The 71617-nt window shown below is 53.8% G+C and overlaps 1 protein-coding gene across 3 annotated transcripts; it reads right to left on the bottom strand.

The window, feature by feature from the left end:
* Positions 1-15660: 15660 nt before the first annotated feature.
* Positions 15661-56166, bottom strand: GIGYF1 (GRB10 interacting GYF protein 1). 3 transcript variants are annotated; one of them, XM_066593934.1, is made up of 26 exons: positions 55333-56166; positions 44886-44939; positions 38411-38463; positions 37872-38001; positions 37689-37784; positions 37280-37391; positions 35788-35896; positions 35656-35696; positions 35393-35569; positions 35104-35312; positions 34909-35020; positions 34107-34292; positions 33887-34026; positions 33657-33807; positions 33409-33575; positions 33192-33283; positions 32874-32969; positions 32353-32453; positions 29869-29951; positions 29665-29793; positions 29419-29589; positions 29163-29326; positions 28255-28403; positions 28028-28182; positions 27680-27809; positions 15661-19137 (listed from the first exon to the last, which is right to left on the bottom strand). In XM_066593934.1, the coding sequence occupies exons 3-26, from the start codon at positions 38443-38445 to the stop codon at positions 19085-19087; spliced, it is 2988 nt and encodes a 995-aa protein (XP_066450031.1). In that variant the 5' UTR covers positions 38446-38463; positions 44886-44939; positions 55333-56166; the 3' UTR covers positions 15661-19084. The 3 variants fall into 3 exon arrangements, with proteins under 3 accessions (XP_066450031.1, XP_066450033.1, XP_066450034.1); XM_066593936.1 differs by having other exon boundaries at positions 29665-29787; XM_066593937.1 differs by lacking the exon at positions 32874-32969.
* Between the last annotated feature and the right edge of the window lie 15451 nt (positions 56167-71617).

Raw genomic sequence — 71617 nt, 5'->3', positions numbered from 1 at the left:
CACAGGGGGCGCTGATAGCATTGTGTCCACGGGTGGTACTGATAGCATTGTGTCCACGGGTGGCGCTGATAGCATTGTGTCCACGGGTGGCGCTGATAGCATTGTGTCCACGGGTAGCGCTGATAGCATTGTGTCCACGGGTAGCGCTGATAGCATTGTGTCCACGAGTGGTGCTGATAGCATTGTGTCTACGGGTGGCGCTGATAGCATTGTGTCCACAGGGGGCGCTGATAGCATTGTGTCCACGGGTGGCGCTGATAGCAGTGTGTCCACGGGTGGCGCTGATAGCATTGTGTCCACGGGTGGCGCTGATAGCATTGTGTCCACGGGTGGCGCTGATAGCATTGTGTCCATGGGGAGGGCTGATACCATTGTGTCCACAGGTGGCGCTGATAGCATTGTGTCCACGGGGGGCGCTGATAGCATTGTGTCCACAGGGGGTGCTGATAGCATTGTGTCCACGGGTGGTACTGATAGCATTGTGTCCACAGGTGGTACTGATAGCATTGTGTCCACAGGTGGTACTGATAGCATTGTGTCCACGTGTGGTACTGATAGCATTGTGTCCACAGGGGGTGCTGATAGCAGTGTGTCCACGGGTGGCGCTGATAGCATTGTGTCCACGGGTGGCGCTGATAGCATTGTGTCCATGGGGAGGGCTGATACCATTGTGTCCACAGGTGGCGCTGATAGCATTGTGTCCACGGGGGGCGCTGATAGCATTGTGTCCACAGGGGGTGCTGATAGCATTGTGTCCACGGGTGGTACTGATAGCATTGTGTCCACAGGTGGTACTGATAGCATTGTGTCCACGTGTGGTACTGATAGCATTGTGTCCACAGGGGGTGCTGATAGCAGTGTGTCCACGGGTGGCGCTGATAGCATTGTGTCCACAGGGGGCGCTGATAGCATTGTGTCCACAGGGGGCGCTGATAGCATTGTGTCCACGGGTGGTGCTGATAGCATTGTGTCCACGGGTGGTGCTGATAGCATTGTGTCCACGGGTGGTGCTGATAGCATTGTGTCCACGGGTGGCGCTGATAGCATTGTGTCCACGGGTGGCGCTGATAGCATTGTGTCCACAGATGGTGCTGATAGCAGTGTGTCCACGGGTGGCGCTGATAGCATTGTGTCCACGGATGGTGCTGATAGCATTGTGTCCACGGGTGGCGCTGATAGCATTGTGTCCACGGGTGGCGCTGATAGCATTGTGTCCACGGGTGGAGCTGATAGCATTGTGTCCACGGGTGGAGCTGATAGCATTGTGTCCACGGGTGGTGCTGATAGCATTGTGTCTACGGGTGGCGCTGATAGCATTGTGTCCACAGGGGGCGCTGATAGCATTGTGCCCACAGGGAGTGCTGATAGCATTGTGTCCACGGGTGGCGCTGATAGCATTGTGTCCACGGGTGGCGCTGATAGCATTGTGTCCACGGGTGGCGCTGATAGCATTGTGTCCACAGGGGGCGCTGATAGCATTGTGTCCACGGGTGGTGCTGATAGCATTGTGTCCACGGGTGGTGCTGATAGCATTGTGTCCATGGGGAGTGCTGATACCATTGTGTCCACAGGTGGCGCTGATAGCATTGTGTCCACGGGGGGTGCTGATAGCATTGTGTCCACGGGTGGTACTGATAGCATTGTGTCCACAGGTGGTGCTGATAGCATTGTGTCCACAGGGGGCGCTGATAGCATTGTGTCCACAGGGGGCGCTGATAGCATTGTGTCCACAGGTGGCACTGATAGCATTGTGTCCACAGGGGGCGCTGATAGCATTGTGTCCACGGGTGGTGCTGATAGCAGTGTGTCCACGGGTGGCGCTGATAGTATTGTGTCCACAGGGGGCGCTGATAGCATTGTGTCCACGGGTGGTACTGATAGCATTGTGTCCACGGGTGGCGCTGATAGCATTGTGTCCACGGGTGGCGCTGATAGCATTGTGTCCACGGGTGGCGCTGATAGCATTGTGTCCACGGGTGGTGCTGATAGCATTGTGTCTACGGGTGGCGCTGATAGCATTGTGTCCACAGGGGGCGCTGATAGCATTGTGTCCACGGGTGGCGCTGATAGCAGTGTGTCCACGGGTGGCGCTGATAGCATTGTGTCCACGGGTGGCGCTGATAGCATTGTGTCCATGGGGAGGGCTGATACCATTGTGTCCACAGGTGGCGCTGATAGCATTGTGTCCACGGGGGGCGCTGATAGCATTGTGTCCACAGGGGGTGCTGATAGCATTGTGTCCACGGGTGGTACTGATAGCATTGTGTCCACAGGTGGTACTGATAGCATTGTGTCCACGGGTGGCGCTGATAGCATTGTGTCCACAGGGGGCGCTGATAGCATTGTGTCCACAGGGGGCGCTGATAGCATTGTGTCCACGGGTGGTGCTGATAGCATTGTGTCCACAGGGGGCGCTGATAGCATTGTGTCCACGGGTGGCGCTGATAGCATTGTGTCCACGGGTGGTGCTGATAGCATTGTGTCCACAGGGGGCGCTGATAGCATTGTGTCCACAGGGAGTGCTGATAGCATTGTGTCCACAGGGGGTGCTGATAGCATTGTGTCCACAGGGGGCGCTGATAGCATTGTGTCCACAGGAGGCGCTGATAGCATTGTGTCCACAGGGGGCGCTGATAGCATTGTGTCCACAGGGGGCGCTGATAGCATTGTGTCCACGTGGGGCGCTGATAGCGTTGTGTACACGGGTGGCGCTGATAGCATTGTGTCCACGGGTGGCGCTGATAGTATTGTGTCCACAGGGGGCGCTGATAGCATTGTGTCCACGGGTGGCGCTGATAGCATTGTGTCCACAGGGGGCGCTGATAGCATTGTGTCCACGGGTGGCGCTGATAGCGTTGTGTCCACGGGTGGCGCTGATAGCATTGTGTCTACGGGTGGCGCTGATAGCATTGTGTCCACGGGTGGCGCTGATAGCATTGTGTCCATGGGGAGTGCTGATACCATTGTGTCCACAGGTGGCGCTGATAGCATTGTGTCCACGGGGGGCGCTGATAGCATTGTGTCCACAGGGGGTGCTGATAGCATTGTGTCCACGGGTGGTACTGATAGCATTGTGTCCACAGGTGGTGCTGATAGCATTGTGTCCACAGGGGGCGCTGATAGCATTGTGTCCACAGGGGGCGCTGATAGCATTGTGTCCACAGGGGGCGCTGATAGCATTGTGTCCACAGGGGGCGCTGATAGCATTGTGTCCACGGGTGGTGCTGATAGCATTGTGTCCACGGGTGGTGCTGATAGCATTGTGTCCACAGGGGGCGCTGATAGCATTGTGTCCACAGGTGGTGCTGATAGCATTGTGTCCACAGGGGGCGCTGATAGCATTGTGTCCACAGGGGGCGCTGATAGCATTGTGTCCACGGGTGGCGCTGATAGCATTGTGTCCACGGGTGGTGCTGATAGCATTGTGTCCACGGGTGGTGCTGATAGCATTGTGTCCACGGGGGGCGCTGATAGCATTGTGTCCACGGGGGGCGCTGATAGCATTGTGTCCACGGGGGGCGCTGATAGCATTGTGTCCACAGGGGGCGCTGATAGCATTGTGTCCACGGGTGGTGCTGATAGCATTGTGTCCACGGGTGGTGCTGATAGCATTGTGTCCACGGATGGTGCTGATAGCATTGTGTCCACAGGGAGTGCTGATAGCATTGTGTCCACGGGGGGCGCTGATAGCATTGTGTCCACGGGGGGCGCTGATAGCATTGTGTCCACGGGGGGCGCTGATAGCATTGTGTCACGTGGGAGGACAAAGGACCAAAGCGTAGATAAGAGCCCCCCCCCCTTGGGCTAGGAACGGCATGCAGCTTCATTTGCACTCTTAGTTGCTCTTAAGTAGTTGAGCAGCTACTTCATAGTTGATGCAAAATGATCGCTCAGAGCGGTCACTGTCCTGTGAGCGACCATCGCTGCGTGTAAAGGGGTCTTAACTCCGCAGCCGCTGCCCACCAGATCCCCATAGATGTGTGGAGGGATTTGCCTCCATTCCTGCAGGAGCTTCAGGTAGTGATGGGGGGCATGTTGGGCGCACGGATACGGCACTCTACTCCATCGATGTCTCTATGCCCAATGCTGTTGGGGGTGGACTTAAGTTGGTGAAGGTCAGGAGGGCAGAATTGTGGTGCTGCAGAGCAGAAGATCCTCGGGGCTTCTTGTAGTCTGTGCTATATGCCATACAGAGTCGTGTGATGCCAACTCCTTAACCTCCTCCCGCTGGCTTACATTCACGTCCTGGAGCGTCGGGGTGACTTCTCTGCATACAGTGCGGGCGTCAGCTGTTTACTGCAGCTGACACCCGCGGGCAATAGCCGCAATCGGTCGTTCGCGGCTATTAACCCTTTAAATGCCGCTGTCAATTCTGACAGTGGCATTTAAATTCCCCGAACAATGTTCGGGGGCCCCGTATGGTCCCCCCGCGGTGAGATCGGGGCAGCCATGCAGGCCGCAAAAAATGAGCCATGGCTGAACTACATAGACGGAAACATAAAAAAGTTACCGCGCAGAAGATGGCGGCAGAAAATAATTGAAAAAAATTAAATGTCTTTGAAAAAAAAATAGTAGTATAGTAAAAAAAAAACTCTACAAGTTTGGGATCGCAGTAATCGTACCGACCCGGAGAATGGAGTTATCATGGCGCTTTGTTGCCGTTTGTGCGCCGTAGAAACAAGACGCACTAAAAGATGGCGAAATGTCAGTTTTGTTTTTCATTTTATTCCACTTCTTTCAGTATATTATACAGTAAATGGCATCACTGAGAACTACAAGTCGTCCCACAAACGAGCCCTCATACAGCGACGGCGATGGAGAAATGAAGGAGTTATAGGGGGGGGGGGGGGGACGAAAATGGAAAAAAAAGGGCCGCGTCATGAAAGTGTTAAAGTGGAGCAGACCACGCTGGTACACGGCAACGCCGCACTGCCATACATGCAGTGGATAGTAGTCTGCAGTTACCAAAGGGGGCAATTTACTACATAGAAAGAGAAACATACAGAGTGTCGTGTCGTGGTGGACACGGGTAGCGCTGTGTCGTGGTGGACACGGGTAGCGCTGTGTCGTGGTGGACACGGGTAGCGCTGTGTCGTGGTGGACACGGGTAGCGCTGTGTCGTGGTGGACACGGGTAGCGCTGTGTCGTGGTGGACACCGGTAGCGCTGTGTCGTGGTGGACACTGGTAGCGCTGTGTCGTGGTGGACACCGGTAGCGCTGTGTCGTGGTGGACACCGGTAGCGCTGTGTCGTGGTGGACACCGGTAGCGCTGTGTCGTGGTGGACACGGGTAGCGCTGTGTCGTGGTGGACACGGGTAGCGCTGTGTCGTGGTGGACACGGGTAGCGCTGTGTCGTGGTGGACACGGGTAGCGCTGTGTCGTGGTGGACACGGGTAGCGCTGTGTCGTGGTGGACACGGGTAGCGCTGTGTCGTGGTGGACACGGGTAGCGCTGTGTCGTGGTGGACACCGGTAGCGCTGTGTCGTGGTGGACACCGGTAGCGCTGTGTCGTGGTGGACACCGGTAGCGCTGTGTCGTGGTGGACACCGGTAGCGCTGTGTCGTGGTGGACACCGGTAGCGCTGTGTCGTGGTGGACACCGGTAGCGCTGTGTCGTGGTGGACACGGGTAGCGCTGTGTCGTGGTGGACACGGGTAGCGCTGTGTCGTGGTGGACACGGGTAGCTCTACGTAGTGGTGGACACTGGTAGCTCTACGTAGTGGTGGACACTGGTAGCGCTACGTAGTGGTGGACACTGGTAGCTCTACGTAGTGGTGGACACTGGTAGCGCTACGTAGTGGTGGACACTGGTAGCGCTACGTAGTGGTGGACACTGGTAGCGCTACGTAGTCGTGGACACTGGTAGCGCTACGCAGTGGTGGATACTGGTAGCTCTACGCAGTGTTGGACACGGGTAGCGCTACGTAGTGGTTGACACGGGTAGCGCTATGTAGTGGTTGACACGGTTAGCGCGGTGTAGTGGTGGACACGGTTAGCGCGGTGTAGTGGTGGACACGGTTAGCGCGGTGTAGTGGTGCACACGGTTAGCGCGGTGTAGTGGTGCACACGGTTAGCGCGGTGTAGTGGTGGACACGGTTAGCGCGGTGTAGTGGTGGACACGGTTAGCGCGGTGTAGTGGTGGACACGGATAGCGCGGTGTAGTGGTGGACACGGATAGCGCGGTGTAGTGGTGGACACGGGTAGCGCGGTGTAGTGGTGGACACTGGTAGCGCGGTGTAGTGGTGGACACTGGTAGCGCTATGTAGTGGTGGACATTGGTAGCTATATGTAGTGGTGGACACTGGTAACGCCGTGTAGTGGTGCACACTGGTAGCGCTATGTCGTGGTGGACACTGGTAGCTCTATGTAATGGTGGACATTGGTAGCTATATGTCGTGGTGGACACTGGTAGCGCTATGTCGTGGTGGACACTGGTAGCGCTATGTCGTGGTGGACACTGGTAGCGCTATGTCGTGGTGGACACAGGTAGTGATTGTTTAAGGAACCTATTGCTGCCACTACGGGGAGCAATGGCAGCTGTAGAAATCTATCTTTAGTGAACTATCATGTGTTGGCTGTATATATCTGTATACAGTGAGCTCCCCTTAGTGATGGCTGTATATATGAACACAGTGAGCTCCCCCTAGTGGTGTCTGCATATATCTGTGTACAGTGAGCTGCCCCTAGTGGTGGCTGTATATATCTGTATAGTGAGCTCCCCCTAGTGGTGGCTGTATATATCTATATAGTGAGCTCCCCCTAGTGGTGGCTGTATATACCCAAACAATTGTGTGTTTTCCCTGAAAAGTCACCCTTATTCCCCACCATGCGTTGTGAAATGAATAGACAATAGAGCCAAGACATTGACAAGGTTAGAAATAATGATTTGTATGTGAAATAACATTGTTTTTACATCAAACTTTGCTTTCGTCAAAGAATCCTCCTTTTGCAGCAATTCCAGCATTGCACACCTTTGACATTCTAGCTGTTAATTTGTTGAGGTAAGCTTGTGAAATTGCACCCCACGCTTCTAGAAGCATCTCCCACAAGTTGGATTGGTTGGATGGGCACTTCTGGCGTACCATACGGTCAAGCTGCTCCCACAACAGCTCAATGGGGTTCAGATCTGGTGACTGCACTGGCCACTCCATTACCGATAGAATACCAGCTGCCTGCTTCTGCTGTAAATAGTTCTTGCACAATTTGGAGGTGTGCTTAGGGTCATTGTCCTGTTGGAGGATGAAATTGGTTCCAATCAAGCGCTGTCCACTGGGTATGGCATGGCGAAGCAAAATGGAGTGATAGCCTTCCTTATTCAGAATCCCTTTTACCCTGTACAAATCTCCCACCTTACCAGCACCAAAGCAACCCCAGACCATCACATTACCTCCACCATGCTTAACAGATGGCGTCAGGCATTCTTCCAGCATCTTTTCATTTGTTCTGCGTCTCACAAACGTTCTTCTTTGTGATCCAAACACCTCAAACTTGGATTCATCCATCCACAACACTTTTTTCCAGTCTTCCTCTGTCCAATGTCTGTGTTCTTTTGCCCATCTTAATCTTTTTCTTTTATTGGCCAGTCTCAGATATGGCTTTTTCTTTGCCACTCTGCCCTGAAGCCCAAAATCCCGCAGCCGCCTCTTCACTGTAGATGTTGACACTGGTGTTTTGCGGGTACTATTTAATGAAGATGCCAGTTGGGTACCTGTGAGGCGTCTGTTTCTCAAACTAGAGACTCTAAGGCCTCATGTCCACGGGGAAAATCAGGCCCGCTCCGGATTCTCCATGGAGAATCTGCAGCGGGTCCCTCCTGCCCCGCGGACAAGAGGGCTGAAAATAGGAATAAATAAGAATAAACTCACCTCCCACCTGCTCCGTTTCTTCTCTTCGCTGCGGCGTCATCTTCTCTGCGTCGCGGCTGGATCTGCTTTCTTCGGCTCGGCAGATGTGCAGGATGACGTCGGTGACGTGCCCCGCGTATGCGCCGGCCCGAAGTAAAATGATCCGGCCGCGACTGAGAGAAGATGGCGCCGCGGCAAAGAGAAGAACCGGAGCGTGTGAGTAAACTCTGATTTTTGTCTCCCGCGGATCCGGACGGCTTCCATAGGCTTCAATAGAAGCCCGCGGGAGCCGTCCCCGCGGGAGACCCGCATGAAAATGGAGCATGGTCCAGATTTTTTCATGCTCCATTTTTTTTAAAATTCCTTTTATTGACGATCCGCGGGTATTTATCTACCCGCGGGTGGTCAATGCATCCCTATGGGGTGCGGATCCGCGGGCAGGAGAAGAGTTAAAATCCGCTGCGGATTTTAATTCTTATTTTGCCCGTGGACATGAGCCCTAATGTGCTTATCTTCTTGCTTAGTTGTGCAACGCGGCCTCCCACTTCTTTTTCTACTCTGGTTAGAGCCTGTTTGTGCTGTCCTCTGAAGGGAGTAGTACACACCGTTGTAGGAAATCTTCAATTTCTTAGCAATTTCTCGCATAGAATAGCCTTCATTTCTAAGAACAAGAATAGACTGTCGAGTTTCAGATGAAAGTTCTCTTTTTCTGGCCATTTTGAGCGTTTCATTGACCCCACAAATGTGATGCTCCAGAAACTCAATCTGCTCACAGGAAGGTCAGTTTTGTAGCTTCTGTAACGAGCTAGACTGTTTTCAGATGTGTGAACATGATTGCACAAGGGTTTTCTAATCATCAATTAGCCTTCTGAGCCAATGAGCAAACACATTGTACCATTAGAACACTGGAGTGATAGTTGCTGGAAATGGGCCTCTATTCACCTTTGTAGATTTTGCACAAAAAACCAGGCATTTGCAGCTAGAATAGTCATTTACCACATTAGCAATGTATAGAGTGCATTTGTTTAAAGTTAGGACTAGTTTAAAGTTATCTTCATTGAAAAGTACGGTGCTTTTCCTTCAAAAATAAGGACATTTCAATGTGACCCCAAACTTTTGAACGGTAGTGTATATAGTAAGCTTCCCCTAGTGGTGTCTGCATATATATGTATACAGTGAGCTCCCCCTAGTGGTGGCTTTATTTATGTATATAGTGAGCTTCCCCTAGTGATGTCTGCAGATATATGCATACAGTGAGCTCCCCCTAGTGGTGGCTGTATATATTTGTGCACAGTGAGCTCCTCCTGATGGTGGCCGTATATATATGTATATAGTGAGCTTCCCCTCGTGGTGTCTGCATATATATGTATACAGTGAGCTCCTCCTAGTGGTGGTTGTATATATAACCATTAGCCCTCCTCATTTCCCACCAGATGCTATTGTCGGCTCTACACCTGCTAACATCCCCCACCAGACCCCATTGTCGTTTCTGCACTGGGGTCTCCTGGGTGATCTTCTCCTTTATACCTGATGCTACACATCATCTGACTGTTGGGGGGGGCCAATACTTTTGTCACTGTAGTGTACACTAGTCCGGTATCAGAAGGAGCAGAGTTGTAGGGTTCAGCTCAATACTGGAGCATGGCAGGACGCTGAATAGCGAAACGCTCGTGAGCCGACCTGGCAGTCGGTGTCAGACTGGGGGCCCCCGATGCAGCTACATGTATTACCTGATCTACCCTTACAGGTGCCTGTCTCGGTATTCTCCATACACTTCCATGGAAGCCAGCGGCATTTGTGTGTGGTCCCGTCTGCACTGCCGTAGATGTAGAAGATGGCGGGTGGGAATTGGGAGACTCCCGTTCACTCAGAGGAGGTATTATGGCATATCATGCAAAAGGGTGTCACATTAACATCTTCATCAGCACTTCTGCCCTAATCACCAATCAGGTTGCGGGAATTGCGGAATAGGGCAGAAATGCTGATGAAGATGTTAATATGCAACAGGGGTGAGACCACACAAACAGCCATGGTGTGCCCAAAACGTGCGCCAACAGGCAGTTTTTAAATAGTTTTACAGTTTTGTAGGTGAAGCGTTAAATTTTACCATTATTCTGTATCCCTGAGTCCTAACAGCAGCACAACGATGGGGTAAATCTGTCTCTGTGAACGGGTAGGACAGATGGAATGGTTAGTGATTAAATAACAAATTAGTCCCTGTCCCCGCCTCCTCGCCTGTTATAGGCTGACGAGTATACTAGTAAAAGGGCCGGACGTTGTGCCGCTGACTTTGGGTGAACAGGCAACGCTAGAAATCAACAGTTGCTTTACTTCCTACAGCAGCACAATGATGGGACTTAGCAAGAAGTAACCCCATCAGGAGGGACCGCATGCAAATGGTACTCAAGACAGACTGCACAAAGGCTGTGCTTTCTGCCCACTTCGGACTCCGTGTGTAATGACTTACCAGGTGCGGTCGCATCCCCAGACGGCGGCACTACAGGTTTTTTTTTCCCTACGGAATCAAATTTCTCTCACCCCCTGAAGTGGGAATGGGCTCCAACACACGAAAGGGGTTCAACCCGAGACTCAAACGTAAACTAATAGTGTCCTTTATCCATCTACTCCTTGGGTTTGGAGGCTGTAAGACCTTTTCTCTCATGGGCCATTTACACGCTCAGAATCTGTTCAAATGAACTAATTGGCGAGATAATCACGTGGTGTAAATGCAAAAATATATATCTATCCGTTCACAGGTTCTTTCTCATCAGTGACTTCAGTCACCATAAAAACCCTCTGGACCGTGGGCTTGTTGCTCCGTGCAAATGCTCCTCGCCTCAACGATCCAGGGGTGAAGTCTGTCAGTGTGAGCGCTCTGCAGCAGCGCTGATGACCTGAGTGGGGACGTCGTCTACTTGTTAGCCCGTAGTAAAAGGGGCGTTAGAAGAAATAAGGATCAGTAAGTTTTCTTTAGATCTCACAGCCTAAGACCTCTCTAGGTAAGTCCTCAGACATCTAGCAAGGTCTAGAAAATGTAAGTTAATTTCCTAGGAGGATCTGGACAGAGGACAAGCAGAAAAATCACCTGGTTGAGATCTTGAAAGGAAGGGACTTTAGGAGTGAATGTCGAAAGGAGCTGAAGCAAACCCTATCTGGTAAAAAAAAAGGGCTATAAGGTTCGGAGGACGAGAAGTACTGCAGCTCTTCAATTGTCTTGGCCGATGTAATGGCTAATCAAAAAGTTACGTTTATGGAGAGGAACCCATGATTTACCTCTCTCAAGACACAGGCCTTTCATGACAAATGCCAAGGAGGGACTTCAGCACCTTTGGTCTTAGTTGAGTAGAACCTTTTAAATCGATGCTTATTTGGAGATCTGCCTTGTACTTTTCATTTAACGCCCTTGGGGTACATATCCACCGGTTCAGGACCTATTGCAGGAATGACCATAAGTGCCAATGGGCCAAGACACTCCGCTGCAGTGCTGACTTTAGGCTTCATGCTCTCATCGGAGTGGTGACTGTCATCCTCGGTAGGAACAAAAGAAATCTCGCTGCTGTCACAACTCTCTCCAGTCTTACGAGCCTCAAGGAAATAGTCATCTGGTTCGAGTCTACAATGAAATCTCTTTGGAGTGGAGACTTAATGTCGGACTTCTTCCAATTTATAATGAATTCTACGCTCTGCAGAAATAAGGAGGCTAACTGGAGGTGATCGGAGAATCTCTTCGGAGGCCGCTTTCATCACCCATCTAGATATGGTAGTATGGAGACGCCTTCAACTCTGAGAGCTGCCGCTACAACCAAGGTCACTTTTGTAAGAGTATGAGGGGTGGATGATCTACTGGAAAAAAAACTGTAGATGTCCAATGGCCCCTTTGAGCCGGACTGTGATAATTAGGAATTTCGTGTTGGCTTGTGCAATCGGGATGAGCAAATATGCATCCTTTATATCCGATGTACTAAATAATCTCCCACTTGTAGAATAGAAAGGACGGATTTCATTGTTTCCATTCCTCAGATGCCACGATTTGGATACCTTGGATCTACAATTGTTCTCCATTTGCGGGATGGTTTGGGGACAAAGAATACGCCTGATACTAAAAAAAACCAAGTGCTTTGGTTCGAGAGAGTATTCTTTTAGGTAAGCATTGCTTGACTGAAGCCTCCAGGGCTTCTTGTGTTTCTTGAGAAAGAGAAGGCAAGTTTGAATAAACTATCTTTATCCGTTCAGTTGGGGCAAGTCTTGGACTTCTTACGGATTGTCCCTCTCCAGGCGGTAAGTTTGTACGGCTTCTTTCAGTTCGATCATCTGTTTTCCCTTGCAGTGGTGCTGTGAGGATAAAAGATGCAGCATGTTCTATTTTTTGGCGTTCACTTGCAACACCTTGCCCTTTGGTTCCAAGGGAACCTTTAAAGACATGGCACTCATATACCGTGCAATGTGCATGTGAGTGGATACGGCACTCCCAACAGTGAGGTGTGGAGGATGTTCTGTTATGGTGCGCAGGGTGTTTCTGCTGGGAAGGACTAGGGCCATTGGTTATAGCGAAGTCCACCCTCACCACCAATGGGCACAGAGACCTCCCGGACAATGTGGCATCACTTCGCCTGTGGTACTCTGGTACAGCTCCGTGTCTCCACAAACATGACGGAGCGCCGTGTCATACGGCACGCAGGGTGGAGGAGCAGAACATCTGCAGACTTCACTGGCCGCCCAAAGTCCGGATCTCAACCTCATCGAGTGAGACGAACTAGAACGCTGTATCCATGCCCAACACATCCATCATCCCCGCATCACTAAATGAAGCTCCAGCAGGAATAGAGGCAAGTCCCTTCACACATCTATGGGGATTTGATGTATAGCAGCTGAGGAGGGAGAATGCAGTCGAGGCCAAAGGAGCCGACCCTGGCTGGGAAATGTGAACATCCAATTTCATCCCCTTCTATGTGCGATCTTACTTCTGTTAACATAATTCATAGGGAAGGCCCTTTCCAATAGGCGGTACTAAAGCAACATTGCACCATCCTTTATTTGCATACCAAATTTCCCAGAGAGCATTGCTTGGCCTAGAAATCTCCTACGTGACACTCTCCACAAGGAGTAGCAGCACCCCTTCCAGACTCTGCGTGTCAAACGGTTCTCGATTTTTTTCCCCCCTTTTTGCTCACATCAGCTAAGACAGGCAGCTGTACAACAGCAAGGTTATGCGAAGTCAGGAAGTAGGGGTTGCTCAGATATGCAAATGATCAACTTTTCAAACAGCTATCTCCAATCTATGACATGTGGGCTCAATGTTAGTAAAGCCAGATCAAAAGAAACTTATGTCAGCCACATGAATCCTCAATCTTCGGATGGTGTCTTGCGGGGTGATCGTTTGTCGACGTGACGGTTATCACCACGGAGAGGGACAGAATCCTTGACTGGAGAAACCTTGGTATATACTTCCAGCAGATCGCTGCGGGCGGAGGCCAAGATGTCTGCACTGTTCACTGTTTTGAGTCCCAGCAGTTGGGAGAACGATGACTTCTAATGACAGCAAAAGGTCCGGAGAGGGGAACCTTTGCACAGATCGTCATGTTAGAAGAATGGCGCATAGAAATCCATAGTAGCAATCCATGCAAGTGAAAATGGACGTCACGTCCCTAGCCTAGGGCGGCGAGCAGTGTCTGCACCAACCACCAGAGAGCGCTTGCACCACATGGCCTAGGAGCCAGACGTCCGGCAATCCACTGACCTCACTGCTCTCACAGGCGTCATGGTGCAGAGCGAGACGGTAATGGAGGTCCGTCCTGCTTTTGTCTCAGACATAATGATGGGCGGGGATCGGTCTGGAGATCACGTGGGCAACGCCATGAGAGGCCTTCACGAGGGAGGTCACACCGGTGCTACTCCCAGGATTACGGTACACTAACAGCTCAGTGTGTAGTTGATTTGGTGGTGGAACCAGCGGTACGGACGGGTCTTTGCAGTGGCCCAGGAGTCATTTTCCAACACTCTAGGCTGCACATTTCTCCTACAACTGTGAGCCACCTGCGTTGCCTAAATGTGCGACCACGGCCGGCAGCAGCTCCCATTGAGCGCATCTGGGTAGTCACCAATCAGCATTACAGAAGGACCTACCGGCATCGGATCTTGCCGATTTGCGACTCCAAGTGCATTTGGTGTGGCAGCACATTACTCAGACTATTAAACCCTCCCCCCCACCCCCCACCCCCTTCCCTGTGAGCGGACTCCATGTAGGCAGGTGATCAAGCTTTAGGCATTTGTAAATGGCTTACTCCATCGCACACAGATCGTACAGAATACTAATAGACAGAAATTACTGACCGCTGATATTTCTATGTAGAGTTTGCGCAAAACTTCTTGGGTTCCAGCGACGGACACAACAGACCCGCGCAGCAGCTAACTTACCTATAAAGGTTCTGCTGCTGATCCTGCATTATGGACGACCGCAAGAAAGTTTTTGACAGGTTCTCCATCTTCCTACCTCGCGGTGAGGGGTTTTAGCGCGACGCCAATCTTCTTATGGAAAAACAGAAACCTATTGCAAATCACTGGATGTGGATCTGAGACTCTACGGCTCTAATATGAAGCCCAATATCGACCATCAGGGCGGCCGGCTCGTCGCCCCCCTAACAGCGTCAGATGTAGGTTTACTGGGGTCTCATTTACCTGCATTTTGTGTCTCTTCAATTAATTTATTTATTTTTTACAAATTGTCCGCTCTCCAAAAACCCCGATCTAAGTGAGCAGCGCGGGGTCCGCCGGGAAAACCCATGTGACTTAACCCCTTGAGGACCAGGCTGCTTTGTACCTTAGGGAGCAGGCACTTTTCAGGGACTGTACCCCTGGGGGGGGTTAACGGCCGTGTTTTCTTTTCTTCAGCCACCAAAATGTTTTCTGCTGTTTTCCCAGTGACATTCAGGGCTAATTTTTTACTATCTTTTTCACTGCCCCCCCCCCCCCCCTCCCGTATTATTGGGGGGGGGGAAAACTTTTTTTTAAGTAACTTAGGCTAAAATAAAGCATGGGAGCGGGTGGGTTCCCCATCTTGCTGTATAATATGTACAGAGGGCGACGGTTTGGGTCATTCTTTTTATTTTATTCTATAGTTTTGTTTTACTTAGTAATAAGGTAGTTACATAAACATCTCTGACCCTCGTGACCTCATATCAGACCTCTGGGGACAGTCACATTGTTTTTATTTGACACTTTCCCACTGCAGCTGGGGCATCCATAGGAGCCCCAGTTACAGGGAAACATCCCCTGTAGTGACAGTAGTCACTAACAGAGCTGATCTGGGTCTGCTAGGACCCTGCAGCTCTGCTGTGGCAGGGGATCCCGTCCGTCACGTGACGCCTGGGCTGCCCTAGTGGAAGTTATACTCTTGCTTGTTAGTACATAGCACTCATTGAGCACTGTGTACTAGGGCTAAAAAGCACTTCCTCCTCCTCCTCCGGGTCATCAGCCTATTATAGGCTATGGGTGGGGGTGTATTTAACTGGCGACTGGGGAGGAAACCACCCCCCCCTTCCCAAAAAAAAAAATAACGAGCAGGGTTAATAACCTCACTGGTAGCAGCCAAGGCCTGTCAGTGCATGCATTCCTGCAGGGGGCGCTCACTCCATGCTGAATAAATAGAGATGTTTTGAATATTTAGTTTCCATTTCTTCATCATTTGCATATCATTAGCATGTCCATTGATCCCACGCTGGTGTACAACACGAGACATTCTGGAAGCGGTCTGCTGTAGACCCCTGGGGCGGGGCTTGCATTAGTCCAAGCCCCTCCCAACAAGAGACAAGACACACAGCCTGTATTTGTACAGTTGGGTTTATTGTCACATTTTCTACAGGCAACAGCTTTATATCTGCACAGAGAAGCTCCTTATTCATCATAGTGGTAGCTGCTCAGACATCGACAGCGCCCTCCTGTGGTCACCACCCTCCTCACGGGGTGCCGATGCCTGCGCTCTCATCTTAGACATCTCTTTACCTGCTAGCACTACTCTTTGCACTTTCTGGGGCGACTACTGAAGCGGCGCTCAATCCAGACGGAATCTACAGGAGAGAATGCGTGACTGTCCATCTGTGACTACTGCGAGTCGCATGCTGTTTTACCCTCCAGTCACATCCAGAGCTGCAGTCACACTAGGCCGCGGCGTGTTGGGAGACGGAGTGTTTTACCAGGCACTGTATGGTAGAGGAAAAAATACAAAACACTACATCCCACAATGCAATGCAGCCGTACAAGATGGAGGAGTGCTGTGACCGCAGCTTTGGTTGGAGCTAGAGATTTAACATTCGGCCAGGTTTCTTTAAATCGCCCCTCCGGGCCTGGAGAGACAACGATGGCCGCACGGCTTCAGTAGAATACATTACGCCTGCTGTGATTGGCTGGTGTGGCCCATGTGACCCGTCAGAGCAGCATATAGTGCTTTAGACTACCAATGCATACTGATACACAGTCAGAGAAGCGGTTCGGCCATCTTTGTTCCTCCAGCCCGGAGGGCCGCTTTAAGGCTAGGGCTATACTGCGACCTCTGGCCCCGACATGGCGCTCACATTGGGGTCACTGAAGAGCCAACCTCAGCTGACTCGCTACAATTCCACAACCGCACTGACCTCAACATGAGTGCGAGCTCACGGGGCGACGCAGCCAAGAGCCGCCGTCCGGACAGACGTAAATATGAGAGCCCCCCAGTCTGGGGCGTCCCCTGCGATGGGGTCCTTCACACGGGACAGAATAGGCCTCACGGCGCCGGAAACTCTGCCTGCACATTTAGATGCAGAAAGCCTGCGATTGCGCCTCGGAATCTACAGCCAGCGCGGCGGAGGACGGGGGTCCTAATTGCGTCCTGTGTGGTCCCTAAGGGGCGTTCTAGAACAACTGTGGCGCAGCAATGACCATGCTGGCGGCGCGGACAGTTTCCACGTATATAAAGCTAATTCTCTTCACTTCAACCTTTTTTTTTTTCGTTTTAGCTTTTTTTTTGTTTTTTTTAATACTGAAAATAAGGCAAAAATATCACAGAAAACGGGGAGGAAAAAAAACTTCGGGAATTAACCAGGCAAGATAGCGGTAGAGTGCGAAGGCGTCATGTACGCCCTCCATCTATGGAGATTAGCCAGAGCCCTGCATTACACAGGGGTGCAGGTATAGTCACACAGCCGACCACTCGGCTCTATAAGCATATCTGCCCTTGGTCTATACGTCCGGGCGGGCGGGCAGCGCCATGCCCCCCCGTACGTATAGGCATACACAGACATAGATATACACACACATTATACATTCAGCACAATATACTTGTAAGCTGTACGAGAATTATATCCATCTATGTACAACATCCCCCCAAAAACAAGGGCACAATTATATACAAGGGCCCCTGCGCCCCACCCCTGATGGCAGTGGGGGGCCGGGGGCCGGAGCAGCGTGTTTGCTGGATACCAGCTCCTGCCCGAATACATTCTTGTGGTGAAGAGAAACAGGAGACCCCTCAGCAAACACCGGCCTCCTCTTGTAGGCAAGTTAGCGTTGTCGGCTTTCCTTCTGCAGTTCTATGTACACAGTATATCCATAAAGTTTGGGGGGTGATGGGGGAGGAGCCTCGGAGACCCCCCCGATCCCCAGGAAGTCTCAGCAATGTCCAGCGGCCGCGGGCGGCCTGTTAAACACTGGTTTGTTGGAGAGCGCAGCCTCCTTGAAGGGTTTACCTCTTGATCGCCCCCCGCTGGCGCTCCACGGTCCCTGCAGATCTCTCGCTTAGTCCACAGATAAACCCTCTTGTAGCTCCTCAGGAGGTTTGCGGCTCCAAAAGTTTTCATGGGGGACCCGCAGGAGTTAGCGGCTGCCATCGAGCTGGTCCCATACGGTCCATAGAATGAGAACGTTGTGGTAACGGGGCGGCGGAGAGCGGTGGTGTCAATATTAAGGCAACGGCACCATTCACACCCAAAGCATCGGTCGGCTTCCTCCGGACCCTCTTGGGCGTTTCCACCACCAACCCATCATCTCCGCTACTTGGTGTCCAACATCGGGACGTTTGTAAACAAAAGCAGAAGAAGAACATCATTAACCGAGGAAGGGGAGAACACAAAACGGGGGCAGAAGGAGGTACCACGTCCCCAACAACAAACATCACACAGAAGGCAGGGTGCAAATCCTCCAAACACTGAAAGGCCCAAAAACCGGAGGCCCGCTGAGTGCGGGCAGAGGTGGTCAACAAGTCCTGGCACTCAGTAATGCTAACAGCGGTATGCCATCCTTCATGGGCATCGTCATATCCAAAAGTAAGTGCATCCTTTGTAGGAGAGGAAAAAAAGGGGTTAAACAGTCCAAAAAAAGTAGAGATTTTTTTCTTATCTTTTTCGGCTACTTTTATAACAAAAAAACACAACATTTTGTATCTGTGCAAAAAATAACCATTAAAAATGCGCCCCCCCCCCCCTCCCCCTCAAAATTGCTAAGTGCATTCTTCAAGTTTTGATGGATCATCTCCCCTTCGACCCTCCCCAACACGACAGGGAACTCAAAGCAAGAGCGGTTGTAAATTTTGCAAGAAGCGCTGAAAATTTTTTTCACTTCGTTTTTTCATTTTCTTTTTTTTTTTTTTCTTTTTTTCTTTTTTTTTTTTAAACAAAATATATTTAGCAAAAAAAATCTGAGGAAAGTGTTTTTGGCTGAATTTTTCTCTTTTTCCCAAAATAATAATATTTTTTTTCTTTTTTTTTTTTTAACAGATCCGTCGCCGGAATACTTCACTTTTTGATACAAAAAAAATGTAAATGAAAAAAAAAACCCAGAAGTCAGAAACTGTCAAGATAAAAACTGAAAAAAGAACAAAGGAAAAACAAACAAAAAAGGTTCATCTCTAATAAACAGTCAAAAGTCAATAAATCCAGTTTTCCCTCCTTTCGGGCATTTTTTTTTATTTTCTTCATTAAGAAAAAAAAACAAAAAAAATAGATTTTTGATCAGTTTCTGTAAAGTGCATTTCTTTAAGGTGCTTTAAAATGAGTGCATTATGTTTAGGGGAGTGGGGGAAGGGAACAAGGTTGTAGCTCCCCCCCTCCTCCCTGGCTCTGGGTGGGTCAGTCACCCACCCCCTCCTCTTCCAAGTCTCTGCCCCCCCTCGTGCCGAGGGGGGGGTAAAGTTTGCAGTGCAGTACAACTGCCGAAGACAAAACAAAAAGTCGGCAGGTTAAGTATAAAGATGGCGTCAGAAGGAAGGTGAGCGCCTCAGTAGTCGTCAATAGCTTCCATCTCGTTAGGAGAGCCGTGAAGGGAGTAACCTGGAGGGGAACACAACAGAAAGCAGGTCCTGGTGAGGACTGGAAGACTACAGCAGCGCAGCAATTCCATACAGTCCCCCACCCCAGCAAATCCATAAAGTCCCTTACCCTACCCCAACGATTCCATACAGTCCCCCACCCCAGCGCAGCGATTCCATACAGTCCCCTACCCCAGCGATTCCATACAGTCCCCCACCCCAGCGCAGCGATTCCATACAGTCCCCTACCCCAGCGATTCCATACAGTCCCCTACCCCAGCGATTCCATACAGTCCCCCACCCCAGCGCAGCGATTCCATACAGTCCCCTACCCCAGCGATTCCATACAGTCCCCCACCCCAGCGCAGCGATTCCATACAGTCCCCTACCCCAGCGATTCCATACAGTCCCCTACCCCAGCGATTCCATACAGTCCCCTACCCCAGCGCAGCAATTACATACAGTCTCCTACCCCAGCGATTCCATACAGTCCCCTACCCCAGCGATTCCATACAGTCCCCTACCCCAGCGCAGCAATTACATACAGTCTCCTACCCCAGCGATTCCATACAGTCCCCTACCCCAGCGATTCCATACAGTCCCCTACCCCAGCGCAGCAATTACATACAGTCTCCTACCCCAGCGATTCCATACAGTCCCTCACCCCAGCGATTCTATACAGTCCCCTTCCCCAGCGCAGCGATTCCATACAGTCCCCTAACCCAGCGCAGCGATTCTATATAGTCCCCTAACCCAGCGATTCTATACAGTCCCCTACCCCAGCGATTCCATACAGTCCCCTACCCCAGCGATTCCATACAGTCCCCCACCCCAGCGCAGCGATTCCATACAGTCTCTTACCCCAGCGCAGCGATTCCATACAGTCCCCTAACCCAGCGATTCCATACAGTCCCCTACCCCAGCGATTCCATACAGTCCTCTACCCCAGCGATTCCATACAGTCCTCTACCCCAGCGATTCCACACAGTCCCCTACCCCAGCGATTCCATACAGTCCCCTACCCCAGCGATTCCATACAGTCCCCTACCCCAGCGATTCCATACAGTCCTCTACCCCAGCGATTCTATACAGTCCCCTACCCCAGCGATTCCATACAGTCCTCTACCCCAGCGATTCCATACAGTCCCCTACCCCAGTGATTCCATACAGTCCCCCACCCCAGCGATTCCATACAGTCCCCTACCCCAGCGCTTCCATACAGTCCCCCACCCCAACGCAGCGATTCCATACAACCCCCCCACCCCAGCGCAGCAATTCCATACAGTCACTTACCCCAGCGCAGCGATTCCATACAATCCCCCCCACCCCAGCGCAGCAATTCCATACAGTCCCTTACCCCAGCGCAGCGATTCCATACAATCCCCCCCACCCCAGCGATTCCATACAGTCCCTTACCCCAGCGCAGCGATTCCATACAGTCCCCCCACCCCAGCGATTCCATAAAGTCCCTTACCCCAGCGCAGCGATTCCATACAGTCCCCTACCCCAGCGATTCCATACAGTCCTCTACCCCAGCGCAGCGATTCCATACAGTCCCCCACCCTAGCGATTCCATACAGTCCCTTACCCCAACGCAGCGATTCCATAGTCCCCTAAACCAGCGATTCCATACAGTCCCTTACCCCAGCGCAGCGATTCCATACAGTCCCCTACCCAAGCGATTCCATACAGTCCTCTACCCCAGCGCAGCGATTCCATACAGTCCCCCCACCCCAGCGATTCCATACAGTCCTCTACCCCAGCGCAGCGATTCCATACAGTCCCCCCACCCCAGCGATTCCATACAGTCCCTTACCCCAGCGCAGCGATTCCATACAGTCCCCCCACCCCAGCGATTCCATACAGTCCTCTACCCCAGCGCAGCGATTCCATACAGTCCCCCACCCCAGCGATTCCATACAGTCCCTTACCCCAACGCAGCGATTCCATACAGTCCCCTAAACCAGCGATTCCATACAGTCCCCTACCCCAGCGCAGCGATTCCATACAGTCCCCTACCCCAGCGATTCCATACAGTCCCCTACCCCAGCGATTCCATACAGTCCCCTACCCCAGCGATTCCATACAGTCCCCCACCCCAGCGATTCCATACAGTCCCCTACCCCAGCGCTTCCATACAGTCCCCCACCCCAGCGCTTCCATACAGTCCCCCACCCCAGCGCTTCCATACAGTCCCCCACCCCAGCGCTTCCATACAGTCCCCCACCCCAGCGCTTCCATACAGTCCCCCACCCCAGCGATTCCATACAGTCCCCCACCCCAGCGATTCCATACAGTCCCCTACCCCAGCGATTCCATACAGTCCCCTACCCCAGCGATTCCATACAGTCCCCTACCCCAGCGATTCCATACAGTCCCCCACCCCAGCGATTCCATACAGTCCCCTACCCCAGCTCAGCGATTCCATACAGTCTCCTACCCCAGCGATTCCATACAGTCCCTCACCCCAGCGATTCCATACAATCCCCCACCCCAGCGATTCCATACAGTCCCCTACCCCAGCGATTCCATACAGTCCCCTACCCCAGCGATTCCATACAGTCCCCTACCCCAGCGATTCCATAGTCCCCCACCCCAGCGATTCCATACAGTCCCCCACCCCAGCGATTCCATACAGTCCCCTACCCCAGCGCTTCCATACAGTCCCCTACCCCAGCGATTCCATACAGTCCCCTACCCCAGCGATTCCATACAGTCCCCTACCCCAGCGATTCCATACAGTCCCCTACCCCAGCGATTCCATACAGTCCCTTACCCCAGCGAATCCATAGTCCCTTACCCCAGCGCAGCGATTCCATACAGTCCCCCACCCCAGCGAATCCATACAGTCCCCCACCCCAGCGAATCCATACAGTCCCCCACCCCAGCGAATCCATACAGTCCCCCACCCCAGCGAATCCATACAGTCCCCCACCCCAGCGAATCCATACAGTCCCCCACCCCAGCGAATCCATACAGTCCCCCACCCCAGCGAATCCATACAGTCCCCCACCCCAGCGAATCCATACAGTCCCCCACCCCAGCGAATCCATACAGTCCCCCACCCCAGCGAATCCATACAGTCCCCCACCCCAGCGAATCCATACAGTCCCCCACCCCAGCGAATCCATACAGTCCCCCACCCCAGCGAATCCATACAGTCCCCCACCCCAGCGAATCCATACAGTCCCCCACCCCAGCGAATCCATACAGTCCCCCACCCCAGCGAATCCATACAGTCCCCCACCCCAGCGAATCCATACAGTCCCCCACCCCAGCGAATCCATACAGTCCCCCACCCCAGCGCAGCGATTCCATACAGTCCCCCATCCCAGCGCAGCGATTCCATCCAGTCCCCTAAGCCAGCGCAGCGATTCCATACAGTCCCCCACCCCAGCGATTCCATACAGTCCCCCACCCCAGCGATTCCATACAGTCCCCCACCCCAGCGATTCCATACAGTCCCCCACCCCAGCAGAGCGATTCCATACAGTCTCTTACCCCAGCTCAGCGATTCCATACAGTCCCCCACCCCAGCGAATCCATACAGTCCCCCACCCCAGCGAATCCATACAGTCCCCCACCCCAGCGAATCCATACAGTCCCCCACCCCAGCGAATCCGTACAGTCCCCCACCCCAGCGAATCCGTACAGTCCCCCACCCCAGCGAATCCATACAGTCCCCCACCCCAGCGAATCCATACAGTCCCCCACCCCAGCGAATCCATACAGTCCCCCACCCCAGCGAATCCATACAGTCCCCCACCCCAGCGAATCCATACAGTCCCCCACCCCAGCGAATCCATACAGTCCCCCACCCCAGCGAATCCATACAGTCCCCCACCCCAGCGAATCCATACAGTCCCCCACCCCAGCGAATCCATACAGTCCCCCACCCCAGCGCAGCGATTCCATACAGTCCCCCATCCCAGCGCAGCGATTCCATCCAGTCCCCTAAGCCAGCGCAGCGATTCCATACAGTCCCCCACCCCAGCGATTCCATACAGTCCCCCACCCCAGCGATTCCATACAGTCCCCCACCCCAGCAGAGCGATTCCATACAGTCTCTTACCCCAGCTCAGCGATTCCATACAGTCCCCCCACCCCAGCGATTCCATGCAGTCCCCCCACCCCAGCGATTCCATGCAGTCCCCCCACCCCAGCGATTCCATGCAGTCCCCCACCCCAGCGATTCCATGCAGTCCCCCAACCCAGCGATTCCATGCAGTCCCCCACCCCAGCGAATCCATACAGTCCCCCACCCCAGCGAATCCATACAGTCCCCACCCCAGCGAATCCATACAGTCCCCCACCCCAGCGAATCCATACAGTCCCCCACCCCAGCGAATCCATACAGTCCCCCACCCCAGCGATTTTCATTACAGTCCCGCAATCCAGCGCAGCAAATCCAGCAGTCCCCCCTCCCATCCCAGCGTGATTCCATGTGCGGTAAAGGGTTACAGCGGTAAAGGGTGCGGTGCATGAGACGCAAGCCACGAAAAGAGTCTGAACCACGAGACTCCAATAGAGCTTCAGAATAAACAAATGTAGTGGCAGCTCAAGCAGAAAGCCGTCGCTTCTTTATAAGAAAATTACAGCGCAGTGACCCCCACAGTGCCCCCTTCCTGCAGCGCAGCGACCCCACGCGGTGCCCCCCCCCCTGCAGCGCAGCGATCCCACGCGGTGCCCCCCCCCTGCAGCGATCCCACGCGGTGCCCTCCCCCCTGCAGCGCAGCGATCCCACGCGGTGCCCTCCCCCCTGCAGCGCAGCGATCCCACGCGGTGCCCTCCCCCCTGCAGCGCAGCGATCCCACGCGGTGCCCTCCCCCCTGCAGCGCAGCGATCCCACGCGGTGCCCTCCCCCCTGCAGCGCAGCGATCCCACGCGGTGCCCTCCCCCCTGCAGCGCAGCGATCCCACGCGGTGCCCTCCCCCCTGCAGCGCAGCGATCCAACGCGGTGCCCCCCCCCCCCAGCAGCGATCCCACACGGTGCCCCCCCCTGCAGCGATCCCACACGGTGCCCCCCCCCCTGCAGCGATCCCACACGGTGCCCCCCCCCCCCTGCAGCGATCCCACACGGTGCCCCCCCCCTGCAGCGATCCCACACGGTCCCCCCCCCCTGCAGCGATCCCACACGGTGCCCCCCCCTGCAGCGATCCCACACGGTGCCCCCCCTGCAGCGCAGCGATCGCACACGGTGCCCCCCCTGCAGCGCAGCGATCGCACACGGTGCCCCCCCTGCAGCGCAGCGATCCCACACAGTCCCCCACCCCAGCGCAGCGATCCCACACAGTCCCCTACACCAGCGGAGCGATTCCATACAGTCTCTTACCCCAGCGGAGCGATTCCATACAGTCTCTTACCCCACCCCAGCGATTCCATACAGTCTCTTACCCCACCCCAGCGATTCCATGCAGTCCCCCTTCCCCCAGCGATTCCATGCAGTCCCCCTTCCCCCAGCGATTCCATGCAGTCCCCCTTCCCCCAGCGATTCCATGCAGTCCCCCTTCCCCCAGCGATTCCATGCAGTCCCCCTTCCCCCAGCGATTCCATGCAGTCCCCCTTCCCCCAGCGATTCCATGCAGTCCCCCTTCCCCCAGCGATTCCATGCAGTCCCCCTTCCCCCAGCGATTCCATGCAGTCCCCCTTCCCCCAGCGATTCCATGCAGTCCCCCTTCCCCCAGCGATTCCATGCAGTCCCCCTTCCCCCAGCGATTCCATGCAGTCCCCCTTCCCCCAGCGATTCCATACAGTCCCCCTTCCCCCAGCGATTCCATACAGTCCCCCTTCCCCCAGCGATTCCATACAGTCCCCCTTCCCCCAGCGATTCCATACAGTCCCCCTTCCCCCAGCGATTCCATACAGTCCCCCTTCCCCCAGCGATTCCATACAGTCCCCCTTCCCCCAGCGATTCCATACAGTCCCCCTTCCCCCAGCGAATCCATACAGTCCCCCACCCCAGCGAATCCATACAGTCCCCCACCCCAGCGAATCCATACAGTCCCCCACCCAGCGAATCCATACAGTCCCCCACCCCAGCGAATCCATACAGTCCCCCACCCCAGCGAATCCATACAGTCCCCCACCCCAGCGATTTTCATTACAGTCCCGCAATCCAGCGCAGCAAATCCAGCAGTCCCCCCTCCCATCCCAGCGTGATTCCATGTGCGGTAAAGGGTTACAGCGGTAAAGGGTGCGGTGCATGAGACGCAAGCCACGAAAAGAGTCTGAACCACGAGACTCCAATAGAGCTTCAGAATAAACAAATGTAGTGGCAGCTCAAGCAGAAAGCCGTCGCTTCTTTATAAGAAAATTACAGCGCAGCGACCCCCACAGTGCCCCCCCCCCCCCCTGCAGCGCAGCGATCCCACGCGGTGCCCCCCCCCCCCGCAGCGCAGCGATCCCACGCGGTGCCCTCCCCCCCCGCAGCGCAGCGATCCCACGCGGTGCCCTCCCCCCCCTGCAGCGATCCCACACGGTGCCCCCCCCTGCAGCGATCCCACACGGTGCCCCCCCCTGCAGCGATCCCACACGGTGCCCCCCCCTGCAGCGCAGCGATCCCACACGGTGCCCCCCCCTGCAGCGCAGCGATCCCACACGGTGCCCCCCCTGCAGCGCGATTCCATACAGTCCCCCACCCCAGCGGAGCGATTCCATACAGTCCCCTACACCAGCGGAGCGATTCCATACAGTCTCTTACCCCACCCCAGCGATTCCATGCAGTCCCCCTTCCCCCAGCGATTCCATGCAGTCCCCCTTCCCCCAGCGATTCCATACACTCCCCCTTCCCCCAGCGATTCCATACACTCCCCCTTCCCCCAGCGATTCCATACAGTCCCCCTTCCCCCAGCGATTCCATACAGTCCCCCTTCCCCCAGCGATTCCATACAGTCCCCCTTCCCCCAGCGATTCCATACAGTCCCCCTTCCCCCAGCGATTCCATACAGTCCCCTTCCCCCAGCGATTCCATACAGTCCCCTTCCCCCAGCGATTCCATACAGTCCCCTTCCCCCAGCGATTCCATACAGTCCCCTTCCCCCAGCGATTCCATACAGTCCCCTTCCCCCAGCGATTCCATACAGTCCCCTTCCCCCAGCGATTCCATACAGTCCCCCACCCCAGCGAATCCATACAGTCCCCCACCCCAGCGAATCCATACAGTCCCTCACCCCAGCGAATCCATACAGTCCCCCACCCCAGCGAATCCATACAGTCCCCCACCCCAGCGATTTTCATTACAGTCCCGCAATCCAGCGCAGCAAATCCAGCAGTCCCCCCTCCCATCCCAGCGTGATTCCATGTGCAGTAAAGGGTTACAGCGGTAAAGGGTGCGGTGCATGAGACGCAAGCCACGAAAAGAGTCTGAACCACGAGACTCCAATAGAGCTTCAGAATAAACAAATGTAGTGGCAGCTCAAGCAGAAAGCCGTCGCTTCTTTATAAGAAAATTACAGCGCAGTGACCCCCACAGTGCCCCCCCCTGCAGCACAGCCATACCACACGGTGCCCCCCGTGCAGCGCAGCGATCCCACACGGTGCCCCCCGTGCAGCGCAGCGATCCCACACGGTGCCTCCCCCTGCAGCGCAGCGATCCCACACGGTGCCTCCCCCTGCAGCGCAGCGATCCCACACGGTGCCTCCCCCTGCAGCGCAGCGATCCCACACGGTGCCTCCCCCTGCAGCGCAGCGATCCCACACGGTGCCTCCCCCTGCAGCGCAGCGATCCCACACGGTGCCTCCCCCTGCAGCGCACCGATCCCACACGGTGCCTCCCCCTGCAGCGCACCGATCCCACACGGTGCCTCCCCGTGAAGCACAGCAATCCCACACAGTGCCTCCCCCTGATGCACAGCGATCCCACACAGTGCCTCCCCCTGATGCACAGCGATCCCACACAGTGCCTCCCCCTGATGCACAGCGATCCCACACAGTGCCTCCCCCTGATGCACAGCGATCCCACACAGTGCCTCCCCCTGATGCACAGCGATCCCACACAGTGCCTCCCCCTGATGCACAGCGATCCCACACAGTGCCTCCCCCTGAAGCAGCGATCCCACACAGTGCCTCCCCCTGAAGCAGCGATCCCACACAGTGCCTCCCCCTGAAGCAGCGATCCCACACAGTGCCTCCGCCTGAAGCAGCGATCCCACACAGTGCCTCCCCCTGAAGCAGCGATCCCACACAGTGCCTCCCCCTGAAGCAGCGATCCCACACGGTGCCCCCCCCCCTGCAGCGCAGCGATCCCACACGGTGCCCCCCCCTGCAGCGATCCCACACGGTGCCCCCCCGTGCAGCGCAGCGATCCCATACAGTGCCTACCCCTGCAGCGCAGCGATCCCACACAGTACCTCCCCCTGCAGCGCAGTCATACCACACAGTGCCTCCCCCTGAAGCAGCGATCCCACACAGTGCCTCCCCCTGCAGCGCAGCGATCCCACACGGTGCCCCCCCTGCAGCGCAGCGATCCCCCTGCCGCGCAGCGATCCCACACAGTGCGCCCCCCCTGCAGCGCAGCGATGCCCTTCACCCCCAATCACTTTAGCACTGCAATCCATTACACACACCTAATATGCTGGGATCTGAGTGTAACATGTGAATCCGCCTCTTCATCTTACTGCTCTGCATGTCGTATCCGCTGCTTTGCTTGGAATTCTGGGATGGTTGAAACATAGAGGGTGCTAACCAGGCGGCTTCCTGCAAGCAGAACAGAGAGCAAGCGTGAGGCTTTATACTCCATAGAGCTCAGCACTGACCATTAGAATGACAGGGATTTCACAAGAACTTATTGGCTCTTAGAGATACAGCCTCTGCCATAATACACTGAAATCCCCCACAGTGCAACGTAGCAGAGGTCAGGCCGACTGCAGGGTTGGCGGCGGAGTACAAGGTGCGGCTCGGACGGCCCCCGTTACCTGCTGACGTTGGCTGGCTTTGTACTTTGCTCGTCGTTCCAAAAACTGTTTAGCAAATTCTTTGGCTTCAAGTGTTTCCCCAAGACAGGAGCGGATGTAGTCGTGGACGTCGTATGGAGACTCGAGCTCCTTCAGGAAGGCCACTAATGTGGGGACTGTGGGGGAGACAAGATGTCAGGGTAAGGGGAACGAGGGGGTGGAAGGGGGGGCAGCGGCGCAGGCCTCACCGTCCAGGTTATTGGATGTGTTCAGGATGTGTAGCATCTGCTCGCACCACTGAGTGAACCCGTCTGACGGTTTTATTCCCTGCAGTAGTTTTAGAAGCTTCTCCTCATCATCTGTTTTTTTGCGCCGGGCGTTTGCAGAGTAAGAGTCACTAAGGGGAGAAGGAACAGTGATTGGCACAGAAATTCAGTAATGTGTAATCATAACAGAACACAGGAGCTGTGTACAGAAAACGAGGGATCCTCCTGGATTGCAGCCACAGGTTGACATAATATACTGTGTCCACAATACAGGCAGAAGTGACCAACGGTGCAGCGGGACAACCGGCGGGGAGAGGGGCGTGCAGCGGGGCAACCGGCGGGGAGAGGGGCGTGCTGCGGGGAAACCGGCGGGGAGAGGGGCGTGCTGCGGGGAAACCGGCGGGGAGAGGGGCGTGCTGCGGGGAAACCGGCGGGGAGAGGGGCGTGCTGCGGGGAAACCGGCGGGGAGAGGGGCGTGCTGCGGGGCAACCGGCGGGGAGAGGGGCGTGCTGCGGGGCAACCGGCGGGGAGAGGGGCGTGCTGCGGGGCAACCGGCGGGGAGAGGGGCGTGCTGCGGGGCAACCGGCGGGGAGAGGGGCGTGCTGCGGGGCAACCGGCGGGGAGAGGGGCGTGCTGCGGGGCAACCGGCGGGGAGAGGGGCGTGCTGCGGGGCAACCGGCGGGGAGAGGGGCGTGCTGCGGGGAGAGGGGCGTGCTGCGGGGAGAGGGGCGTGCTGCGGGGAGAGGGGCGTGCTGCGGGGAGAGGGGCGTGCTGCGGGGAGAGGGGCGTGCTGCGGGGAGAGGGGCGTGCAACAAACGGTGCAGCAGAATCTAGAGAAGTGGAGGGATAGAGGCTGTAAGCGGACCACACAAGGGCAGCCAATTACTCACGTCAGTGATGGGCTACTTCTGCTGTTCCTGAGGCCCCTGCTGCCTGCTCCACTTTTGACACTTTCCTCCCAGGGGCTCTTCTCCAGCCCACCCCACAGAGAGCCTGAGTCAGACCCCCACTGAGAGGGTATGATGGGGGCACCAGACATCCCGAGACCTCCATGCTGCGGAGACAGAAAGGCAATAAAATGACATAAAGCAACAGCACTAGGAACCCGGCCCGGCGCCAGAAGCCTGGAACCCACATACAACCCACCGTCCTCGCTGACTGTGCTCTTTGCTTCAACATCTGTCCCTCTCGCTCTTGCATTTCCAGCATGGCTTTAAGGGAGACCCCCTTCCCGTGAGCTGCCCACACCGGAGTGGAGGACGATGACTGCCCGCTCTGCTGGATCAGCTTCAGAAGGAGTTCTTGTTGCTGACGGCACTGAAAAGCAGTGAGAGGATGAGGACCTCGCTGTAAGGAAGCTCCAAGAGTTATGGGGGGGGGGGGGGAGCTCACCTGCTTCCTCCGGTACATCTCCTCCTCCTCCCGCCGCTTCTGCTCCTCCTGGCGCCTCTTCTCCTCCCTCCTCTTCCTCTCCTCCTCCTCTCTCTTGGCCCTGAGTTCTGCTTCTCTGCGCTCCTGCAACTGAGCGAGATCTCCATTACTGAACATACCCAACGGCATCCGGACCAGGGCCCTGTTATGGGACCATGGTCTTACCTTTTGTTGCAGTTGCAGCTGCTCCAATATTGGCCCCTGAGATACGGCAGTCACTGGCAGGTCCCACAGCGGGGAGTCCCCACCTATAGAGAGGATGGCACGGTTAATGGCTGGAGGGGCATCAGGGTCACACAGCTCTATGGCGCAGGAACGGTCAGCTACACAAACATTATCTACACCATCACAAGTATTGGGTCGCACATAGAAGGGGGTGAAATTGGATTTTATTCCCATTCTCCCCCCGCTGTTGGGCCACCTCAGTGACTGCAGTCGCCCCCTTCCCACCAGATCCCCATAGATGTGTGGAGGAGCTTCAGATAGTGATGCGGGGATGATGTGTGTGTTGGGTGGCATGGATACGGCCTTCTAGTTCCTCCCTCTCACTGGGGTTCAGATCCGGACTTTGGGCATCCAATGAGGTCTGCAGACGTTCTCCCCCACACTGTGCCGTATGACATGGCGCTCGGTCATGTTGGTGGAGACATGGAGCTGTACCAGAGTATTACCACAGGGGAGGTGATGCCACATTGTCCGGGAGATCTCTGTACCCTTTGGTGATGAGGGTGGACTTCACTATAATTTCACTAATCCTTCCCGGCAGAATCCACCCCCCCGGTAACAGAACCTCCCCCACACCTCCCTGTTGGAGCGATGCTGTCATGTAGAAACCGCTCTCCAGACAACCGCCACACCTAAGTGCCGCCATCCAACTGGAAGATGCTGGATTGTGATTCATCCACAACACTCGCTTCCACTCACTTACAGTCCGTCGCTCCAAGCCGCATCACAGGCGCCGCTGTGCAGTCACTGCTGTGATGATGTATGCAGCCGCTCGTCCATCGTAACCCTTCACATGCTGCTCCCTACAGAGGGGTTCTGGTACTAATGAATGTTGCAGTGTCCTGTGAGACCCCCTGAGCGAGGGCAGACGATGTGTGTGAAATCCTCACAGCTCCTACAAGGCTTCGTCATCCACGCTCTGTCAGTTTACGAGGTCTTCCTGAATGTGGAAGCAGCGCACACCGCCAGACCCCATTATCAGCTCTACACCTGGTAACATCCCCCCGCCAGACCCCGTCGTCAGCTCTACACCTGGTGACATCCCCCCGCCAGACCCCGTCGTCGGCTCTACACCTGGTGACATCCCCCCGCCAGACCCCGTCGTCGGCTCTACACCTGGTGACATCCCCCCGCCAGACCCCATTATCAGCTCTACACCTGGTAACATCCCCCCGCCAGACCCCGTCGTCAGCTCTACACCTGGTGACATCCCCCCGCCAGACCCCGTCGTCGGCTCTACACCTGGTGACATCCCCCCGCCAGACCCCGTCGTCGGCTCTACACCTGGTGACATCCCCCCGCCAGACCCCGTCGTCGGCTCTACACCTGGTGACATCCCCCCGCCAGACCCCGTCGTCGGCTCTACACCTGGTGACATCCCCCCGCCAGACCCCGTCGTCGGCTCTACACCTGGTGACATCCCCCCGCCAGACCCCGTCGTCGGCTCTACACCTGGTGACATCCCCCCGCCAGACCCCGTCGTCGGCTCTACACCTGGTGACATCCCCCCGCCGGACCCCGTCGTCGGCTCTACACCTGGTGACATTCCACCGCCGGACCCCGTGGTCGGCTCTCCACCTGGTGACATCCCCCCACCGGACGTCGTTGTCGGCTCTCCACCTGGTGACATCCCCCCACCGGACGTCGTTGTCGGCTCTCCACCTGGTGACATCCCACCACCAGACCCCGTTGTCAGCTCTCCACCTGGTGACATCCCGCCACCAGACCCCGTTGTCAGCTCTACACCTGGTGACATCCCGCCACCAGACCCCGTTGTCAGCTCTACACCTGGTGACATCCCCCCGCCAGACCCCGTCGTCGGCTCTACACCTGGTGACATTCCACCGCCGGACCCCGTGGTCGGCTCTACACCTGATGACATCCCCCCACCGGACGTCGTTGTCGGCTCTCCACCTGGTGACATCCCACCACCAGACCCCGTTGTCAGCTCTCCACCTGGTGACATCCCACCACCAGACCCCGTTGTCAGCTCTACACCTGGTGACTTCCCTCCACCAGACCCCGTTGTCAGCTCTACACCTGGTGACATCTCACCACCAGACCCCGTTGTCAGCTCTACACCTGGTGACATCCCACCACCAGACCCCGTTGTCATCTCTACACCTGGTGACATCCCCCCACCAGACCCCGTTGTCAGCTCTACACCTGGTGACATCCCACCACCAGACCCCGTTGTCAGCTCTACACCTGGTGACATCCCACCACCAGACCCCGTTGTCAGCTCTACACCGGGGGGCATCTGATGGTTTCTGTACTGGGATCTCCTGTTGGACCCTCTCCTTTATACCTGATGCTCACACATCTGATTTGCATATGCCCTTTATCTGACAGCACAGGATTGGTGGGGGTCTCAATACTTTTGTCAACATGGTGTACATACAAGCCGGGGATTTGGCCACTTACCTGCTGTCGGTGTATTTGAGGTATTCAGATCCCATAGGGATCCAGTGTCTGGCACAGAGAGAGATCGATTCATAGAGGGGAGGAGGGCAGCATCGGACCCCCTGCAAAACGACACAGAGTTAGACAAATCAACCAGAGGAAAGGAGGACAGCGTAGGGAGGAGGTAGGGATCACAGCAAGGGAAATCACTCCTCTCCACAACAGATCACCTATTTTAGCTTTTCTCATAATTGGGGTTTTTCTATGTATCTTATTAGTTTTCCTCTCTTTCCAGGAAAGCAAAAACAAAATGAGACAACCTAGGCCATTCAGCACTATGTAGATATAGTCTCTGAGGTCCTTAGAAGCAGCAGATTGACACTGGGCTGATTGACATGATGCATGCAGAGCATTAGCCCCTACAATCCCTGTCTAGATGGTCAGCTTGTGTGTATAAACATCAGGAGAAACCATCAGTTACTATGTGTGATGCTCAATGGGGTGAGTAGTAATGGGTGTGGCAGTGGAATGGAGGACGCTACCTGGATTTTGAGGGGTTCAGTTGCTGGAGGAACAGTGTCAGCTGCTGTTGTTGCTGTGCGGTTAGATCACTGGCTTTCTGTTGAGAGTACTGCTGCCTGCAGGCAATATACAGCAATATTGATTACTAGGATCTGTACAAAGGGCCTATGCTGCAGGAAGTAAAGGAGCACAGATGAGGGGAAGAGATCACTGTGGGAAGCAAACAACAAGTATGTGGCTGGTGGAGACAGGGGAAGAGAGAAGTATCTTCCAAGACTAAAAACAAGAAAATAAGGGAGTGTCCGGCAAAGAACAAGCACTTCTCATTATGTTATCACCTGCTAAGAAGCTGCAGCAAGTACTGATGTTGCATCTGCTGATACAAAGCTAATTCCTGCTGTTTTTTCAGGCACTGCTGATCAATGTTACCCTAGAAAACAGAAGTCGTACATGATACCATAAGTAGGGACTGGCGCAGTGCCCTCGGGGTAGAAAGGGGCATTCATTATGTGCCAGAAGTATATGAACAAATCATCCATGAAATGCAAAACTCACCAGCAGGGGTGGCGGAGAAGGCCCTGGGGCAAAAGGTACCCGACCCCACATCTTGATGACTTCACCCAAAGGCTGAAACCCCTCGTCGCACCCCCTCTTCACCAAGAGTGACATAGTGAAATATCCCGCCTGGCACCACTCCGCCATCTCTTGTGTACTGAACGGACCTGAGGGTCAGAGGAAAAACGCAAGGCGGTCAGTTGCCAGGCAGCAGCATAAAGCAAATTACACACAGGACACACAGAGACCTTGGATCTCCCCCTGAGGGTCCTTGTAGAACCACTTCATGGCAGCCTCGTGGGACAGGGGCAGAGCAGCAGCACTATGAGAGCGACTGGAGGAGAAGGCATCTTCTTCTAGGGAGGAATCTTGCAGGGAAGCCACCAACTTCTCAGCTTCCTGATAGACACGGAGAGGAAGGTGTGAGGTCAGGGCAGCCATGCACAGCACTGCCAGCACTGGTGTCAGGGTAACTTACCTGCTGGAGATGCTTCATGCCTTCATCCTCCTCCGGATCCCCCACAGAAAATTCAGTAGCAGCAACTGTGGGGGGCGATGGAGGGGTCGGCAGGGTGGAAAGGGGAGAGACCGAGGAAGGAGCAAAGGGTCCGGGGTTACCTAGAAGTCAGTAGCAAAAGAAGTTAGAGATCTTCTTGAACCATCTGGAGTTACCAAAACCAAGGCGTCCGCCCGCTCACCTTCTTCTATTGGGCATGGCAAAGGCTCCACCAAAGCCCCCTCTTCTCCATTTGTAGGGGAAATATCAGGGGCTCGCTCAGGCTCCGCCTCTGGATACACCCCCGCAGCCCACAGAGAACTACTAAGCTCGGGAGACTTTGGGGATTCTTGCTGACCATCTTCTGAGGGAGCCAAAGTTTCATCACCTAAAGAAAGGAAAAGAAGTCAGGAACTTCCTCCCCTGAAACAGCTGTGGCCAGAGTTCGGAGACGGATACACATTTTGGGTTTCAGTTTCCTCTTCGGTGTTTCCATACATGAAGTTTAGGCGAAGTGCCGGTATTTACAGCGTGTCAGGGCGGAGTGCAGTAATGAGGGTCCTCACTGTAAACGCGGGGTCTTTAGGCTTCACGTATTTGTCAATACGAAAGGCTTACAATTCTAGTTCAGCAGACACAGAGGCATCCGACCACGGGCGCAGTCACACGAGTCTCCAGCAGAGATGGCGTAGGGCTGTGACTGGCACTGCGCATGCCGGGCATCCTGACGTCACGGGCGCACGCAGTTCCCGGTTCTGCGCAGATTTGTTTCTCCTGTGTATCATACGCAGGGTCCACTCAATAGAAGGATGAAAGTCCATAGACTTCCGTTGCCTCCATTCACCACGTGTTCCGCATGTGTAATACACGGTGACAATACGCCCGCGTGAATGAGCCCTCAAAGCAGCAAACTGAAAACCCAAATTGTGTCAGTCTTCAACCTTTTGGCCACAACTGTCCCCCCGTCAAGGCCGGCGCCCTCCTCCCGCTTCTATAGAACCTACTATTAAATGCAGGTCTATCCACAGCATCTTCTAGCCTCTCCTCCTCTTCCTCGTCCTCCACACCCTGGAACTCCAGCTCCTGCTCTTCTACAATGGTCTCTTTGGGGCTTTTCTGGGGAAGGAAAAGCATGAACTAACAGTCAGAGTCCCGGAGAAGCCCCCCCCCCCCTCCATGATGACCGCCTTCTGAAATACCTTGAATGATAAGAAGGCCCCAGAAGAATCGAAGGTTCCCATCTCGTCATCTTCATCTTCCATGCACCATTCAGGGAGCCCGTCCCTGTCTTCTTCCTGTGTGCCATCACTGCTCCGCCGAGCTGCCCCGCCTTCCTCTCGGACTACCTCAAAATCAAACTTTCGGCGCCGTTCCCCGTGATCCCTCCATCCTGCGGACCGTGGCCCCTCTGAGTAGTAAAACATGGAATTTCAAGACACATTCAAAGGAGATTGATGGAAGAGGCCGAAGACCAGCGACGTGTCTGACCTGTGCTTCCTCCAGGGCTCGTAGAACGCCAGCGGTCATCCCTCCTGGACACAGAAAGCCTCCAGTTACCCTCCTCATCCTCCTCCTGTCCGTCACGCAGGGTGCGCCAGTTGTCGCTGTCTGAACGGGCAAAATCTTTTCTAGATGGACCGGCGCTCTCCTCAAAGCCGACCCGCACTGCAGGACAAACAGGACTGGCTGGTACACAGCTGTACATGAGCACCCCACACTGCCCACCGGGTAACCTCTCTAACATGACCTACCTGCCTCCCTCCTGATCGGCTTCTCAAATCGTCTCTCCCCCCTGAAAGCAAAGCAGTAATTACAATGCGGTCCTGGGATGCCTCATTAGGCCCTGAGCATCCCACATGGTGTTTGATGAACAATGCCCCTACCTGTCATCCCAACTCTGGCTCCGGTGAATCTCCCGACCTCCACGGCCAAAGCCAGAGTCTCCATCATCCAGAGCCCGCTGGTAGATAGCAGAATCCCCACGGCCACGACCTAATGGGGGGAGAGAGCATGGTCAGCGTGAGGCTCAGCAATAGGCACGCATCTACAGCTCTGAATGATTGAGGACTTATCCCAGGATCATCAATGGCCGATTGGCAGGGACCCCGACCAGCTGCGTACAGAGCAGGAAGCGGGTAGCGCCATACATCGCGCCATCTTGCCGGTCTTTGAGCACAAATCTTTCAGAGCTGGACTACCCGTTTAACCCCTTCATGCCCCAGGACGTACATTAACATCCTGGGTTTATCACGGGCCGAACCTGCTCCATACAAAGTGGGTGCTGGCTGTCTGACAGCTGACAGGCCCCCACAAGCCGATCGTGGCCGTTAACCCTTTAAAGATGCTGTCAGTCCTGAGAGTGGCGTGTAAATGGGAAATAAAGTACAAAACCATCGGGCGCTCCTCGCATCGCCTCTTCCCCTCGATGCATCCATAGCCAGCTGTATAAAGGGTAATCCCACCACTTGGGAGGAGGGGTGGTATGAACCACGCAGACGCGCCTCCTGGGGTGGTATGAACCACGCAGACGCGCCTCCTGGGGTGGTATGAACCATGCAGACGCGCCTCCTGGGGTGGTATAAACCATGCAGACGCGCCTCCTGGGGTGGTATGAACCACGCAGACGCGCCTCCTGGGGTGGTATGAACCATGCAGACGCGCCTCCTGGGGTGGTATGAACCATGCAGACGCGCCTCCTGGGGTGGTATGAACCATGCAGACGCGCCTCCTGGGGTGGTATGAACCATGCAGACGCGCCTCCTGGGGTGGTATGAACCATGCAGACGCGCCTCCTGGGGTGGAATGAACCATGCAGACGCGCCTCCTGGGGTGGAATGAACCACGCAGACGCGCCTCCTGGGGTGGAATGAACCACGCAGACGCGCCTCCTGGGGTGGTATGACCCACGCAGACGCGCCTCCTGGGGTGGTATGACCCACGCAGACGCGCCTCCTGGGGTGGTATGAACCATGCAGACGCGCCTCCTGGGGTGGAATGAACGCAGTCCGTTAATCCGGATCAGATGAAGCAGATTTCCTTTATTGGACAGACATAACTATGGCAACGCATTTCTGTGCATAAACGCACCATTATCAAGCCGCTATCGGGGGGCGGTACTACTAATGCCGTCTGTCTGTGACGGGCTAGTGACGTCCTCGTGTCACCCCACGGACTGTGTTTATACCACCCCAGGAGGGGCTTCTGCGTTGTTCGGGATTCCTCTGTTATTTAGATGGTTATGGATGAATCCGAGGAGCGCCGGATGTTCTTGTACTTTCTCATTTATGCCTGGCGGAGGCAGACGTCCCCCGAACCCATGCAGCTCTCCCCTTTTACAAGTGGATGTCACTGACATAGGACACTGGCATACATTACCCCGGCCACGTGCGGTGCCCCGGCCGCGGCTCACTCCTCCTGGAGCCGGCGCTGCTCCTTTACCCATCAGCCTCAGAACAGGAACGCTGTTTACCGAGAGCGAGAAGTTCCTCTGTAGAAGAAAGGAGAGATGAGAGGGCACGGCACGGGACGGGCCGGCCGCCCAGAGGGAGGGGAGCGCACGGGACGGGCCGGCAGCCCAGAGGGAGGGGAGCGCACGGGACGGGCCGGCAGCCCAGAGGGAGGGGAGCGCACGGGACGGGCCGGCAGCCCAGAGGGAGGGGAGCGCACGGGACGGGCCGGCAGCCCAGAGGGAGGGGAGCGCACGGGACGGGCCGGCAGCCCAGAGGGCGCGGAGCGCACGGGACGAGCCGGCAGCCCAGAGGGAGGGGAGCGCCATCATCCATACCTGCTCCTCCTCAGTGAGCGGCAGAAGCGCGAGGGGCTGCAGCGGCTCCTCGTTCAGGATCACAGCAAACTCCTTGTCTTGCATCTCCTCTGGGACCTGCAGGAAGACAGAAGGGGGAGACGCTCAACCTGAGGGAGTCACGTGAGAACAGACTGCGGACTGACGGGGGGCGGTGCTGCCCACCTTGTTCTCCTTTACATAAAGTGCCAACATCTCCTCTCGTCCGTAGCGATACTCCGCCAGTTTATACTTTGGCATAGCGGGGGAAGGAGGAGGGGAAGCAACGGAACCCCCACTGGATAGTGCGCGAAGCCTGGGGAGCGAAACACAGAATTACAGGACATCACAGTCAGGGGGCGCTCTTCTATCACCTCCTACCCCTTTAGCTGCATAACCCCGGCATTAAAAGATATGAACCCACTGCTGCCAAGAAATGCGCCCAATTACCCCCGTCACCAGCACTGGCCGTCAAACGTGCACGCCCCCCCCGCCCCCATCACCAGCGCTGACTGGCAAGCGTGCGCAACTCCCCCCCCCCCGTCACCAGCGCTGCCCGGCAATGTGTGCGACTACCACAACCCCCCCCCCCCCCCCCCCCGTCACCAGTGCTGCCGGGCAATGTGCGCAACTCCCGCGCCCCCCCCTCCCCGTCACCAGTGCTGCCGGGCAATGTGCGCGACTCCCCCCCCCCCCGTCACCAGCGCTCATTAATCACCACTCACCATTCTGGCCCAAAGTTTAGTGTTTCAGCAGCCATGATGTGAAGTAAAGGTACCTGAAAAGAGAGAAAGGATGAGCGAACGGACAGGACTGCGCCGCACGTAACACGCCAACATCCGGGGAGCGCAGCAGCTAATAGGACCTCGTTAACACGGAAAGCCGCGCCGGAGATTTACGTTGCGGATTAAGTGCAGATTGGCATTTTTAGAAGCCACAATTTTTTGTATGGAAAAATCCAGGCTGCACGGACAATGGCGCGGATTAACCCCTAACAGTCAGAGTTGGAGGAGCCCTTCGAAAACGGCACCGGCTTGTAGAGTTTGATGCAGAACTGCGGATCGCCACCACGTATATCCTGTGCGCAACATGCGGCGAACGGAGGCCGTCAATGGACGTATCGATACGCAGGCGGATAAACGGCGGCACGCTGTATTTCTCTATAAACACTCCCAATAAACGTTTAACGCCTTCAGTGGCAGGCCCAGAAATTTTCCGGGCTGTGTATCACTATGGAACCTGCAGAGCCCAATGCCATAGGCTGTGACAGTGTGCTCTGCCTGCACAGACCCCCACAGAGGAAGATAGAACCGTCTGCCGCCAACTTCCCACTTCTATTTTCAAACTCCTGCACTGCTTTGTTTACAGGCTGCCACGGAGACCATTGGCTTGGGCCGTGGTCCCTGTGGCAGGGAGAGCTGGTGATTGGCTGTCAGATGATAGCCAGGCACCAGCTCTTACAGCGGAGAACAGAGAAAACCTCCACAATCTCCTCTGTTTAACCCTATACATGCCACGGTCTAGGTCACTGCAGAATGTAAAGTGTGATCGTGGGGTCCTGATGGAAGTCCCCTAAGGGGGCAAAAATAAGTAAAATAGTAAAAATTAAAAAATAAATAAAAATAAAAAACACCTTTCTCCCTTTACGTTGTAAAAAATTAAAAACAAAATGACACCTGTGGTCCCTGCGAACGACCCAGAGGAGGAAGATAGTACATTATTTAACCCCTTAATGACTTGGACCCTTTTTTCCCCCCTTTTCGTTTTTTCTCCCTCCTTTTAAAAAAAAACCGCCAGGCCTTTACCCCTGGCCGCCGCTGTTTGAGGGCTTGTTGTTTTTGCGGGCCGAGTTGTATTTATAAATGGTGCCGTTTACTGGACCGTGTAATGGACTGAAGAACTACTAAGTGAGTAAAACGACCCCCCCTCCCCCACATTCCGCCATCTTTCAGTGCGCCTTGTTTCTACGGCGCTACCTGCCACACAGACGGCCTGATCACGTTCTTCGATCACTGCCATACCGAACTTCGATAGGTTTTTTTGGCATTACTTTCTGCCGCCATCTTCTTTACGCAATAACCTCATTCTCCATCGCCGTCGCTGTGCCGGGCGCGTTTCTTGCGGGACGTCCCGCAGTTTATGTTGGCGCCATTTCGTACGACTTTTTGATCACTTCGTATTGCGTTTTTCTGGGACACGGGGTGGCTGAAAACGTGCATTTCTGGCGTTCTTTACTGATTTTGGGCGACGCTCACGGCGCGGTAAGTGATGCGCTACTTTGATGGATCGGACTCTTACGGGCGCGGCGACACCAGACATGTATTTTTGGTCTAGGATTTAGATGTTTTTATTATGCAGGCGATTTAAACTAAATTATTATTATTTTTCACAATAAATAATTGATCTTATTTTACTTCTTTAGCCCCCCTGGGGGACCACAACATGTGATGCTTTGATCGCTCCTGCAGTATGATGCAAGTGTTAGTTGGCAGCTATTGCCCGTGGGTGTCAGCTGTAATAAACAGCTAACCCCCGCGCTGTATGCAGAGAGGTCGCCCCGCAAATCTCTCTTCATACATACCCCGACGCTCCAGGACATAAATGTATGCCAGGGTGCACAGCATGGGAAAAAATACTTGAAACGTTGCAAAAACGGCTAATTTAGCCTCTCACCATACAAAAAAAGGAACGGAAAGGGATCAAAATGCTGCACAGATCAACAAACGGTGCTGATAAAAACTACAACTCACCCAGCAAAATAACCCCCACCGCTCCGCTGATAGAAACATTAAGCCGCTGGGGGGAGGGGAACGCAGCGATAAAAAAATCTGCAGTTTTTTTTTCTAAACTATTAACCCCTTCGCTCCCCATGACGTAAGGGTACGTCATGGGAGCGGGGTACTTCCTGCAAAACGACGTACCCTTACGTCACAGGGATAGCGCGAGATCACATGATCAACAGGGGGGGTGCATGGGAGGTTCGCCCCCCGCTGTTAACCCCTTCCCTGCCGCGATCTATGTAGATCGCGGACTGGGAAGGGCTCACAGAGGGAGTGCGCTCCCTCTGTGAAGTTGCCGGGCTCTCGCGATATAATTGCAGGGAGCCCGGCCTGTTGCCATGGCACCAGGATGCCAGATACCGGCATCCTGTGTTGCCACTGCCTGAGACCGCTGTATAAGGAAAAAAACATTTTTTATGCTTTTTCTCATATTAGCATTAAAAAAAAAAAAAAGGTTAAAAAAAAATTTAAATCCCACATATTTGGTATTGTCGGGTCCGTAACGACGAGCACAATACGTCACACATGCGTTTGTGCACGGAAAAAAGCGTAAAAAAACACTAAAAAACTCAGGCAAGATGATAATTTTTTTAGCATTTTGCCTCCTTAAAAACGCAATAAAAGTGATCAAAAAAGCCGTACGTACCCCAAAATGGTGCCAATAAGAACTACAGCTCGTCTCGCAAAAAATAAGCCTGACAGAGCGCCGTCCATGGAAAATAAAAACGTTACAGGACTTTGAATGCAGTGATTTAGAAAAAAACTATTTTTATTGCAGAAAAGTGGAAAAACTGAAAAAAAAAGTAAGAATTTTGGCATCGCTGTAAGCGTACCGACCGCAGGAAAGATGTATTGTCTTATTTATGCTGCATCATTAACGCTGTAAAACAAAAATCTCTGGCGGAATTGATGCGTTTTCTCTCCCTATCATAAAAAAAATAATAAAAGTTTTATAATATAGTCAACGTACCCAAAAGTGGCGCCGATAAACACTACAGTTCGCCACGCAAAAAACAAGCCCTCATACGGCCGCGCCGACGGAAAAATAAAAAGGTATGGCTTTGGATCAACGGAGAAGAAAATCCACCAAAATCGTTGCGTCCTTCAGCCCAAAACAGGCGGCGTCACTAAGGGGTTAAAAAGTAGCGAAAACAGAAAAAAAAGTATCCCAATTTGGTGTTGGCAGAAGGACTGATACTAGTTATACAGAGCATGCTGGGAAATACAGAAATACGGATCTCCGCAAAAGATGGAGTAAAAAACGTTACGTTCCTAAAAATGGGATAAATGAAGACGAGTTCATGCGGCAACGAGCGCGGGGCGACACCACGGCTCTGCCGCTGGGCGGCGTCCGGGGGCGACACCACGGCTCTGCCGCTGGGCGGCGTCCGGGGGCGACACCACGGCTCTGCCGCTGGGCGGCGTCCGGGGGCGACACCACGGCTCTGCCGCTGGGCGGCGTCCGGGGGCGACACCACGGCTCTGCCGCTGGGCGGCGTCCGGAGCGCCGGGGCGACATTACGGCTCTGCCGCTGGGCGGCGTCCGGAGCGCCGGGGCGACACCACGGCTCTGCCGCTGGGCGGCGTCCGGAGCGCCGGGGCGACATTACGGCTCTGCCGCTGGGCGGCGTCCGGAGCGCCGGGGCGACATTACGGCTCTGCCGCTGGGCGGCGTCCGGAGCGCCGGGGCGACATTACGGCTCTGCCGCTGGGCGGCGTCCGGAGCGCCGGGGCGACATTACGGCTCTGCCGCTGGGCGGCGTCCGGAGCGCCGGGGCGACATTACGGCTCTGCCGCTGGGCGGCGTCCGGAGCGCCGGGGCGACATTACGGCTCTGCCGCTGGGCGGCGTCCGGAGCGCCGGGGCGACATTACGGCTCTGCCGCTGGGCGGCGTCCGGAGCGCCGGGGCGACATTACGGCTCTGCCGCTGGGCGGCGTCCGGAGCGCCGGGGCGACATTACGGCTCTGCCGCTGGGCGGCGTCCGGAGCGCCGGGGCGACATTACGGCTCTGCCGCTGGGCGGCGTCCGGAGCGCCGGGGCGACATTACGGCTCTGCCGCTGGGCGGCGTCCGGAGCGCCGGGGCGACATTACGGCTCTGCCGCTGGGCGGCGTCCGGAGCGCCGGGGCGACATTACGGCTCTGCCGCTGGGCGGCGTCCGGAGCGCCGGGGCGACATTACGGCTCTGCCGCTGGGCGGCGTCCGGAGCGCCGGGGCGACATTACGGCTCTGCCGCTGGGCGGCGTCCGGAGCGCCGGGGCGACATTACGGCTCTGCCGCTGGGCGGCGTCCGGAGCGCCGGGGCGACATTACGGCTCTGCCGCTGGGCGGCGTCCGGAGCGCCGGGGCGACATTACGGCTCTGCCGCTGGGCGGCGTCCGGAGCGCCGGGGCGACATTACGGCTCTGCCGCTGGGCGGCGTCCGGAGCGCCGGGGCGACATTACGGCTCTGCCGCTGGGCGGCGTCCGGAGCGCCGGGGCGACATTACGGCTCTGCCGCTGGGCGGCGTCCGGAGCGCCGGGGCGACATTACGGCTCTGCCGCTGGGCGGCGTCCGGAGCGCCGGGGCGACATTACAGCTCTGCCGCTGGGCGGCGTCCGGAGCGACATTACAGCTCTGCCGATGGGCGGCGTCCGGGGGCGACACCACGGCTCTGCCGATGGGCGGCGTCCGGGGGCGACACCACGGCTCTGCCGATGGGCGGCGTCCGGGGGCGACACCACGGCTCTGCCGATGGGCGGCGTCCGGGGGCGACACCACGGCTCTGCCGATGGGCGGCGTCCGGGGGCGACACCACGGCTCTGCCGATGGGCGGCGTCCGGGGGCGACACCACGGCTCTGCCGATGGGCGGCGTCCGGGGGCGACACCACGGCTCTGCCGATGGGCGGCGTCCGGGGGCGACACCACGGCTCTGCCGATGGGCGGCGTCTGGAGCGCCGGGGTAACACTACGGCTCTGCCGATGGGCGGCGTCTGGAGCGCCGGGGTAACACTACGGCTCTGCCGATGGGCGGCGCACTAGCCTTCAAAGTGTGTTCAATGTACAAAAAAAGCAAAGCACAAAGCGGTATACACCCGGTGTGGCGGGACGGTGTGACGTCATCGCACGGTTTATGGCAGAGTTTCTCGGTTTGCCCCGATCGCCCTACAAACGTTTTTACAGAAGTTCTGCAATACATTATTTATACCCAAAAATGATGCCATCAAAAAGTACAACTCGGGCCACAAAACACAAGCCGGAAGTAATGTAGAAGGGCTGAGCGCCGGCAGACATCTAGAAGAGGCAAGGCGCCTGAGGATCGCTAAGACATCAATGGATGAGATTGGAGTGACAGTCAGGGAGCAAATCTGCCCTCCGATTGATGGGGGTGGGGCTTATAACATGCTCCTCTCTTCTAAAGCGGAGCGTCACAGAGCTCTGCCGCCCCCACCCTGCAGCTACACGTTCAGTATTGCCAACCCCACTTCACACAGCTGGAGGTTGGCTCCCGACACTTGCTTTGAGTCTTGCGGCTGCATGACTAACACCCAAGTGTTTCCTGCAGCGGCCCGCAGCAAGAGCCCACATATGGCAGAGCGCAGGCCCGCCAATCCCACGCTCGTGGACATGTGCAGTTTTTAATACCTCGCTCTGTTCAGTGCGGGGATGCGTAAGGAAACGCTGCCTAAATGCACCGTACTGCATATGGAGAGCGGATCATACGGAGCGCACTGCGATCACGCTGCAGAGCAAGAGTGCGTGCCGCCATCTACATCTCACGTGTATCAATAGTGTGCACGGCTGGAACCATGACCTTCGGCCGCATTCACCGCGCGCCGCGCCTCCATGCCCCGCGGTGATGGACATGAGCGCTCAGCAGCAGAACAAGCTCATCCAAAATTGTAATGTCCTCATCCTGAGGGGTGACCATACCGGAGGCTCCTGCGCCGTCACCGGCTGCCGACACAAGCAGAGCGCCGTCGCTGCGGACCCCCAACGAAAAGTCTCCACCCGCACAGAGCGCCGTCGCTGCGGACCCCCCCTCAACGATAGGTCTCCACCCGCACAGAGCGCCGTCGCTGCGGACCCCCCCTCAACGATAGGTCTCCACCCGCACAGAGCGCCGTCGCTGTACACATATAAGATAATGGAGGATGAGGCGCACCGAGAGGACCACTGCCTCACTAGTAGTACAATAAAAAGAACATGAGCTGCCGGCGGTCAGGCCCCCCCGGGACGCGGTCAGGCCCCCCCGGGACGCGGTCAGGCCCCCCCGGGACGCGGTCAGGCCCCCCCGGGACGCGGTCAGGCCCCCCCGGGACGCGGTCAGGCCCCCCCCGGGACGCGGTCAGGCCCCCCCCGGGACGCGGTCAGGCCCCCCCCGGGACGCGGTCAGGCCCCCCCCGGGACGCGGTCAGGCCCCCCGGGACTAACGCACCTGTGTTGGGAACGCTCCGTCAGCGATCTCTATTCATGGGATGAACCGGCTGACCTAAGGTGAGAAAAAAAAGACTTCAGTGAAAGCGGCGGGAAACAGACTGCTGCGAGCGTCTGGTATACAGCACAGAGACCGCAGGCAACATCAACCACCCACACAGACTGGAGACAGTCAGCAAGCTGCTGGATAGACACCCATCTAACACCGAGGAGATCCGAGAAAACCCCGTGGTGGCAGCAGATCCCTCCGACATTACAGACAAGACTCACCAAAATGCCAACCACCAGGGAATACAGGGAGATTACAGCTCTGGGGTATAATACAGGATGTAACTCAGGATCAGTACAGGATAAGTAATGTATGTACACAGTGACTCCACCAGCAGAATAGTGAGTGCAGCTCTGGGGTATAATACAGGATGTAACTCAGGATCAGTACAGGATAAGTAATGTATGTACACAGTGACTCCACCAGCAGAATAGTGAGTACAGCTCTGGAGTATAATACAGGATGTAACTCAGGATCAGTACAGGATAAGTAATGTATGTACACAGTGACTCCACCAGCAGCAGAATAGTGAGTGCAGCTCTGGAGTATAATACAGGATGTAAATCAGGATCAGTACAGGACAAGTAATGTATGTACACAGTGACTCCACCAGCAGAATAGTGAGTGCAGCTCTGGAGGATAATACAGGACGTAACTCAGGGGCAGTACAGGATAAGTAATGTATGTACACAGTGACTCCACCAGCAGAATAGTGAGTGCAGCTCTGGAGTATAATACAGGATGTAACTCAGGATCAGTACAGGATAAGTAATGTATGTACACAGTGACACCACCAGCAGAATAGTGAGTGCAGCTCTGGGGTATAATACAGGACGTAACTCAGGGGCAGTACAGGATAAGTAATGTATGTACACAGTGACTCCACCAGCAGAATAGTGAGTGCAGCTCTGCAGTATAATACAGGATGTAACTCAGGAGCAGTACAGGATAAGTAATGTATGTACACAGTGACCCCACCAGCAGAATAGTGAGTGCAGCTCTGGGGTATAATACAGGACGTAACTCAGGAGCAGTACAGGATAAGTAATGTATGTACACAGTGACTCCACCAGCAGAATAGTGAGTGCAGCTCTGGGGTATAATACAGGACGTAACTCAGGGGCAGTACAGGATAAGTAATGTATGTACACAGTGACTCCACCAGCAGAATAGTGAGTGCAGCTCTGCAGTATAATACAGCATGTAACTCAGGATCAGTACAGGATAAGTAATGTATGTACACAGTGACTCCACCAGCAGCATAGTGAGTGCAGCTCTGGAGGATAATACAGCATGTAACTCAGGAGCAGTACAGGATAAGTAATGTATGTACACAGTGACTCCACCAGCAGAATAGTGAGTGCAGCTCTGGGGTATAATACAGGACGTAACTCAGGATCAGTACAGGATAAGTAATGTATGTACACAGTGACTCCAGCAGCAGAATAGTGAGTGCAGCTCTGGAGTATAATACAGGATGTAACTCAGGGTCAGTAAAGGATAAGTAATGTATGTACACAGTGACTCCACCAGCAGAATAGTGAGTGCAGCTCTGGGGTATAATACAGGATGTAACTCAGGATCACTACAGGATAAGTAATGTATGTACACAGTGACTCCACCAGCAGAATAGTGAGGGCAGCTCTGGAGTACAATACTGGATGTAACTCAGGATCAGTACAGGATAAGTAATGTATGTACACAGTGACTCCACCAGCAGAATAGTGAGTGCAGCTCTGGAGTATAATACAGGATGTAACTCAGGATCAGTACAGGATAAGTAATGTATGTACACAGTGACTCCACCAGTGACTCCACCAGCAGCAGAATAGTGAGTGCAGCTCTGGGGTATAATACAGGATGTAACTCAGGATCAGTACAGGATAAGTAATGTATGTACACAGTGACTCCACCAGCAGCAGAATAGTGAGTGCAGCTCTGGAGTATAATACAGGATGTAACTCAGGGTCAGTACAGGATAAGTAATGTATGTACACAGTGACCCCATCAGCAGAATATTGAGTGCAGCTCTGGAATATAATACAGGATGTAACTCAGGAGCAGTACAGGATAAGTAACGTATGTACACAGTGACTCCACCAGCAGAATAGTGAGTGCAGCTCTGGAGTATAATACAGGATGTAACTCAGGAGCAGTACAGGATAAGTAATGTACACAGTGACTCCAGCAGCAGCAGAATAGTGAGTGCAGCTCTGGGGTATAATACAGGATGTAACTCAGGATCACTACAGGATAAGTAATGTATGTACACAGTGACTCCACCAGCAGAATAGTGAGTACAGCTCTGGAGTATAATACAGGATAAGTAATGTATGAACACAGTGACGCCACCACCAGCAGAATAGTGAGTGCAGCTCTGGAGTATAATACAGGATGTGATCAGGGTCAGAACAGGATAAGTAATGTATGTACACAGTGACTCCACCAGCAGAATAGTGAGCACAGCTCTGCAGTATAATACAAGATGTAACTCAGGATCAGTACAGGATAAGTAATGTATGTACACAGTGACTCCACCAGCAGAATAGTGAGCACAGCTCTGCAGTATAATACAAGATGTAACTCAGGATCAGTACAGGATAAGTAATGTATGTACACAGTGACCCCACAGGCAGAATAGTGAGTGCAGCTCTGCAGTATAATACAAGATGTAACTCAGGATCAGTACAGGATAAGTAATGTATGTACACAGTGACTCCACCAGCAGAATAGTGAGTGCAGCTCTGAAGTATAATACAGGATGTAACTCAGGATCAGTACAGGATAAGTAATGTATGTACACAGTGACTCCACCAGCAGAATAGTGAGTGCAGCTCTGGAGTATAATACAGGATGTAACTCAGGATCAGTACAGGATAAGTAATGTATGTACACAGTGACTCCACCAGCAGAATAGTGAGTGCAGCTCTGCCGTATAATACAAGATGTAACTCAGGATCAGTACAGGATAAGTAATGTATGTACTCAGTGACTCCACCAGCAGAATAGTGAGTGCAGCTCTGGGGTATAATACAGGATGTAACTCAGGAGCAGTACAGGATAAGTAATGTATGTACATAGTGACTCCACCAGCAGAATAGTGAGTGCAGCTCTGCAGTATAATACAGGATGAGTAATGTATGTACACAGTGACTCCACCAGCAGAAGAGTGAGTGCAGCTCTGGAGTATAATACAGGATGTAACTCAGGATCAGTACAGGATAAGTAATGTATGTACACAGTGACTCCAGCAGCAGAATAGTGAGTGCAGCTCTGGAGGATAATACAGGATGTAACTCAGGAGCAGTACAGGATAAGTAATGTATGTACACAGTGACTCCACCAGCAGAATAGTGAGTGCAGCTCTGGGGTATAATACAGGATGTAACTCAGGAGCAGTACAGGATAAGTAATGTATGTACACAGTGACTCCACCAGCAGAATAGTGAGTGCAGCTCTGGAGTATAATACAGGATGTAACTTAGGGTCAGTACAGGATAAGTAATGTATGTACACAGTGACTCCACCAGCAGAATAGTGAGTGCAGCTCTGGGGTATAATACAGGATGTAACTCAGGAGCAGTACAGGATAAGTAATGTATGTACACAGTGACTCCACCAGCAGCAGAATAGTGAGTGCAGCTCTGGGGTACATACAGGATGTAACTCAGGAGCAGTACAGGATAAGTAATGTATGTACACAGTGACTCCACCAGCAGAATAGTGAGTGCAGCTCTGCAGTATAATACAGGGTGTAACTCAGGAGCAGTACAGGATAAGTAATGTATGTACTCAGTGACTCCACCAGCAGAATAGGGAGTACAGCTTTGGAGTATAATACAGGATGTAACTCAGGAGCAGTACAGGATAAGTAATGTATGTATACAGTGACTCCACCAGCAGAATAGTGAGTGCAGCTCTGGGGTATAATACAGGATGTAACTCGGGGTCAGTACAGGATAAGTAATGTATGTACACAGTGACCCCATCAGCAGAATATTGAGTGCAGCTCTGGAATATAATACAGGATGTAACTCAGGAGCAGTACAGGATAAGTAATGTACACAGTGACTCCAGCAGCAGCAGAATAGTGAGTGCAGCTCTGGGGTATAATACAGGATGTAACTCAGGAGCAGTACAGGATAAGTAATGTACACAGTGACTCCACCAGCAGAATAGTGAGTACAGCTCTGGAGTATAATACAGGATAAGTAATGTATGAACACAGTGACGCCACCACCAGCAGAATAGTGAGTGCAGCTCTGGAGTATAATACAGGATGTGATCAGGGTCAGAACAGGATAAGTAATGTATGTACACAGTGACTCCACCAGCAGAATAGTGAGCACAGCTCTGCAGTATAATACAAGATGTAACTCAGGATCAGTACAGGATAAGTAATGTATGTACACAGTGACTCCACCAGCAGAATAGTGAGCACAGCTCTGCAGTATAATACAAGATGTAACTCAGGATCAGTACAGGATAAGTAATGTATGTACACAGTGACCCCACAGGCAGAATAGTGAGTGCAGCTCTGCAGTATAATACAAGATGTAACTCAGGATCAGTACAGGATAAGTAATGTATGTACACAGTGACTCCACCAGCAGAATAGTGAGTGCAGCTCTGAAGTATAATACAGGATGTAACTCAGGATCAGTACAGGATAAGTAATGTATGTACACAGTGACTCCACCAGCAGAATAGTGAGTGCAGCTCTGGAGTATAATACAGGATGTAACTCAGGATCAGTACAGGATAAGTAATGTATGTACACAGTGACTCCACCAGCAGAATAGTGAGTGCAGCTCTGCCGTATAATACAAGATGTAACTCAGGATCAGTACAGGATAAGTAATGTATGTACTCAGTGACTCCACCAGCAGAATAGTGAGTGCAGCTCTGGGGTATAATACAGGATGTAACTCAGGATCAGTACAGGATAAGTAATGTATGTACACAGTGACCCCATCAGCAGAATATTGAGTGCAGCTCTGGAATATAATACAGGATGTAACTCAGGAGACGTACAGGATAAGTAACGTATGTACACAGTGACTCCACCAGCAGAATAGTGAGTGCAGCTCTGGAGTATAATACAGGATGTAACTCAGGAGCAGTACAGGATAAGTAATGTACACAGTGACTCCAGCAGCAGCAGAATAGTGAGTGCAGCTCTGGGGTATAATACAGGATGTAACTCAGGAGCAGTACAGGATAAGTAATGTACACAGTGACTCCACCAGCAGAATAGTGAGTACAGCTCTGGAGTATAATACAGGATAAGTAATGTATGAACACAGTGACGCCACCACCAGCAGAATAGTGAGTGCAGCTCTGGAGTATAATACAGGATGTGATCAGGGTCAGAACAGGATAAGTAATGTATGTACACAGTGACTCCACCAGCAGAATAGTGAGCACAGCTCTGCAGTATAATACAAGATGTAACTCAGGATCAGTACAGGATAAGTAATGTATGTACACAGTGACTCCACCAGCAGAATAGTGAGCACAGCTCTGCAGTATAATACAAGATGTAACTCAGGATCAGTACAGGATAAGTAATGTATGTACACAGTGACCCCACAGGCAGAATAGTGAGTGCAGCTCTGCAGTATAATACAAGATGTAACTCAGGATCAGTACAGGATAAGTAATGTATGTACACAGTGACTCCACCAGCAGAATAGTGAGTGCAGCTCTGAAGTATAATACAGGATGTAACTCAGGATCAGTACAGGATAAGTAATGTATGTACACAGTGACTCCACCAGCAGAATAGTGAGTGCAGCTCTGGAGTATAATACAGGATGTAACTCAGGATCAGTACAGGATAAGTAATGTATGTACACAGTGACTCCACCAGCAGAATAGTGAGTGCAGCTCTGCCGTATAATACAAGATGTAACTCAGGATCAGTACAGGATAAGTAATGTATGTACTCAGTGACTCCACCAGCAGAATAGTGAGTGCAGCTCTGGGGTATAATACAGGATGTAACTCAGGAGCAGTACAGGATAAGTAATGTATGTACATAGTGACTCCACCAGCAGAATAGTGAGTGCAGCTCTGCAGTATAATACAGGATGAGTAATGTATGTACACAGTGACTCCACCAGCAGAATAGTGAGTGCAGCTCTGGAGTATAATACAGGATGTAACTCAGGATCAGTACAGGATAAGTAATGTATGTACACAGTGACTCCAGCAGCAGAATAGTGAGTGCAGCTCTGGAGGATAATACAGGATGTAACTCAGGAGCAGTACAGGATAAGTAATGTATGTACACAGTGACTCCACCAGCAGAATAGTGAGTGCAGCTCTGGGGTATAATACAGGATGTAACTCAGGAGCAGTACAGGATAAGTAATGTATGTACACAGTGACTCCACCAGCAGAATAGTGAGTGCAGCTCTGGAGTATAATACAGGATGTAACTTAGGGTCAGTACAGGATAAGTAATGTATGTACACAGTGACTCCACCAGCAGAATAGTGAGTGCAGCTCTGGGGTATAATACAGGATGTAACTCAGGAGCAGTACAGGATAAGTAATGTATGTACACAGTGACTCCACCAGCAGCAGAATAGTGAGTGCAGCTCTGGGGTACATACAGGATGTAACTCAGGAGCAGTACAGGATAAGTAATGTATGTACACAGTGACTCCACCAGCAGAATAGTGAGTGCAGCTCTGCAGTATAATACAGGGTGTAACTCAGGAGCAGTACAGGATAAGTAATGTATGTACTCAGTGACTCCACCAGCAGAATAGGGAGTACAGCTCTGGAGTATAATACAGGATGTAACTCAGGAGCAGTACAGGATAAGTAATGTATGTATACAGTGACTCCACCAGCAGAATAGTGAGTGCAGCTCTGGGGTATAATACAGGATGTAACTCGGGGTCAGTACAGGATAAGTAATGTATGTACACAGTGACTCCACCAGCAGAATAGTGAGTGCAGCTCTGGAGTATAATACAGGATATAACTCAGGGTCAGTACAGGATCAGTAATGTATGTACACAGTGACTCCACCAGCAGAATAGTGAGTGCAGCTCTGGGGTATAATACAGGATGTAACTCAGGAGCAGTACAGGATAAGTAATGTATGTACACAGTGACTCCACCAGCAGAATAGTGAGTGCAGCTCTGGAGTATAATACAGGATGTAACCCAGGAGCAGTACAGGATAAGTAATGTATGTACACAGTGACTCCACCAGCAGAATAGTGAGTGCAGCTCTGCAGTATAATGCAGGATGTAACTCAGGATCAGTACAGAATAAGTAATGTATGTACACAGTGACTCCACCAGCAGAATAGTGAGTGCAGCTCTGGAGTATAATACAGGATGTAACTCAGGATCAGTACAGGACAAGTAATGTATGTATACAGTGACTCCACCAGCAGAATAGTGAGTGCAGCTCTGGAGTATAATACAGGATGTAACTCAGGAGCAGTACAGGATAAGTAATGTATGTACACAGTGACTCCACCAGCAGAATAGTGAGTGCAGCTCTGGGGTATAATACAGGATGTAACTCAGGATCAGTACAGGATCAGTAATGTATGTACACAGTGACTCCACCAGCAGAATAGTGAGTGCAGCTCTGGAGTATAATACAGGATGTAACTCAGGATCAGTACAGGATAAGTAATGTATGTACACAGTGACTCCACCAGCAGAATAGTGAGTGCAGCTCTGGAGTATAATACAGGATGTAACCCAGGAGCAGTACAGGATAAGTAATGTATGTACACAGTGACTCCACCAGCAGAATAGTGAGTGCAGCTCTGGGGTATAATACAGGATGTAACTCGGGGTCAGTACAGGATAAGTAATGTATGTCCACAGTGACTCCACCAGCAGAATAGTGAGTGCAGCTCTGGAGTATAATACAGGATATAACTCAGGGTCAGTACAGGATCAGTAATGTATGTACACAGTGACTCCACCAGCAGAATAGTGAGTGCAGCTCTGGGGTATAATACAGGATGTAACTCAGGAGCAGTACAGGATAAGTAATGTATGTACACAGTGACTCCACCAGCAGAATAGTGAGTGCAGCTCTGCAGTATAATGCAGGATGTAACTCAGGATCAGTACAGGATAAGTAATGTATGTACACAGTGACTCCACCAGCAGAATAGTGAGTGCAGCTCTGGAGTATAATACAGGATGTAACTCAGGATCAGTACAGGATAAGGAATGTATGTACACACTGACTCCACCAGCAGAATAGTGAGTGCAGCTCTGGGGTATAATACAGGATGTAACTCAGGATCAGTACAGGATCAGTAATGTATGTACACAGTGACTCCACCAGCAGAATAGTGAGTGCAGCTCTGGAGTATAATACAGGATGTAACTCAGGATCAGTACAGGATAAGTAATGTATGTACACACTGACCCCACCAGCAGAATAGTGAGTGCAGCTCTGCAGTATAATACAAGATGTAACTCAGGATCAGTACAGGATAAGTAGTGTATGTATATAGTGACTCCACCAGCAGAATAGTGAGTGCAGCTCTGGATTATAATACAGCATGTAACTCAGGATCAGTACAGGATAAGTAATGTATGTACACAGTGACTCCACCAGCAGAATAGTGAGTGCAGCTCTGGAGTATAATACAGGATGTAACCCAGGAGCAGTACAGGATAAGTAATGTATGTACACAGTGACTCCACCAGCAGAATAGTGAGTGCAGCTCTGGGGTATAATACAGGATGTAACTCAGGGTCAGTACAGGATAAGTAATGTACACAGTGACTCCACCAGCAGAATAGTGAGTGCAGCTCTGCAGTATAATGCAGGATGTAACTCAGGATCAGTACAGGATAAGTAATGTATGTACACAGTGACTCCACCAGCAGAATAGTGAGTGCAGCTCTGGAGTATAATACAGGATGTAACTCAGGATCAGTACAGGATAAGGAATGTATGTACACACTGACTCCACCAGCAGAATAGTGAGTGCAGCTCTGGGGTATAATACAGGATGTAACTCAGGATCAGTACAGGATCAGTAATGTATGTACACAGTGACTCCACCAGCAGAATAGTGAGTGCAGCTCTGGAGTATAATACAGGATGTAACTCAGGATCAGTACAGGATAAGTAATGTATGTACACAGTGACCCCACCAGCAGAATAGTGAGTGCAGCTCTGCAGTATAATACAAGATGTAACTCAGGATCAGTACAGGATAAGTAGTGTATGTATATAGTGACTCCACCAGCAGAATAGTGAGTGCAGCTCTGGGGTATAATACTGGATGTAACTCAGGATCAGTACAGGATAAGTAATATATGTACACAGTGACTCCACCAGCAGAATAGTGAGTACAGCTCTGGATTATAATACAGCATGTAACTCAGGATCAGTACAGGATAAGTAATGTATGTACACAGTGACTCCACCAGCAGAATAGTGAGTGCAGCTCTGGAGTATAATACAGGATGTAACCCAGGAGCAGTACAGGATAAGTTATGTATGTACACAGTGACTCCACCAGCAGAATAGTGAGTGCAGCTCTGGGGTATAATACAGCATGTAACTCAGGAGCAGTACAGGATAAGTAATGTATGTACACAGTGACTCCAGCAGCAGAATAGTGAGTGCAGCTCTGGGGTATAATACAGGATGTAACTCAGGATCAGTACAGGATAAGTAATGTATGTACACAGTGACTCCACCAGCAGAATAGTGAGTGCAGCTCTGGAGTATAATACAGGATGTAACTCAGGATCAGTACAGGATAAGTAATGTATGTACACAGTGACTCCACCACCAGCAGAATAGTGAGTGCAGCTCTGGGGTATAATACGGGATGTAACTCAGGGTCAGTACAGCATAAGTAATGTATGTACACAGTGACTCCACCAGCAGAATAGTGAGTGCGGCTCTGGAGTATAATACAGGATGTAACTCAGGGTCAGTACAGGATAAGTAATGTATGTACACAGTGACTCCACCAGCAGAATAGTGAGTGCGGCTCTGGAGTATAATACAGGATGTAACTCAGGGTCAGTACAGGATAAGTAATGTATGTACACAGTGACTCCACCAGCAGAATAGTGAGTGCGGCTCTGGAGTATAATACAGGATGTAACTCAGGGTCAGTACAGGATAAGTAATGTATGTACACAGTGACTCCACCAGCAGAATAGTGAGTGCGGCTCTGGAGTATAATACAAGATGTAACTCAGGGTCAGTACAGGATAAGTAATGTATGTACACAGTGACTCCAGCAGCAGAATAGTGAGTGCAGCTCTGGGGTATGATAAGTATACTGTAACGCCCCCCTCACACTGCAGGGTCCTCCCATCAGGTACATTGCACTGACGCCCCCTACTGGCTCCTCCAGCCGCACTATGATACACTCACCTTCCTGCTGGCAGCCCCGGCCGTCCGTCTGTCCAATCAGTCCTCTCAGTGCAGCATGAACCCTACGGAGCGGCTACTGGGGGGTATATACTGTTCTATAGGGGTTGGGGGTATATACTGTCCGGCTATTGGGGGTATATCCTGTACCTTGCTCTCCTAGATGGAGAGTATATACCGTATACTGTTCTATATGGGGGATATGCAGCATGTAATGCTCTCCTCTCGGGATATAAACTGCCCCCCCGCTCTCCTGTAGGGATATATATTGTCCCCCGCTCTCCTATAGGGGTATATAGTCTCCTATAGGGGTATATACTGCTCCCCCGCTCTCCTATAGGGGTATATAGTCTCCTATAGGGGTATATACGGCCCCCCGCTCTCCTATAGGGGTATATACTGCTCCCCCGCTCTCCTATAGGGGTATATACGGCCCCCCGCTCTCCTATAGGGGTATATAGTCTCCTATAGGGGCCCTACAGCTGAACCTGCAGTGTAAACATGGCGCCGGCGGGTGCAGACAGGCCGCAGCCCCCTCTAGGCCGGGATAGCTCCGCACAGTGGAGCCCGGGCCCCGGTGCTGTCCTCCGGCCTCCCCCTCGCTGAGGTCCGGCTAGGCCCCGGCGCTCTCCTCTCTGTGCAGGCGCTCAGTACGGGGCCCCGGGCCGCGCACACGGTGGGGCCGTTGACTCCCGGAGGGGCCGCGCTTACTCTCCCTCCCTCTCTGGCGGTTAATTCCTGTCGCCTCGGTCGCGATAGTCTTCGTTACGTCACGACACGTCACGCACCCTCCTCAGTGTGCGGAGGATCCCAAAACAAGATGGCGGCCGCGCCGTGAGCAGGGGATCACGTGACCTTGGGTTCCCGCCCACCAATGGAGTAAACGTCTGTCCCCTAAGCCCCGCCCTTGTATCACACGTGACGAGCTTTACGGACCAATCTGTGAAGTGCGAGCGTGACAAGCGGAGGCGCGTCTTTTTTTTTCTTTAAACCAACTTTATTGACATACTGAAATTCGGTTGTTAACGTGTTCAGAATATGCGCGGATGGCGAGGTAGTCCAGTCTGCACACCCAGCTGTAGCGGCTCATGCCCGATCAAGTAGTGGGCGGGCCGTACTGTGCCTCGCCACGCCTTCATGCGTGACTGACACGGGAAATGCCCGCCCATAATAGTGATTGACATTGTGGTGCCCCGCCCGCTTAGAGCGCCTGCTGTTTTGCATGCCCCGCCCACACGTAGTGCTTGCCGCGGGAGATGCCCCGCCCAGTCCGCTTTCTACTGTTGCGAATTAGCAGTAGCTGCAGCTGCCGGATCATCAGGTTGTGGCCTCCACCCCCACGGACCCTCGGAGCAGGTTGTGGCCTCCACCCCCGCGGACCCTCGGAGCAGGTTGTCGCCTCCACCCCCACGGACCCTCGGAGCAGGTTGTCGCCTCCACCCCCGCGGACCCTCGGAGCAGGTTGTCGCCTCCACCCCCGCGGACCCTCGTGGCAGGTTGTCGCCTCCACCCCCGCGGACCCTCGGAGCAGGTTGTCGCCTCCACCCCCGCGGACCCTCGTGGCAGGTTGTCGCCTCCACCCCCGCGGACCCTCGGAGCAGGTTGTGGCCTCCACTCCCGCGGACCCTCGGAGCAGGTTGTGGCCTCCACTCCCGCGGACCCTCGGAGCAGGTTGTCGCCTCCACCCCCGCGGACCCTCGTGGCAGGTTGTCGCCTCCACCCCCGCGGACCCTCGGAGCAGGTTGTGGCCTCCACTCCCGCGGACCCTCGGAGCAGGTTGTGGCCTCCACCCCCGCAGACCCTCGGAGCAGATTATGGCCTCCACCCCCACGGACCCTCGGAGCAGATTGTGGCCTCCACCCCCGCGGACCCTTGGAGCAGATTGTGGCCTCCACCCCCGCGGACCCTCGGAGAAGGTTGTGGCCACCACCCCCGCGGACCCTCGGAGCAGGGTGTGGCCTCCACCCCTGCAGACCCTCGGAGCAGGTTGTGGCCTCCACCCCCGCGGACCCTCGTGGCAGGTTATGGCCTCCACCCCCGCAGACCCTCGGAGCAGATTATGGCCTCCACCCCCACGGACCCTCGGAGCAGATTGTGGCCTCCACCCCCGCGGACCCTCGGAGAAGGCTGTGGCCACCACCCCCGCGGACCCTCGGAGCAGGTTGTGGCCTCCACCCCTGCAGACCCTCGGAGCAGGTTGTGGCCTCCACCCCTGCGGACCCTCGGAGCAGGTCGTGGCCTCCACCCCTGCGGACCCTCGGAGCAGGTCGTGGCCTCCACCCCTGCGGACCCTCGGAGCAGATTGTGGCTTCCACCCACGGGGACCCTCGAAGCAGGTTGTTGCCTGAACCCCCACGGACCCTCGGAGCAGGTTGTGGCCTCCGCCCCCACGGCCCTCAGAGCAGGCTGTGGCCTTCAACCCCGCAGACCCTCAGAGCAGGTCGTGGCCTGCACTCCAGCGACCCTCGGAGCAGGTTGTGGCCTCCACTCCCGCGGACCCTCGGAGCAGGTTGTGGCCTCCACTCCCGCGGACCCTCGGAGCAGGTTGTGGCCTCCACCCCTGCAGACCCTCGGAGCAAGTTGTGGCCTCCACCCCTGCGGACCCTCGGAGCAGGTCGTGGCCTCCACCCCTGCGGACCCTCGGAGCAGATTGTGGCTTCCACCCACGGGGACCCTCGAAGCAGGTTGTGGCCTGAACCCCCACGGACCCTCGGAGCAGGTTGTGGCCTCCGCCCCCACGGCCCTCAGAGCAGGCTGTGGCCTTCAACCCCGCAGACCCTCAGAGCAGGTCGTGGCCTGCACTCCAGCGACCCTCGGAGCAGGTTGTGGCCTCCACTCCCGCGGACCCTCGGAGCAGGTTGTGGCCTCCACTCCCGCGGACCCTCGGAGCAGGTTGTGGCCTCCACTCCCGCGGACCCTCGGAGCAGGTTGTGGCCTCCACTCCCGCGGACCCTCGGAGCAGGTTGTGGCCTCCACCCCCGCGGACTCTCAGAGCAGGTTGTGGCCTCCACCCCCGCGGACTCTCAGAGCAGGTTGTGGCCTCCATCCCCGCGGACCCTCGGAGCAGGTCGTGGCCTCCACTCCCACGGACCCTCGGAGCAGGTTGTGGCCTCCACTCCCACGGACCCTCGGAGCAGGTTGTGGCCTCCACTCCGGCAGCCCTCGGAGCAGGTTGTGGCCTCCACCCCTGCGGACCCTCGGAGCAGGTTGTGGCCTCCACTCCAGCGGACCCTCGGAGCAGGTTGTGGCCTCCACCCCCGCGGACCCTCGGAGCAGGTTGTGGCCTCCACCCCCGCGGACCCTCGGAGCAGGTTGTGGCCGCCACCCCCGCGGACCCTCGTGGCAGGTTGTCGCCTCCACCCCCGCGGACCCTCGGAGCAGGTTGTCGCCTCCACCCCCGCGGACCCTCGGAGCAGATTATGGCCTCCACCCCCACGGACCCTCGGAGCAGATTGTGGCCTCCACCCCCGCGGACCCTCGGAGCAGGTTACGGCCTCCACCCCCGCGGACCCTCGGAGAAGGTTGTGGCCACCACCCCCGCGGACCCTCGGAGCAGGTTGTGGCCTCCACCCCTGCAGACCCTCGGAGCAGGTCGTGGCCTCCACCCCTGCGGACCCTCGGAGCAGGCCGTGGCCTCCACCCCTGCAGTCCCTCGGAGCAGGTTGTGTCCTGCACTCCAGCGGACCCTCGGAGCAGGTCGTGGCCTCTACCCCTGCGGATCCTCAGAGCAGGTCGTGTCCTCCACTCCCACAGAACCTCAGAGCAGGTTGTGGCCTCCACCCCTGCGGTCCCTTGGAGCAGGTTGTGGCCTCCACCCCTGCGGTCCCTTGGAGCAGGTTGTGGCCTGTTTTACTGGCCGGCGATCTCAGCCGAGCTTTAGGCGCAAATTCCCTGTAGTCTTGAACCGTGCGGAGCGCGTCTGTGAGAGCGGCGGCCAGACTTGCATCGCTTTATTCACATCAGCCATTTTTCCTTCGGGCCGTTGAAGCCGCGCTCGGCGTCAATTCTGGTTTGACCCCTTAGGGCCCTCGAGCGCCTCAGGTATTTGCACACTGAGCGATGCTGTTGTGCATGAGATCGGCGCATCTCGCTTCACGTCTCCTCCTGCAGGACGTGATCATCGGCGCGCGGCGAACAAGATGCAGCAATTGGAACGTCTCATTAACTCCTTGTGTTCTCCCATCGGACGGACGCCCCGTCCCACGCATCTCCTTGCATAGTGCGCACATTTGCGCCCCCTTTTGACCTCGCTGGGGACCTTTGGTGCATAAATACACAGAAGGACCGAAATGTGCGCAAAATACTCTGCGTGTTTGTGCACAAGTCGCCCGCGTGCCGCCGCCGCCGTTAGTGAAGCCGCTTTTGGCCATAAGGACACGGCAAGTTTTGGGGGATTTTCATCACTTTTCAGAAGCCGTAACGTATTCGCCGTCCCCGCGGCCGGAGGAGGGTTGTGTTTTGCGCTTTGAGCTGGAGGCGCTAATGGCGCCATTTCTGGGTGTTTAGAACGTATCGTGTGACTTCTATTACGGTTTTAAGAGAGTCGGGAGAGAAGCCATCAGTTGTGCCGCCGTCGCGCAGCACAAGCGCCCGGGTACGTTATTCTCTGCGGTTCGCTGCGAGGCCCTCGTGGCCGGCATTATGCAGCGCTTTAGGATTTTCCACTTTTGCACAATAAAAACCCTTTTTCGACAAGTAATTTTTTCTCGCGCCGCTGCGCTCAGCGTTCCGGGAGCTTTGATTTTTCCCCGCACGGAGCACCGCGACGGTTGTTGTTTTTTTGCGCGATGAAGAGCCGTTATTGATGTCATTCTTGGGTTTTGCTTTTGCAGAGCTCCTTTTTTCAGCTTTTTAAAAAAAATCTAGTGTTTCCGGCGCAGGATAAAGGTGGCGTCCTCTGCAGCGGACGCCAGCGCGCGCGGGGGGTTATTTTAAGCAAAGGGGGAAAAGTTTTTTCACTTGCCATTTTTTGATGTTTTTTTTCTATTTTTCTTACTTTGTCTCTGTCCCTGCGGGGAGTTGAACCTGCGGTTGTATTGCTTCTCATAGCAGACCTGGTCACCATTGTCTGGCATCTGGTTGCCATGGAAACTCTTCAGTCCTCAACGATTATATGGCGAGGGCTGATGACCTCACAGAGGAAGCCCCCCCCCCACAATGAACCCTTTAAATGATGTGAAAACGCTGATTGCAGCACATAAGGGGTTAACATGGGGGATTGCGAGCAACCACTGCGCAGGGGGCGGGGTCAGCTTCAATTCACCTTATGCTTGTTTTTGCAGAGTTTCAGAATTAACCCTTTCTTTTCTGTAACAGAGGAACATACCCCGATCCTTCAGCTTTTCTGTGGTCTGATGCACACAGTTGCCCCAGGAGGGAGGAGCATCGGCTCACACAGCGGCCACAGGAAGGAGGGGCAACGGCGCACACAGTTGCCCCAGGAGGGAGGGGCATCGGCTTACACAGCGGCCACAGGAAGGAGGGGCAACGGCGCACACAGTTGCCCCAGGAGGGAGGGGCATCGGCTCACACAGTTGCGCCAGGAAGGATGGGCTCCAGCTCACAGCGGCCCTGGGAGGGAGGGGCAACGGCTCACACAGCGGCCGCAGGAAGGAGGGGCAACGGCGCACACAGGCCGCCTGCACACGAGCGTTCCGGATTCCGCTAGCGGATTTTCAAGCGCGTATGGTACCTAAATGTGCTTGCGGATAGGTGCGGATGCGTGAAAAATCACGAGCGGATATACGCGGATGTGTTGCGGAAAAAAACGCGCAGAAAAACCAGCAGACACCCCTTATTGTAAACCCAACCCCTAGAGAACTGCCCATTCCTTGGAAAACAGCTTAAAAACCAACACCCAGACTCCGTTTTGTCCCTCTTGCTTGTGCGGGCACCGGTACATTATTGATGTCTTTGTGGGCATGGTTGATCCATGTAACTTTTTTCAGGCGCTTCTCCAGCGTGACTTTATTTCAGTCACTGCAAAAAAATTCACAAGAGGAATTCATTACTACAGATTTTGCGTTCTTACATCCTGCATTGGCAAGAAATACTACCTATCTCCCTCTACACATTGCGGGTGTCTGCTGAACAAGGCTATTAACCCAATAAATGCCGCTTCAGTGGCACCAGTGGAAAATACAAAAACAAACAGGGAGGGCTTAGTAACTTGGGCGCATCCTGGCGGCTGATGCACCCGTCTTCCTGCACAAGACGGCCGCAATGCAGGATGGACGTCTTTCCACAGAGCTGGAGGAAAGAACACAAGTCCGGCAATGGAGCCGTCATGTGCTCTTTTCTGCCAGCGTTGCGGAGAGTCGCCCGTCCTGCAGTGTGACCGTTTTGGTATCGCTGCATCCGTAAAAGTCTGATCTATCAAAGTAATGTATGATTTGCCCTGCACGGTGAATGTGGTCAAAAAAATAAAGAAACTACGCCCGAAATGCACTTTTTTGGTCACCCTATTTCCAAGAAAAAATAATAAAAGGCGATCAAAAAGTCAACTGTATGCGAAAATGGTACCAACAGAAACGTCAGGACATACCGCACAAAATGAGCCTCACACAACTATGTCGCCAAAGAAATAAAAAAGTTATTGCACACAGAAAATGGACACAAAATAATTTTAAAAAATTAAATATCTTAAAAAAAAAATAAGTACTACAGCAAAAAAAAATCCTATATAAGTTTGGTATCGTAGTAATCGTACTGACCCATAGAATAAAAATATCAGGTCGTTTTTGTTGCACTTTGCGCGCTGCAGAAACAGGACGACCAAAAGATGGTGGAAAGTCTTTTTTTTTCTCTCCGATTACAATTTTTTTAAGGTTTTTCAGTAAATTATATGGTACAATAAATAGTGCAAAATACAACTCGTCCCGCAAAAAAACAAGCCCTTATACAGCGACGTCGATGGATAAATAAAGGAACTACGATTTTTTTAAGGAGTAGGGGGAAAAAAAGGAAAAAAGCAAAAAAGCTCCGTCACTAAGGGGCAAAAAGTGGGGATGGAAAAAAGCACAATAAAAACAAAAGTAAAACTGCTTGGCCACTAAGGGGTTAAAATGAAAAAAAAAAGGACATTTGACGCAATAGCGAATAATACTCACGCAAGTTCTTCTGTTCTGCTTCTACTGCGTTCCTCCACGCATCCCCATAAACCTGAGCGGAGAGTTGAAGCCAGGATTGTTCCTTTCGATTCTTGTTTAAGTACTGTGGGGAGTTACTGTCCCATATGCTAGGGAAGTCCTGCATCATTGCGACAAGTTTGCCCATGTCGATCATTATTCGTTACGCCTGGTGGCTGGTGGCTGCAGGCTGGTGGCTGGTGGCTTGTGGCAGGCTGGTGGCTGCAGGCTGCTGTCTGGTGGATGAGGTGACTGGAAGGGCAGTGCTGCTGCTGAAATTTGCCTGTGAAGCTCTGTGCTGTGTGTTGGGACGCCTCCTACCACACCTACTTCCTGTAGTCATAGCAACCAGTGACTCCATCTGCAGCTGCACTGCGGATGTACTGCGTGAAAAAACGCACCCATTCACTTGTATTGGAGGTTTCACGCGCAGAATCCGACCCAAATTAGAACAGGTCGCAGATTTTTTCAAGCGCATGAAAAAACGCGATACAAATCCGTCCGTCTGGGGACAACTGCGGATCCTCATAGGAGTATATTGGCTGCGGTCTGGGGCGGACAATGTGCATAAAATAACGCGCTAGAGATTCCGTTCGTGTGCAGGCAGCCTAACTCCAGGAGGGATTGGCACCGGCGCACATAGCGGCCCCAGGAGGGAGGGGCATCGGCTCACACAGTTGCACCAGGAGGGAGGGGCACCAGCTCACACAGCGGCTGCAGGATGGAGGGACACCGACTCACACAGCCGCCCCAGGAGGGAGGGGCACCTGTTCACACAGCGGCCGCAAAAGGGAGTGTCAAGGGCGCACATAGCGGCTTCAGGAAGGAGGGGCACTAGCTCACACAGCGGCCCCAGAAAAGAGGGACACCGGCTTACATAGCGGCCGCAAGAAGGAGGGGCATCGGCTCACACAGTTGTGGGGGCACCAGCTCACACAGCAGCCACAGGAAGGAGGGTCTCCGGCTCACACAGCGGCCACAGGAGGGAGGGGCATCATTATGGTCAGCTGGGTTGATCTGCTGTCGATTGGATGGACCCCATTACAGTCAGAGGGGTTTGTCTGCTGTCAATTGGATGGACTGCATTATAGTCAGCGCAGAATATCTGCTGCTGATTGGATGGAGCCAATTATAGTCAGAGGAGTTTGTCTTCTGCTGGTTGGATGGACCTCATTATAGTCACAGGGGTCAGTCTGTTGCCGGTTGGATGGACTCCATTATAGTCAGAGGAGTCCGTCTGCTGCCAGTTGGAAGGACCCCATTATGGTCAGAGGAGTCTGTCTGCTGACGGTTGGTTGGACTCCATTATAGTCAGAGGAGTGGATGGACCCCATTATAGTCAGAGGAGTCTGTCTGCTGACGGTTGGATGGACTCCATTATAGTCAGATAGGTCTGTCTCCTGCTGGTTGGATGGACCCCATTATAGTCAGAGGGGTCTGTTTGCTGCCAGTTGGATGGACTCCACTATAGTCAGAGGGTTCTGTCTCCTGCTGGTTGGATGGACCGCATTATAGTCAGAGGGGTCTGTTTGCTGCTAGTTGGATGGACTCTTTTATAGTCAGAGGGCTGTGTCTGGTGCTGGTTGGATGGAGCCCATTATAGTCAGAGGGGTCTGTCTCCTGCTGGTTGGATGGACCCCATTATAGTCAGCAGGGTCTGTCTGCTGGCGGTTGGATGGAGCCCATTATAGTCAAAGGGGTCTGTCTCCTGCTGGTTGGATGGACCCCATTATAGTCCGCATGGTCTGCCTGCTGCTGGATGGATGGACTCCATTATAGTCAGAGGGGTCTGTCTCCTGCTGGTTGGATGGACCCCATTATAGTCAGATGGGTCTGTCTGCTGACGGTTGGATAGACTCCATTTTAGTCAGAGGGGTCTGTTTTCTGCGGGTTCGATGGACCCCATTATAGTCAGAGGCGTCAGTCTACTGCCGGTTGCATGGGCCCTTATAGTCAGAGGGGTCTGTCGGCAGCCGGTTGAATGTACCCGATTATAGTCAGTGGGGTCTGCCTGCTGCCGGTTAGATGGAGCCAATTATAATCACAGGGGTCTGTCTGCTGCCGGTTCGATGGACTCTTTTATAGTCAGATGGGTCTGTTTGCTGCCGGTTGAATGGACTCCATTATAGTCAGAGGGGTCTGTCTCCTGCTGGTTGGATGGACCCCATTATAGTCAGATGGGTCTGTCTGCTGCTGGTTGGATGGACTCCATTATAGTCAGAGGGGTCTGTCTCCTGCTGGTTGGATGGACCCCATTATAGTCAGATGGGTCTGTTTGCTGCCGGTTGGATGGACACTTTTATAGTCAGAGGGCTGTGTCTGGTGTTGGTTGGATGGTGCCCATTATAGTCAGAGGGGTCTGTCTCCTGCTGGTTGGATGGACCCCATTATAGTCAGAGGGGTCTGTCTGCTGCCGATTGGATGGAACCCATTATAGTCAGAGGCGTCTGTCTGCTGCTGGTTGGATGGACCCCATAATAGCGGGGTCTGTCTCCTGCTGGTTGGATGGACCGCATTATAGTCACATGGGTCTGTTTGCTGCTGGTTGGATGGACTCCATTATAGTCAGAGGGGTCTGTCTCCTGGTGGTTGGATGGACCGCATTATAGTCAGCGGGGTCTGTCTCCGGCTGGTTGGATAGACCACATTATAGTCAGCGGGGTCTGTCTCCTGCTGGTTGGATGATCCCCATTATAGTTAGAGGTGTCTGTCTCCTGCTGGTTGGATGGACCCTATTATAGTCAGAGGGGTTTGTCTGCTGCTGATTGGATGGACCCCATTATAGTCAGAGGGGTCTCTCTGCTGCCGGTTGGATGGACTTCATTATAGTCAGAGGGGTCTCTCTGCTGCCGGTTGGATGGACTCCATTATAGTCAAAGGGGTCTGTCTACTGCTGGTTGCATGGACTCCCTTATAGTCAGATGGGTCTGTTTGCTGCCGGTTGGATGGACTTCATTATAGTCAGAGGGGTCTGTCTCCTGCTGGTTGGATAGAGCCCATTATAGTCAGATGGGTCTGTTTGCTGCCGGTTGGATGGACTCCATTATAGTCAGATGGGTTTGTTTGCTGCCGGTTGGATGGACTCCATTATAGTCAGATGGGTCTGTCTTCTGCTGGTTGGATAGAGCCCATTATAGTCAGAGGGGTCTGTTTGCTGCCGGTTGGATGGGCTCTATTATAGTCAGATGGGTCTGTTTGCTGCCGGTTGGATGGACTCCATTATAGTCAGAGGGGTCTGTCTTCTGCCGGTTGGATAGAGCCCATTTTAGTCAGAGGGGTCTGTTTGCTGCCGGTTCGATGGACTCTATTATAGTCAGATAGGTCTGTCTCCTGCTGGTTGGATGGACCCCATTATAGTGAGAGGGGTTTGTCTGCTGCCAGTTGGATGGACTCCATTATAGTCAGAGGGGTCTGTCTCCTGCTGGTTGGATGGACCGCATTGTAGTCAGAGGGGGTCTGTTTGCTGCTAGTTGGATGGACTCTTTTATAGTCAGAGGGCTGTGTCTGGTGCTGGTTGGATGGAGCCCATTATAGTCAGAGGGGTCTGTCTCCTGCTGGTTGGATATACCCCATTATAGTCCGCATGGTCTGCCTGCTGCTGGTTGGATGGACTCCATTATAGTCAGAGGGGTCTGTCTCCTGCTGGTTGGATGGACTCCATTATAGTCAGCAGGGTCTGTCTGCTGTTGGTTGGATGGACCTAATTATAGTCAGAGGGGTCTGTCTCCTGCTGGTTGCATGGACCCCATTATAGTCAGAGGGGTCTGTCTGCTGCTGGTTGGATGGACTCCATTATAGTCAGAGGGGTCTGTCTGCTGCCAGTTGGATGGACCCCATAATAGTCAGCGGGGTCTGTCTTCTGCCGGTTGGATGGACCGCATTATAGTCAGCAGGGTCTGTTTGCTGCTGGTTGGATGGACCCCATTATAGTCAGATGGGTCTGTCTGCTGCCGGTTGGATGGACCCCATTATAGTCAGAGGGGTCTGTCTCCTGCTGGTTGGATGGACCCCATTATAGTCAGAGGGGTCTGTTTGCTGCCGGTTCGATGGACTCTTTTATAGTCAGATGGGTCTGTCTGCTGCCGGTTGAATGGACTCCATTATAGTCAGAGGGGTCTGTCTCCTGCTGGTTGGATGGACCCCATTATAGTCAGATGGGTCTGTCTGCTGCTGGTTGGATGGACTCCATTATAGTCAGAGGGGTCTGTCTCCTGCTGGTTGGATGGACCCCATTATAGTCAGATGGGTCTGTTTGCTGCCGGTTGGATGGACACTTTTATAGTCAGAGGGCTGTGTCTGGTGTTGGTTGGATGGTGCCCATTATAGTCAGAGGGGTCTGTCTCCTGCTGGTTGGATGGACCCCATTATAGTCAGAGGGGTCTGTCTGCTGCCGATTGGATGGATCCCATTATAGTCAGAGGCGTCTGTCTGCTGCTGGTTGGATGGACCCCATAATAGCGGGGTCTGTCTCCTGCTGGTTGGATGGACCGCATTATAGTCACATGGGTCTGTTTGCTGCTGGTTGGATGGACTCCATTATAGTCAGAGGGGTCTGTCTCCTGGTGGTTGGATGGACCGCATTATAGTCAGCGGGGTCTGTCTCCTGCTGGTTGGATAGACCGCATTATAGTCAGCGGGGTCTGTCTCCTGCTGGTTGGATGATCCCCATTATAGTTAGAGGTGTCTGTCTCCTGCTGGTTGGATGGACCCTATTATAGTCAGAGGGGTTTGTCTGCTGCTGATTGGATGGACCCCATTATAGTCAGAGGGGTCTGTCTGCTACCAGTTGGATGGACCCCATAATAGTCAGCGGGGTCTGTCTCCTGCGGGTTGGATGGACTGCATTACAGTCAGAGGGGTCTGTCTGCTGCTGGTTGGATGGACCGCATTATAGTCAGAGGGGTCTGTTTGCTGCCGGTTGGATGGACCCAATTATCGTCAGCAGGGTCTGTCTCCTGCTGGTTGGATGGACCCCATAATAGTCAGTGGGGTCTCTCTCCTACCAGTTGGATGGACCCCATTATAGTCAGCAGGGTCTGTCTGCTGCTACTTGGATGGACCCCATTATAGTCAGCAGGGTCTGTCTGCTGCCGATTGAATGGACTGCATTATAGTCAGAGGGGTCTGTTTGCTGCCGATTGGATGGATCCCATTATAGTCAGAGGCGTCTGTCTGCTGCTGGTTGGATGGACCCCATAATAGCGGGGTCTGTCTCTTGCTGGTTGGATGGACCGCATTATAGTCACATGGGTCTGTTTGCTGCTGGTTGGATGGACTCCATTATAGTCAGAGGGGTCTGTCTCCTGCTGGTTGGAAGGACCGCATTATAGTCAGCGAGGTCTGTCTCCTGCTGGTTGGATGGACCCTATTATAGTCAGAGGGGTTTGTCGGCTGCTGATTGGATGGACCCCACTATAGTAAGAGGGGTCTGTCTGCTGCCAGTTGGATGGACCCCATAATAGTCAGCGGGGTCTGTCTCCTGCGGGTTGGATGGACCCAATTATATTCAGCAGGGTCTGCCTCCTGCTGGTTGGATGGACCCTATTATAGTCAGATGGGTCTGTCTGCTGCTGGTTGGATGGAGCGCATTATAGTTAGAGGGGTCTGTCTCCTGCTGGTTGGATGGACTCCATTATAGTCAGCGGGCTCTGTCTCCTGCTGGTTGGATGGACCCCATTATAGTCAGAGGGGTCTGTCTCCTACTGGTTGGATGGACCCCAATATAGTCAGCGGAGTCTGTCTCCTGCCGGTTGGATGGACCGCATTATAGTCAGCAGGGTCTGTCTGCTGCTGGTTGGATGGACCTCATTATAGTCAGATGGGTCTGTCTGCTGCCGGTTGGATGGACTGCATTATAGTCAGAGGGGTCTGTCTCCTACTGGTTGGATGGAGCCCATTATAGTCAGAGGTGTCTGTCTGCTGCTGGTTGGATGCACCCTATTATAGTCAGATGGGTCTGTCTGCTGCTGGTTGGATAGAGCCCATTATAGTCAGATAGGTCTGTTTGCTGCAGGTTGGATGCACTCCATTATCGTCAGAGGGGTCTGTCTCCTGCTGGTTGGATGGACCCCATCATAGTCAGATGGGTCTGTCTGCTGACGGTTGGATGGACTCCATTATAGTCAGAGGGGTCTGTTTGCTGCGGGTTCGATGGACCCCATTATAGTCAGAGGCGTCAGTCTACTGCCGGTTGCATGGACCCTTATAGTCAGAGGGGTCTGTCTGCAGCCGGTTGAATGTACCCGATTATAGTCAGTGGGGTCTACCTGCTGCCGGTTGGATGGAGCCAATTATAATCACAGGGGTCTGTCTGCTGCCGGTTGGGTGGACTCCATTATAGTCAGAGCAGTCCGTCTGCTGCCAGTTGGATGGACCCCATTATGGTCAGAGGAGTCTGTCTGCTGACGGTTGGATGGACTCCATTATAGTCAGAAGAGTCCGTCTGCTGCCAGTTGGATGGACCCTATTATAGTCAGAGGGGTCTGTCTCCTGCTGGTTGGATGGACTCCATTATAGTCAGAGGAGTCTGTCTGCTGACGGTTGGATGGACTCCATTATAGTCAGAGGAGTCCGTCTGCTGCCAGTTGGATGGACCCCATTATAGTCAGAGGGGTCTGTCTCCTGCTGGTTGGATGGACCCCATTATAGTCAGATGGGTCTGTCTGCTGCCAGTTGGATGGACTCCAATATAGTCAGAGGGGTCTGTGTGCTGCTGGTTGGATGGAGCCCTTTATAGTCAGAGGGGTCTGTTTGCTGCCGGTTGGATGGATCTCATAATAGTCAGCTGGGTCTGTTTGCTGCCGGTTGGATGGACCCCATTATAGTCAGAGGGGTCTGTCTCCTGCTGGTTGGATGGACCCCATTATAGTCAGAGGAGTCTGTCTGCTGACGGTTGGATGGACTCCATTATAGTCAGAGGAGTCCGTCTGCTGCCGGTTGGATGGACTCAATTATAGTCAGATGGGTCTGTCTTCTGCTGGTTGGATAGAGCCCAGTATAGTCAGATGGGTCTGTTTGCTGCCGGTTGGATGGACTTCATTATAGTCAGAGGGGTCTGTCTTCTGCTGGTTGGATAGAGCTCATTATAGTCAGAGGGGTCTGTTTGCTGCCGGTTCGATGGACTCTATTATAGTCAGATAGGTCTGTGTTCTGCTGGTTGGATGGACCCCATTATAGTCAGAGGGGTCTGTCTGCTGCCAGTTGGATGGACTCCATTATAGTCAGAGGGGTCTGTCTCCTGCTGGTTGGATGGACCGCATTATAGTCAGAGGGGTCTGTTTGCTGCTAATTGGATGGACTCTTTTATAGTCAGAGGGCTGTGTCTGGTGCTGGTTGGATGGAGCCCATTATAGTCAGAGGGGTGTGTCTTCTGCTGGTTGGATGGACCCCTTTATAGTCAGCAGGGTCTGTCTGCTGGCGGTTGGATGGAGCCCATTATAGTCAGTGGGTCTGTCTCCTGCTGGTTGGATGGACCCCATTATAGTCCGCATGGTCTGCCTACTGCTGGGTGGATGGACTCTATTATAGTCAGAGGGGTCTGTCTCCTGCTGGTTGGATGGACTCCATTATAGTCAGCATGGTCTGTCTGCTGTTGGTTGGATGGACCCAATTATAGTCAGAGGGGTCTGTCTGCTGCTGGTTGGATGGACCGCATTATATTCAGCAGGGTCTGTCTGCTGCCGGTTGGATGGACCCCAGTATAGTCAGCGGGGTCTGTCTCCTGCTGGTTGGATGGACCCCATTATAGTCAGTGGGGTCTGTCTGCTGCCGATTGAATGGACTGCATTATAGTCAGAGGGGTCTGTCTGCTGCCGATTGGATGGAGCCCATTATAGTGAGATGGGTCCGTCTGCTTCCGATTGGATGGACTCCATTATAGTCAGAGGGGTCTGTTTCCTGCCAGTTGTATGGACCGCCTTATAGTCAACTGGGTCTGTCTGCTGCTGCTTGGATGGACCGCATTATATTCAGCTGGCTCTGTCTGCGGCTGCTTGGATGGATTCCATTATAGTCAGAGGGGTCTGTCTGCTGCTGGTTGGATGGATCCAATTCTAGTCGGAGGGGTCTGTCTCCTGCTGGTTGGATGGATCCCATTATAGTCATCAGGGTCTGTTTGCTGCTGGTTGGAGGGACCGCATTATAGTCAGAGGGGTCTGTCCGCTGCCAGTTGGATGGACCCCATAATAGTCAGCGGGGTCTGTCTGCTGCCGGTTGGATGGACCGCATTATAGTCAGAGGGGTCTGTTTGCTGCCAGTTGGATGGACCGCATTATAGTCAGATGGGTCTGTCTCCTGCTGGTTGGATGGACCCCATTATAGTCAGATGGGTCTGGCTGCTGCCGGTTGGATGGACATCTATTATAGTCAGAGGGGTCTGTCTGCTGCCAGTTGGATGGACCCCATAATAGTCAGCGGGGTCTGTCTCCTACCGGTTGGATGGACCGCATTATAGTCAGCAGGGTCTGTCTGCTGTCGGTTGGATGGACATCTATTATAGTCAGAGGGGTCTGTCTGCTGCCAGTTGGATGGACCCCATAATAGTCAGCGGGGTCTGTCTCCTACCGGTTGGATGGACCGCATTATAGTCAGCAGGGTCTGTCTGCTGTCGGTTGGATGGACATCTATTATAGTCAGAGGGGTCTGTCTGCTGCCAGTTGGATGGACCCCATAATAGTCAGCGGGGTCTGTCTCCTACCGGTTGGATGGACCGCATTATAGTCAGCAGGGTCTGTCTGCTGCTGGTTGGATGGACCCCATTATAGTCAGCAGGGTCTGTCTGCTGCCGGTTGGATGGCTTGCATTATAGTCAGAGGGGTCTGTTTGCTGCCGGTTGGATGGACCCAATTATCGTCAGCAGGGTCTGTCTCCTGCTGGTTGGATGGATCCCGTAATAGTCAGTGGGGTCTGTCTCCTGCCAGTTGGATGGACCGCATTATAGTCAGCAGGGTCTGTCTGCTGCCGGTTGAATGGATCCCATTATAGTCAGAGGCGTCTGTCTGCTGCTGGTTGGATGGACCCCATAATAGCGGGGTCTGTCTCCTGCTGTTTGGATGGACCGCATTATAGTCACATGGGTCTGTTTGCTGCTGGTTGGATGGACTCCATTATAGTCAGAGGGGTCTGTCTCCTGCTCGTTGTGAGAAGGATACATATATATATCC

The sequence above is a fragment of the Eleutherodactylus coqui genome, chromosome 2 (assembly GCF_035609145.1).
Source record: "Eleutherodactylus coqui strain aEleCoq1 chromosome 2, aEleCoq1.hap1, whole genome shotgun sequence".
Classification (NCBI taxonomy): Eukaryota; Metazoa; Chordata; class Amphibia; order Anura; family Eleutherodactylidae; genus Eleutherodactylus; species Eleutherodactylus coqui.
This window is presented reverse-complemented; position numbering and strand designations above follow the sequence as displayed.

Excerpts from the sequence above, each read along its gene's own strand:
- GIGYF1 (XM_066593934.1), bottom strand. The coding sequence starts at position 38,445 with ATGGCTGCTGAAACACTAAACTTTGGGCCAGAATG. Across the intron at positions 35,313-35,392 it reads GAGCCCTGGAGGAAGCACAG|AGGGGCCACGGTCCGCAGGA; the intron begins GTCAGACACGTC and ends TTTACTACTCAG. Across the intron at positions 29,327-29,418 it reads GAGCACAGTCAGCGAGGACG|CATGGAGGTCTCGGGATGTC; the intron begins GTGGGTTGTATG and ends CTGTCTCCGCAG.